This window comes from Lampris incognitus, chromosome 4 (genome assembly GCF_029633865.1).
Source record: "Lampris incognitus isolate fLamInc1 chromosome 4, fLamInc1.hap2, whole genome shotgun sequence".
In the NCBI taxonomy this organism is placed as follows: domain Eukaryota; kingdom Metazoa; phylum Chordata; class Actinopteri; order Lampriformes; family Lampridae; genus Lampris; species Lampris incognitus.
This window is the reverse complement of record NC_079214.1, coordinates 34,502,958-34,575,046: the sequence shown is the minus strand read 5'-3', so window position 1 is coordinate 34,575,046 and position 72,089 is coordinate 34,502,958. Positions and strand designations below refer to the sequence as shown.

General features: G+C 43.8%; 2 protein-coding genes across 2 annotated transcripts; both read left to right on the top strand.

Moving 5' to 3' along the window:
* Positions 1-2,280: 2,280 nt before the first annotated feature.
* Positions 2,281-5,972, top strand: LOC130111109 (gonadotropin-releasing hormone II receptor-like). Its single transcript, XM_056278155.1, has 3 exons — positions 2,281-2,826; positions 4,026-4,230; positions 4,874-5,972. Exons 1-3 carry the CDS (start codon positions 2,281-2,283, stop codon positions 5,257-5,259), a joined length of 1,137 nt encoding a protein of 378 aa, XP_056134130.1. The 3' UTR covers positions 5,260-5,972.
* A 48,535-nt stretch (positions 5,973-54,507) lies between these two features.
* LOC130111710 (uncharacterized) lies at positions 54,508-69,328 on the top strand. Its single transcript, XM_056278978.1, has 13 exons — positions 54,508-54,780; positions 55,382-55,584; positions 55,809-55,946; positions 61,691-61,829; positions 63,210-64,101; positions 64,607-64,748; positions 64,893-65,036; positions 65,737-65,795; positions 66,293-66,483; positions 66,664-67,064; positions 67,416-67,515; positions 68,423-68,612; positions 68,759-69,328. The coding sequence occupies exons 1-13, from the start codon at positions 54,655-54,657 to the stop codon at positions 68,893-68,895; spliced, it is 2,862 nt and encodes a 953-aa protein (XP_056134953.1). The 5' UTR covers positions 54,508-54,654; the 3' UTR covers positions 68,896-69,328.
* Positions 69,329-72,089: the final 2,761 nt, after the last annotated feature.

Below are 72,089 nucleotides of genomic sequence, written 5' to 3'. Positions count from 1 at the left end.
TCTATTAGCATACGCTTCTTTACTTCAACAACCCACGTCACACTCCTCCTCTCTTACAGTCACGTACATCCTATCTTGTCATCTAGCTCCCCCTACTGTCCTCCAACTGCACCAACTCAAGACATCACACTTGGTCATGTCATTCACATGTCCAGCCAACGGTAAGGCAGTTGCAACGTGGAGTCTACCCTAAACCACCATCAACTCAGATGGCTTGGGCATGTCATTCGCATGCCCAGCCAACGACTCCGACGTAAAGTCGTTTACGGCTAACTACACCTTGGTCAACGCACTGCTGGTGGGCAGAAGAAGCGGTTCAAAGACCAAATGAAGTCCACACTGAAAAGATGCCAGATCAACCCCTTTTCTTTGGAGGAACTTGCCTCCTGCCGCACTATCTGGCGCTCTCAGGTCTCACATGAAGTGAAGTATGTGGGAAACCAGCGCACACAACAACGTCCGTGTAGCAAAGCTTGCGAAGAGGCATGCTGGCAAAGCACCCCTCCCCCCGCACTACTTTTACATGCCCAGTCTGCAACCGCAACTGTGCATCCAGGATCGGACTATTCAGCCACCTAAGGACTCACAAATAGGAGAAGATTGTCACCATCGGATACGATGGACAACCAGCAAGCAAGTAAGATATTCAGACAGACAGACAAATAGATACTCAGGTAGGCAGACAGTCAGACAGACAGACAGATATTAAGCTATTCAGACAGACAGTCAGACAGATATTTAGACAGACAGACAGACAGGCAGATATTCAGACAGACAGACAGCGCGCGCCGTTGACTGATGAGAGGACGCAGAAAGTTAGCTCAGTCGGACAGAGTCAACAGACAGACAAGACATTTAGACAGTCACACACTCAGACAGACAGACTTTCAGACAGTCACACAGACATTCAGGCAGACACAGACAGACAGGCAGACATCCAGAAAGTCAGCCAGTCAGTCAGTCAGATATTAAGATATTCGGATGGACGGACAGCCAGGCAGATATTAGACAGACAGTCAGACAGACAGACATTAAGATATTCAGACGGACAAACAGGCAGATATTTAGACAGACAGACAGACACAGTCAGACAGACAGACATTATATTCAGACAGACAGTCAGGCAGACAGTCAGACAGATATTTAGACAGTCAGACAGAAAGGCAGCTAGACGGACATTCACACAGACAGGCAGACATTCAGACAGACAGACAGCGCGCGCCGTTGACTGTGATGAGAGGACGCAGAAAGTTATCCAGTGATATCAATCACGCACAGCACGTTTATACAGGACGGCTCTCCTTCATCCAGCGGACTAATACTCATTTCACTTACTCGATATGGAGAAGAAAGTCACCCGGCTCTACAACACAATGGATATAGATGTAAGTTCGCTTTAAAAGGTGGATGTATTGTTTACTTTTCTCTATGGGAAAACACATGTACGTGTCCACACGCATGCACACTGCTAAAGCGGGGCTTTACCTTGCAAAGAATGTTTGTCAACGTCAATCTTTTCGTTGAAAATGTATTGTCTGCGATCCCGTCAAGTTCCTATCAACATAATACGACGACTGACTGATTGATTTTGACAGCGGCTTGCGGAAGTAGACCAATTCATTGCGCCTCACTTTGTCGAGAATGACGTTACGCTCGTGGAATCCGTCCGCATAAACATCCTCTGTCATGTTTCCCAAGGTGTGACTCCGGTGTGTCTAAATGGACAGAAGCGCAAATACAAAAGAACTATGTTGAAACCACGTCGTCATATTTTCACGTTGTTGTGTCATTTCAATTATTCCTTAGGCTGTTTCATTTAATGGGTAGGATACACTTTTTGTGTGAGATTGCAAAACTGTGAATCCGATTAAACACATCTACTTTTACTGTAATACCAGGCAAAATGTCGGACCACATTGTCTGATATTGGCTCTTCACGGGAAAAAGAAGGAAATTATACATAACCAATTACAGCGTGTTTCGCCGTCAAACTAAGTGAATGAGTCAGTCTTACCAGGGCGTAAATAAATTGATTGGCTAAGAGCTGTTGTAGTTTTGCGAATATATAGACTTATTTGCAGAGACTATTTTCTCATTTCATCTTGTCCCTGTCATGCCTGCTTCCTCTTTTTCACATCTGTTTGCCTTGTGAATCTTTGCACCAACCACTTTCATAGATGCTCGTTCATATTTGCTGTTTTTGTTGTGTTTTTTTTTTTGCCCATGGCACCAGGAGCCTTGGGGAGAGCAAAGCACAACCTCTTGTGTGAAGGTTTGAAAATGAACACTACCCGTTGCGAGACCACAGTCAGCATGTACCACCAAAAATCAGAACAAACTCTCAACAGCAGCTGTGGTTGGCTGGCTCTTCTTTGTAACTTGACCTCAGCAGACAGCACGCTGGAGCTACCAACGTTCTCCATGGCGGCAAAAGTCAGAGTGATCATTACATTCATACTATGTGTCATATCTACTGTCTGCAATCTGGCTGTGCTGTGGGCGGCCAATGATCACAAGCGCAAGTCTCACGTCAGGGTACTGATCATCAACCTGACTGCAGCTGATCTCCTGGTCACCTTCATAGTGATGCCCATGGATGCTGTGTGGAACATCACGGTTCAGTGGCTGGCTGGAGACTTGGCTTGTCGGCTCCTCATGTTCCTTAAACTGCAAGCAATGTACTCATGCGCCTTTGTCACTGTTGTCATTAGTTTGGACCGGCAATCAGCCATCCTCAACCCTCTGGCGATCAGTGAGGCCAGGAGGAGGAACGGGATCATGCTGCTGGTAGCATGGAGCATGAGCGCTCTGCTCTCAGTCCCTCAGGTAAGACCAGGATAATGCTATTGTGAGTTGATGACCGTGGCTCCTTTGATTTAATCAGATGTAGAGATTGATAGGTTTTAGCCACCCTCTCATTGAGAAGGATTCTGAAAAGTGGACACCAAATCAGAGATTTGGAGACTAATTCAAGTGGTCTATGGAGTTGAGACACGACACAGCTGAAGAACAATGTGAAGAACAATGGCATTAGTGGTGAATGGTTGATTTAGTTGTGTCAAGAAAGCCAAATCATAAAACGAGTTTCATAACACAGGCACAGTGCTCAGAGCATGCATGTGTCGAGTGTTGTCGTGAAACCATTTTGAATTGCAAGATTTCTTACTTTGTTGCTGCCACCATTGAGATTTAAAATGTTTCTGCAATGGGTCTCAACAATGTATCTCCCTTGGACCAGGCTCCAAAGCTGTAAATGAACTGTTCACTCTTTGGATAGACTCACCTCTTAGATATCCCTGTCAATAAGAGGGAGACCCAACCCTTAAGACTACTAGGGTTAAAGGGGAGGTGATGAAACAGTCTTTCATTGGTTTTGAGGCTTTTTCTAGTAACTGATTTGATTGTTGCCTTTACTGTATGGCACACACAGGCCTGCAGAGATGGGGCTGTATCCGGTAACAGATAGCTAAATTTGCATACATTACCTCTTTGCTCCACGTTGTATTTTTACAGGGGTATTATGTTGTATAAAAGCTATGCATGTTATGGAAAATATACGGCTGGTTCTATAAGCATGCGCATTCATTGTTATTGCTGGGCCAAGGTGAAATGGCACCCCTAATTCTGGCAGTTTTAGCACCACCCCTTTAGGATGTTTAATTTTGTGTTTTATCACTTTTGATTTTTGTAAGACTTATCTGTTTCTACTCACCTTTCTGCTACTGCAACAATTCATTTTCCCCACTGTGCAAAGTGCACCTAATTTGAACAAATCTTATCAAATCATTTCCCCTGTAAGCTTCACACTGAATGGGAGCCCTGACCCTTGAAATATTAGTGACATACTCAACTCATTGAGCTACACAGCACCATAGTATAACCACTGAGTTTTAGTATGCGATCCATCCTCCGTTCAGCCTCTGCCGACCAGATAAGGCCAAAAAGAAATGTGATGATACTTCTGCTTACCCGCATGTGAGAAAGGTGGAAAGGGCATCCTCATGTCTCTCCCTTTCATCCCTCAGATGTTCATTTTCCACAATGTAACTATCAGCTATCCGGAAAAATTCACTCAGTGCACCACAAGGGGAAGTTTCATCACTCGCTGGCAGGAGACCGCCTACAACATGTTCACATTTTCCTGCCTCTTCCTACTGCCTCTGGTCATGATGATCACCTGCTACACCAGAATCTTCATCCACATCTCTAAGCGAATGACAAAGCACAGCTGTAAGTTCACAACTGAAACTCGAGTCTTTCAGGTTATTTTAGCCATTTTATTTTCAACTTGGTGTGACAACAGGTGAAATAAATTGTGTTTCTCACGAGCACACGGTGTAAGATTTAACATCTAGTGGACAAAACAGTAGTCTTTCATATCACAAGCACAAGTAGTAATACGGTTGTATTGCTATAGTGCATAGGACATTACAGAACAGAGCATAAAGAGAACAGTGTGGAAAACATTACAGACAACACAAACAATTAAAAGGCAAGAACGGTGCAGTCCAACTATTCACAAGCTGATTAGAAATGGGACATGTTTTGATTGAGAATGGCTTGAGGCCACATGCTAATTTTATCGTTGCTGACCACAGCAGAATCATTTATTTAGAAACAATTTCTTTTTCATTTGACAGAAGAAGAAAAAAAAACATTAGGGTACTGGCATGTAAAACACCCAACTAGATGGAATCAGCACACATTTCGATAACAGTACTTTTTATGAATACAATGATTTGACTATTGTACTGATTGTAAATTAATTAAATGTTCACAAAATCCAGAAGCAGAAGATTACCAAGCAATTATATAAATTAATGCGGTTTAAACTCCTGTTGTGCACTGATAACAGACTGTCTGTTTCCTCTAGTGTCCTCCAGTGAAGTACATTTACGATGCTCAAAGGACAACATCCCCAAAGCACGCATGAGAACTCTGAAAATGAGCATCGTCATCGTGATCTGCTTCATAATCTGCTGGACCCCATACTACCTGTTGGGCCTGTGGTACTGGTTCTTCCCAGACCACCTGGAAGGGAAAGTCTCCCACTCCTTGACCCACATCCTGTTCATCTTTGCGCTTCTCAACACCTGCCTGGATCCCATTATCTATGGCCTGTTCACCATCCGCTTTCATAAGGGGCTGAAGAGACACTGCCACAGAGGCACGGTGACATCTCAACTGGGGAGTAACTTGATGATAATGAAACGTTTTAAATATTCTGCTGAAAGACAAGTAGCTGCCGTCGGTGTGTAGAGACCGGGGCCTCGTTTCCCAATAACGATAGCTTTTCCGAAGTAAAGAGCGTTTCTTGAAGTGTCAATTGAAGGCTTGTTCTTTACACGAGAGCATTTCTCAAAGTAGCACATGGAGCGACAGCGTGCAGTCATTATTTACGTGCATGAGACCCATAAGTGGTTTGTCTGCATGGCAATGAGTCGCTGAACATTTCTTTTGAAAATAGTTTTCCCCCTCTCCCTGTCCCTTCTCCAGTAGCTCACCATTTCAGTTGCATCAGTTACCAAAGTCAGCAATTTTGGTTTTTGTCTCTATTATTATTATTACTATTACTATTATGGTGATGATGACGATGATGATGATGATGATGTCATAATTCCGTTTTACCCTCTTCTATGGCACACCACTTCATTCCATCGAAAACCTGTTTTATAAATAATGGAACATATAAAATATATAAATGTAAATAATAATACAAATTTAATACCATAGCCTAACAAACCTTAAAAATCACAAGTTGGGCGTCCGGGTGGCGTGGCGGTCCATTCCGTTGCCTGCCAACACGGTAACCTCCGGTCCGAATCCCCGTATTACCTCCAGCTTGGTCGGGCGTCCCTACAGACACAATTGGCCGTGACTGCGGGTGGGAAGCCGAATGTGGGTATGTATCTTGGTCGCTGCACTATAGCACCTCCTCTGGTTGGTCGGGGCGCCTGTTTGAGGGGGGAGAGGGAATCGGGGAGAATAGCGTGATCCTTCCACGCGCTATGTCCCCCTGGCGAAGCTCCTCAGCTGTCAGGTGAAAAGAAGCGGCTGGCGACTCCACATGTATCGAAGGAGGCATGTGGTAGTCTGCAGCCGTCCCCGGATCGGCAGATGGGGTGGAGCAGCGTCCGGGACGGCTCAGAAGAGTGGGGTAATTGGCCGGATACAATTGGGGAGAAAGGGGGAACTAAGACATGAGCTCCCCTGAAACCATGATTTGTGAAATTGGGGGGGGGGGGTGTCCTCTAAATATGCTATGCTTTTCTATTTTTCTGAGTCTTCGTCATCATGGATCATGCGTGAAATTAGGCTATTATTGATGAATAATTCATACATCAGGAACACATTCATTTTTAATATAGACACCGGCATGCATGCAATTCTTGCCGTCACCATCGAAGCGTGGCGGCGCAACCAGAAAAAAGCAAACTTTCTGAAAAAGAAAAAAAACCTCTCTTAGTCCCACTCAGTCTGCGCGCCGAATCGTCGTTATTCGTTTCTGTTTTGCAGTGAGCCTACATATAGCTACGTCGAAAGGAAAACACGGGAGCTTAGTCGCAAATTTTGGATTTACAAAAAAAATCTAAGCCAATCGAAGAGCAACCAGAGCAAGAGGCGTCTTCTACAACCGACGCTGACGCTACACTTGCTGGGATTGCTGTCAGCACAAACGCGCCAACGCCCGGTGTGACAACCTAGGACAAGCCGACAGAAGTAGCTGGAGATGGGCGGTAACAGCTCGAAAAAGGAAGATGATGAAGTTCTAACCCCACTTCCCCTTCTCTCCCGCCTAACTGGACCAGCCAGCAGTGGAGGACATGGAAGAATAGTAACACATGGCTCTTCGTTGGGATGCACAGAGACGCAAAAACCCTTCTGCTTTCTGAAAAGGTAACTGGCACTTATTGGAAGAATGGATAAATGGGGATGTAAGCAGCCATGCACAGAACCAATTGCGCAACAACAAAAATTTAAAACAAAATCTACAAACATCGTGATAGCATAGCACACAAAAGGGCCGTTGGAGTCGCAGCAAACAAGCAAAAGCAGATTCTGCCAAGCAAGGTATTCGAGATCCATTCCAAGTGAATGGAAGAAACGGCAACTTCATTCAGATCCGCCTATATGGTGGCCAAGGAAAGGCTGGCTTATAAAAAGCTCCCTTCTTCGATGAAGCTTCAGGAGCTCAATGGCGCAAAAGTAGGCACTGTACACAAGTCAGATCACTCATGTGCTGAAATTGTAGGCCATGTTGCACAGCAAATGCGGAAGAAGTTTGTTTCAAATGTTAAAGAGATCAATTCAAAAATTAGCATCACCATTGATGAAAACACAGTACACGGACGTGCTTATCTCATTATATGCGTGAGATGTGGTGTAAGAGGGAAAAGAGATGCGGACAATGTATTTTTAGACATTGCAGACTGACACGGGGCACAGATGCAGAATCAATTTACAACAGCCTTGAGACAGCTTTCCCCACAAGGGATTAGATGAGTTTTGGGGGAAACGCCTCATCAGCGCCGCCACAGATGCTGATGTTCAGTTCTCACTGGCAAAACCACTGAAGTGACTGCAAGGCTTAAATGCGATTTCCCAAATATTCAGTACATACATTGCCTGGCCCACCGCCTTGAACTGACAGTCCTTGACTCTCTGAAAGAGGTTGCTGGATGTAACCACTTCGAGTTTTTTTATCTCCAAGCTTTATTGTCTATCACCAGTCCGCAAAGAATGCGAGATTGCTCGAGGAAGCAGCTGCAGATCTAAATATGAAAATTTTGAGACTTAGACAGATATTCAACATCAGGTGGGGGATGAGTAGTTTTAATACTGTAAAAGCAGTCTGGAATAACTACCCTGTTTTAGTGCGCCACTTCAAAACAGCAAGCAAGGACGCATCTCGTAGTGACACCAAGAGGAAGAAATTCCAGAGGCTATACAAACACCTCACAAATTCTGGGTTTTTACTGGATCTGGCTTGCATGAAAGACATACTCCATGAGCTGCAGGGCCTCTCACCGAAACTTCAGCAAAGAGAGATGTCTCTAGTGGATGTCAGTCGCCACATTCAGCAGACTATTGATATACTGACAGCCATGAAAGCGAGTGGATGTAAATCCACACTGAAGGCCAAACAGCACATGTCCCTGGGCCTGTTTAAAGATGTTGAACTCCTTGAGGGCAGGGGCAAGATTAACCGGAGTCAGTTTTATCAATCTGTGATTGACAGTCTCACAAAACGAATGCCAGAATCTGACTTTGTCCAGATCCTGAAACCTCTGGATAAGCACTTTTGACCACAGGACCACAATGCATTGATCCTGTATGGAGGAAACGAGGTACGGGCACTTGCTAAACCCTTGGCAAACCAGCCAGAGAGGCAGTTTAGGAGTTCCGTGATTGGAAGTTATAAAATAAAGCACCAGGCAAAACACTAAAAGAGCTTTGTACAGCAAGCAGAACATACCCTCCCACCTCATCTGAGTGTGAGAGGGGGGTTTCTGCAGTTAATAATACTGACAGCAAGACCCACAATAGGTTGTGTGAAAACAGCTTCTCATTGCTCCTTTTTGGGTATCTTAATGGACCCCTTTCGGAGAGATTCGACCCAACGCCCTTTATCACGTCTTAGATTAAATCAGGTCATCGCCAGTCCACATCATGAGCCTGTGGACAAACAGTAAAGGCAGCTGATCCCAGGCCTCTGTGGTCACTTCTGTTTTAAGGTAAGGGTTATTCCCAATTAACTGTGTTATTCACTGTTTGCACTGTATTGTATGTGATGGGCGTTGATTAGGACTGGATCCCTTGTAGGCAGCCTGGCCTATTTCCGTTGGTATTTACAATGCTCATGCAAGTGTGTGTTGTTATAGGCTGGTTTGCTGATACGTGACCCTTGCATTTGATGTCTTAATTGTACCAAGATAGTTGTGCTCATCTGTATGTGATGGGTAACTTTAACTGTTGTTGATGAGGACTCCATCCCTGGAAGGCAGACTGGCATGCTCTGTTTTTGATTTAATGCTCATACATGCGTGGGTTTATAGGCTGTTTATTTGACCTATCTGTGATAGGTGTCTATGACACGAGAAACTATGCAGAGTATACTGTGCCCTGCTTTAGTTGGCCATATTGTAGCATACTGTGATGTTTGGTTTTGATACCTGTGTGTAGGTTTGATGTGGTCATTAACTGATTATGGTGGATTACGTTGCTGTTGTTGAATTCATGGTTCACCTTATCCAGATGATATGGAACTACAAGACAGTAAAGCCAGGCCACATTACATGAGTCAAAATGAATTTATTTTGAGTGTTTTCAATGAACAGATTGCTCATAGATTGCTTTGTTAAGGCTGTTGTTTACATTTTTTTATGTGTCTAACAGGGCACATTCCTAACAAGATGACGCCTCCATTGCAACATACAATGCGGGTGATGTACCTTCACATTCCCTATATACCAAATGTGCTGACATAAAGCAAGTAGGCCTACATGCTTGCAGCTATAAATGTTTCTTTGCAACAAGAGTCGCAGTCAGCCCTTTCTTTGAGGCATGCGCAAGCACCCCCGGTAAAAGAGTGAGCTCCCCCGAAAGCCATGGTATAGTTCACACACTGGCTGCAATGAGTGTTTTGTGTGACATTTTTTCCTGCTTAAGATGCACTTGTATGAATGATCATTTGCTACAATCTTTTCCAAGTGTCATAATATGCTTAGAGAGAAGCACCTCACAAAGTAAAGAGGCATTGTAAGATGGATGTGATGGCTGTCTCAGCCTTAAGATTTCCTTTTAGGAAATGAGGCCCCAGGACTCTTAAATAGTCTAAAACTGGCAGAACCAAAGTCCACAAAGGGCAGCTATCTGACAGTTTGAAGCAATGTAGGAAAGTAGGTTAAGCAGTCCAGCATTAAACTGTGATGAACAGACAGCCAAGCAGAGATACACAAGAGACCTGAGCTTAGTTATGGAGCGGCACTATCCCTTTGTTTTTTGTGTAGGGTCCTCAGTATACTGAGTTAGACGTTTTTGTTTCAGCACCCTGCATGCATGAATTTGGATGGACCATTGGGTGAACACTTAAAATAGCAATTGCCTGCAGTGAGTAACTCCCTTGTAAAAGCGTAAAAGCTAATGTGTTTGTGTCTGGGCAATGGGGTTGTTGTGTCAGGTTGTGCTGGAGAGAAGCATGAGTGTGTGTTTGTGTGTGTGTGTGTGCGTGTGTGTGTGGTGGGGGGGGGGTTAAGCGTTAGACTCCATCTATATAACAACTAAACATACTCAAATACATTTGAAAATGAATACTTTGACTTTTGTCAGCATGTTTGTGTGTGTTTAGTCCCTTGCTTTTATTGTAAATTAAGCATACTGAGGGGCTACTAAAGCTGTCTGCAGTGTCTAGTGTCGTAGAAACTGCAGAGTGGAGACTAGTTTTTCGGGGTAGTTAAACAGAGAGGCTTCTGGACACTACATATGATGAGGGGTGGATGTTATTTTGCGTGTAACATGCTAACTGAAGATTCACATGGTATAGTGCTGCCCAGCCTCTATGTACTTATTCAAATGTGCCATGGCCTGTTGGGAAACCTCAAGGTTGCGTGAAGGGTAATATAATAAAACGGGTAATGACCCTGGTGTGGACAGAAAAAAAGCAGGAGAAGGAATGTCCTTCTGTTTAACCAACTTCAATGTCATACCTGAATCTCTGACACACACATACTCACACACCAATGACTGAACTCACCATGGCCTCTTTTTGTCAATCATATTTGTTGAACTTTCTTGAGGTGTTGCGGGCTTAACATCCACAAATACACCGATCAGCCAAAAAAATTAAAATCACCTGCCTAATATTGTGTAGGTCCCCTCATGCATCCAAAACAGCTCTGACTCATTGAGGCATGGACTCCACAAGACATCTGATGGTGTCCTCTGGTATCTGCCAGCAGATCCTTTAAGTCCTGTAATTTGTGAGGTGGGGCATCCATGGATCAGATTTGTTTTTCCAGCACATCCTACAGACGATGGATTGGATTGAGATCTGGGGAATTTAGAGGCCAAGGCAACACTTTGAACTCTTTGTCATGTTCCTCAAACCATTTCTGAACAATGTCTGCAGTGTCCCAGGGTGCATTATCCTGCTGCAAGAGGCCACTGCCATCAGGGAATACCATTGCCATGAAGGGATGTACCTGGTCTGCAACAATGTTTAGGTAGGTGGAACATGTCAGAGTACACAGTAAAAAACTGAGTTTTAATTTAACTCTGAGAGTGTACAAATGGATCCTTTCGAGTCCATTTGTACACTCTCAGAGTTAAATTAACACGCAGGAAGTTAAATTAACACTCAGGATTTTACTGTGTAACATCCACATGAATGTTGGGTATTCATGTGGATATACATCTAATTCTGTATGGACAATACAGTGTCCCTTTAGATCTCTAAATCCCACTTTTTACTGTATGCTTGCTGAACCATTTCTTTTGCAACTTCCCATGGCTACTACTTTATATGGTACCAACGTAGGTAGATGTGGGAAAAACAGATGAAAGGGAACTTCTAATGCTATTAAATATTAAATAAAGTATCTTTGATTCTGATTACTCCTTACACTGCTAATGTAGGATAAATAAAAGATAAATACTTGAAGGGGGACTTGGACAAGGGCAACAAATGTACAAATATAACCATATACAGTGCTAATGTAGGACAAATGAGAAGGACTAAATCCATGAATGGGAGTTTATAAAATGGCTATTGTATATTACACTCTTACTTAACTGTGGTTTTTAGTGATGCAGATTATCCCATTCACCTGGATTTGTTGATGCGTTTAGATGTTGTAGCTATATTTGTTAATCCTGCAACAAGCCTAGAACCAGCACCTGTTCCGGCGCTGCTCGGCAGACAGAGGGCCCAATAGGGACACTGTTGTTACCTCCTGTTCCTTTTGAGGCTTTGAACCAGGGCTTGAAGTGATGTGATGACATTGCCTCTTTCTCTGTTGTTTATGTACTATTTTTAAGTGGTCTTTGTACAGTGGCACTACATAGCGCTCTCATGGGGCCCTTTTGACAGGCATCATGATAGTCATGCTCAATTGCATGCATCATGGTTGGGGACCCGGCGGCATATTTATAACCTTCCAAATAAACCACATCTAATCATGTCATCAGTGAAGCAATTACAGACATTTGTATTTTTAGATCCAAAGCACCTTGGGAACCTTGCTTCTAACTTGCTCACACTCACCCACAAACTGACATTTAGTCTTACATTTAATACTATCATCTGTATAGAGTCAGTGGGGGTTGTGACCCCCTCCAAAAATGTATGAGTGAGTGCATCTGAAATTGTATTATGGTGTAAGACATTAAAAATGTAGCTTTTTTTCCTTCTTTAAATCAACATTATAATCCTTGGTTAGAAATTTGGCAAAATATATCTTTCATCATCCCCCTCACTATACTCTCTTAGCCTCTCCCTCATGCTCTATCACTTGGTATTGTCTATGCTGTTTCATCCGTGGATTTCACAGAAACACCATCAACAGAGATGCAAATAAGATCAACTTTAACATGTTCAAACAAATCAGGCTTTTGGTAAATTTTTTGAGGGTTTCTGATGGGTCAGCATGCTTCTCTGGGTTGTTGGTTGGCTAAAAACATGATTAAGACAAGGTAACATCAGCTCTGTGAACTGGTACAAAAGCATTTATTTTACAATGTCAATGTTAAGCATTCAGTCAGTACTTTATACAGATAAGATGTAATGTTAACTACTCTGTTGAAAATATGCAGTCCATACTACATTTACTTGAGATTACAAATTTAAGACGATAATCCTTTATTATTCTGTTCACAACCAAGTCGCACAACAGTTGTACTTTGCATCTATGACATTGAGTCCTTGTTTTCAGGATTTGATGCTTTTATGTTGTTTCATTTATTTGGTTGTTTACTCCAGTTAGCAAGTTGTAAAATGGATCGTAAAATGCTAGCTTTGGGAAATGAGGTAAGTAGGGAAGCTGGTAGCATTGCTTGTAGCTTGGCCCTACTATTAACTGTATGGCTTGTTTGACTCTGTTACAATGGTGGAATGGCTTAAGTCAGCAGGTCAATGGTGGCTTTCTTTTGAGTCAATGTGCATTCTTTATTGGGATCACGTAAATATTTACAAAGATGGAAACAGGATAATCACTAAAGTGGCCTCAGAGTTGTCCTATCATGTCAGAATTGGTCGTAATAATATGATAACCGTGATTATAATATTTTGATTAGGGATGCACGATGATATCGGTATGACATCAGTATCAGCCGATAAAAACTGAAGAAGTTAATTATCGGCATCGGAAAATGACGTTATTTATGCACACGTGAAGACGCTAAATCAGAATCAGAATCATGGTTATTGACCATGTAGGTGGAATTTGACTCCGGTTTCGTGGCTCTCTCAGTGTACTTAACATAGAAAAACAACACATCAGCACAACAATCTTCAGCTATACACACAAGGATTGACTTATACAGGTGAAATAAGAGGTGATAAAGTGAAATGGTGCAGAGAAGATATCAGAGATGCTAAAATAGAGTTTTGTGTAATGGATATGGAGATGTGTTTTGATCACTCTGGGCTTCCGTATTTTTCCTGTGGGGGAAGGGGAGCGTGTTGCTCGCAGCTGTTCATTACAGGAGGGTTTCCATGCAATGTCATCACAGAGATGCGTGCGCAACTAGGGGGCAGAAAGCAGCTACAGTGCAGAGATTTTAACCAAGATAGAGCTCAGATACAGCAGAGATGACTCGCGGTTGTTGTGCAATAAACTGCACAAACCGCCAAAAGGATGGGTGGGAAATGTTGAACATTTTCATTGTTGAACCGCTTTGGTAGCTCTCAAAAGATTATGCATCTCATAATCTTTTGAGAGCTACCAAAGCAGTTTTGCCCCGTGGCTGTGCACGCACCCAGTACTGTTTGTAAACAGGAAACCCGACTATACTTTGGACTGGAAGCCAGCAACATCATGTCTGCCTCACTTCCTTTCATCTCCTCTTACAGGTAAAAATAACGGTTGTACGTGGCTGATCTAAGAGGTTTGGCTAGCTCATGCAAATTTGAGGCGTTAAAAGATGAAATGATCAGAGACCACCTCATATCGCACATGAACTGTGACAAGATTAGGGAAAGACTGTTGCAAGAAAACGCTGACCTGACACTGGCAGCAGCTCTACAAACTAGTGGTTCAGGTTGAATCGGCTTTGGAATGCACTGCTAGTTTGTCTGCCTCTTCCAACTCGCCAGCACAGGAAACAGGCGTGCACAGTTCACAGACGCAACCCCTCAGCGTGAGTGCAGAGTCTGCAGACAGCAGCAGGGAGAGGGTACTACTAGCCTCTCAGTCACGTGACCGCCTGCACAAGACATGTAGGAATTGTGACTCTTCTACACACAACTCCAGAGCTCAGACCTGCCTTGCCCATGGTAAAACATGCTCCAACTGGGGAAAACTGAATCATGTCCACAAAATCTGTAGGTCTGCCCTGGCTAAAGCCTCCCAGCCATCTACCACCATCATCCACAATGTCAGCTCAGGACGAGTGCCATTTAAAACATGAACACTGATGGTTGGTGATGTCACCCTGCCCCTCCTCCTGGACACTGGAGTCACAGTGTCCCTTCTGAACCTGGCCACTTGCAGTTCTTCTCCCACGAGCCACTGGGGCCACCCACCACCACCCTGCATGGTTATGCTAACTCTGAGATTGACATCGTGGGCTCCCTCCAGCTGCTGGTGAGATATGGAGAGAAGACACTGCCAGTCTTCAGGTTCAATATTACACGCCACGGGACCAACATCCTAGGCCTCGACCTATTCAACGGCCTCAGTTTCGCCCTGTTAGACACCACTGGCTCAGAGATTCACACCGTGGCCATCCCATGGCAGCAACAGTGGCCCGTGCTGTTCAGTGGTGTGGGCTGCCTGGAGCTCTTCACTCACCAGCCCCTGTTAGACCCGAAAGTGACACCTGTCATCCAGCCTCTCCACCGCTCTCCCCTGGCTCTCCGCGACGACATCTCTGCTGAGCTACAGAGCATGCTGGACGGCGACATCATTGAGCAGGTGAACGCATCGTTCTGGATCTCCAACGTGGTGGTGGCGAAGAAGAAGACTGGGGGTCTGTGACTCTGCGTGGACTTGAGAGCTCTCAGCCCCACGGAACAGAGTTACTTGGTGGGAGAGCAGGGGGCCCTAGCTTGCCTCTGGGCATGTGAGCACTGGCACATGTATCTCTACGGATGCTTATTCATGCTGAGGATGGACCACCAGGCCCTCACCACCCTGCTGGCCACATCTTGCACCGGCCACAAGCCACTCTGTCTCCACCGTTGGGCCGACCGCCTGCAACAGTACACCTTCCGCCCGCAGTTCACAACAAGCCGGGACAACATGGTGGCTGACCTGCTATCATGCTTGATCCTCAGCCCCATCTCTGGGCCCCGAATGGGACCAGGCCGAGCATGACCTCGTCCAGCTCCTCCACACACCCCTTCAGGAGATGGTGTCCCTGCAGGAGCTCCAAGATGTCTCAGCTGACGACCCCACCCTCTCTACACTCTTGACCTACATCAGGCAGGGCTGGCCGGCGAGGGTACCAGACGAGCTGCTCCCCTACTTCAGGGTCAAGGACGAGTTGTCGTGTTGGAATGACACCTGCATCGCTCTGCACTGTGGTCCCAGGTGCCCTTCAAGCGCGTATCCTTGCTATGGCACATGAGGGCCACTTGGGCATAGTCAGGCTCAAACAGCGATGTTGTGTGGTGGCCAGGCATCGACAGGGAAATCGAGACCCTGGTCAAGGACTGCACTGCCTGTCTCCTCAGTGGTAAGACCAGGGCCCCAGCCCCACCCCCACCCATGCAGCCATTGGACCGGCCGTCCCAACCCTGGGAACACCTGCAACTTGACATCTGCGGTGAGCTGCATGGGGTACCGCATCACCAGCGCTTCCTCATCGTGGTCTATGACCTCCACTCTAAGTGGCCTGAGGTGACACCCGTGGGCTCAGTCACAGCCAAGGCATTGATTGATATTCTTGACGCCCTGTTCGCACGTTAGGGCCTGCCCAAGAGGATCACGAACGACAATGGCCCCCAAATGGTCTCCCACGAGCTGTCCTCCTATCTGGCAGGGAAGGGGATCCGCCACATCTGCACAGCCTTTTAAAACCCTGCTGCAAACGGGGGTGTTGAACAGCTGAATCAATCACTAAAAAATGGAATAAGGGCCCACCTAGCACAAGGGTGCATGCTCACCAACAGCCTCCTCCAGGTGCTGCTGCATTACCGGGCCACCTGACATGCCACCACAGGAATCTCCTCAGCTTCCTTCATGCTGGGGCGGGAGCTGCAGCTACCTCTGGACAGGCTCCGCCCTACACCGGCTCAGGCCCCAGTCTACCTAGTTCAAGCCACAGTTGCCACACGCTAACGCCTGATGAAGAATCGCTTCGACAGAGCCCGAGATGCCAGACCATCTGCCATCGCCATTTCAGTCCGGCGACCCCACCATGACAACAAGCTACAGTCGTTCTGGTCGGATCCTGCTCAGGTCGGCACTCGCTGGCATGCTAGCCGCCTGCGTAAGGTGCAGGTCCCCCCTGGCCCAAGACTGAGTGTGCCGGCCGCACGGTTCGATGCCATAGCAACTCCAGCCCAGCCTGCCGCAGTGGGGCCACTGCCAGTAGTTGCTGTACCCGGTCAGGGCACGCCTCAGGCTCGGGCACCTGCGTGACTTTGAGACTGAGTACCACTCCTAGGTTATGGGAAGGGGGGGGGGAATGTTACATCTGGCACTGTTACGACAGTGCATCATTTTACGTTAATTTCAGTGTTGTGTTTACGCCATCTGTTTGCTTGATGGTCGGTTCCGTATGTTGATTAAATGGAGTAGGTTCAGCTCCAAAGACAGCTCCGGTTTTGTCTGTTATTTCAACATAACAGCGGACTCTTTTTTTTTTCCCTTTTATGTCACAGACTCGCTGAGGTGAAGTTTTGCGCAATGACCAAATCAGCAGTAGAGTAGTATGAACATTTAAAAGAAGCGGCTGGTGACTCCACATGTATCACAGGAGGCATGTGGTAGTGTGCAGCCCTCCCCGGATCGGCAGAGGGGGTGGGACGTGGGACCGGGATGGTCGGGAGAAAAAAGGGGGTGGGGGGGAATACAAATTACACATAGCATACATTATTCAAACTGAGCGCAGGTGCCATAATATGGAGGAAGCCTAACAAATATGTGATGCAGTGACAATACATGGATGGGAAAAGAGGATGAGATGAATGAAGGATGAGATCTATTTGGATCATCTGCGCCTTTGTTAGGTTTGTTAGGTCTTAATAACTGTAGAGTTTACCGGTATCATAGATATTCCAGGTCTTCAGGTTTATCTGCAAAAGACAAGATAAGGGATAAGGATAAGGGAATTAACCCTGAATTTTGATTCTGCTAACCTCATTACCACTTTCCTGTTGCACCAAACAATATCAGAGGATTACATTTGACCTCGCTACTGAAAGTGTGGTACCAGCTGATCAGTGCTGACTAGCTGAAGTTGGGTGATGGGCTCCGGTCCAAACAGGCTGTGACCTTCCCACATCCACATCCAGGCCCATTTCCATGTTAATCCACAACCACTGTATTGAGGCTAAGTATGGCTATCATTCCCATGCTTGATTGTTGCTTTGTCTAAATCAATAGATGAGAACGTTTCAGGATCAACAAGCTCTATGACCTCAACTCAGAGCTGGAAAACAGTTGAACTCAGATTTTTTATTTTATTATATTATTTTTTTAGAAATAAACCAAAAAAATTACTGCTGGGATGGGCTCCAGCATCCCCGTGACCCTGGGAGCAGGATAAGTGGTTTGGATAATGGATGAATGGATAAAAAAATGCTCGTGTTTTTGTCACGACCCATGTCTTTTTTTCCCCTAAATATACAACAGGGATTTAGCATGTTTCACCCAAAATTCCCAAGACTGAATTTTTCACAAAACACGCTCAACAACATTTCAACTCGAGCAATAGATGCAAAACCACGTTTGGAGTAAAAAAAATTTTTCACTGAGAATTTCGACCTCTAATCTCAGATTCAGATAGGATAAATTTGATCCTGATATGATGAATACGCAGGTCAGCACCTCAGCATTTCCTTATCAGTGGGAAGACATTTCCTGAATTGAAGGTCCCCTCAATCAGTGCCATACCTAGACTCCTGTAGAAAGCATTGCCGTGTCCTGCAAGACGTAGCTGATGAAGATGGACCTGAAAAATAGCAGCCCTTGAATGTAAAGACAACAGTCCATTCAGGAATCTGTCTTTTCTGTTATGGACCTTTATTGTACAAGTTTGAATGAAATATACAATAACATCTTATTTTATGGACGCTTTTATGCAAAAGGCTTGGCAGTTCAATGCACACATTCATGTTTAGAATGGATTGCACCAGTGGCAGTAGAGCAAACAAATATGAGAGACAATTAAAGATATGGGGCGTGGATTGTGTGTGTGTGTGTGTGTGTGTGTGTGTGTGTGTGTGTGTGTGTGTGTGCGTGCGTGCGTGCGCATGCATCACAAACAATTGCAGAGCCTCACGGTTCCAGCTTGTGTGCTGCATGTTTCTGTAAACACTACAGACACACTGAGATTTGCAGGTGCTGTGAACTTATTAGCAGACAGATGGGTAGTAAATGGCAACGTGTGGCAACATATCCATGAATGGCCGTGGCTCTCTCGCGTTGAATGATTAATTTACTTGTTAGATGAATGACAGATTGAGTCTGTATCTAGACCCAATGGTGGGTATTGATATGCTTTCTTTTTTTCTTTTCTTTTTTTGGGGACTTTTTTCCCCTCTTTACTTTCTAATTGTACTTGGCCAATTACCCCACTCTTCCAAGCCGTCCCAGTCGCTGCTCCATCCCCTCTGCTGATCCGGGGAGGGCTGCAGACCACCACATGTGTCCTCCAATACATGTGGAGTCGCCAGCTGCTTCTTTTCACCTGACGGTGAGGAGTTTTGCCAGGGGGATGTAGTGCATGTGAGGATCACGCTATTCCCCCCCAGTTCCCCCTCCCCCCCTGAATTGGTGCCCTGACTGACCAGAGGAGGCGCTAGTGCAGTGACCAGGACTCATACCCACATCTGGCTTCCCACCCGCAGACACGGCCAATTGTGTCTGTAGAGACGCCCGACCAAGCCGGAGGGAACATGGGGATTCGAACCAGTGATCCCTGTGTTGGTAGGTAACTTAATAGACTGCTACGCTACCTGGATGCCTTTTGATATTCTTTTTTAACTTGACAGTGACCCAATTGTCAAATTTACATACAAGAAAAATTCTAGGTTTTCTCTTCGTTTTTCTTTTGTTCTGAGACACCCCATTTATCAGGATTAAATTTACATCGGCGTCTGCGTGTGATTCAGAGAAACTCCCGGCTTTAATGCAACGTGTATAACAGAGTGCAGTGTTCCAGCACGTAAAGAGGATCCCATGGCCCTGTCAGGAAGCAGGTTTGGCAGAGGGAGGCTTTCTCATTTCCTTTGAGGATCTACTCAGCCGAGCACAACCAGCACAGGAAAGCTTGGGGTGTAAAATGCTGCTGACATTTTGCAATGATACACTATTATTTTCAACATTATTATTTTGGGGCGGCATGGCTCTGGAGGTACAACGGGTCGTCTTAGTGATCGGAAGGTGTCTGTTGCGATCCCCGGCTCCTCCAGAAAGTGAGTCAAAGTGTCCTTGAGCAAGACACTGAACCCCTTACTGCTCCTGATGAGCAGTTTGGCATCTTGCATGGCAGCCTCCACCATCAGTGTATGAATGTGTGTGTGAATGGGTGAATGTGAGGCATACATACACTGTAAAGCGCTTTGAGTTGTTAGTAGACTAGAAAAGCTCTAAATACATGCATTCCATTTAGCATTTATCAGCAGACAACTTCACTTCTGAAAGACGTAAAAAAAAATCAATCAAATAATGACGTATAAGAGGATTTTCAAGTTGACTTCTTCTTGCTATCACTGCATTGCATGAACAGGAAATTTGGTTGTGACAGAGAAACTTAAATGTGCGCATGGAGTCAGTCTATAATATGAACCCTGATGCTTCCAAACTTAACCTGGGCTGAATGCGGATACTTCAGTTCCGCATTCTGAATACGTGACACCATTACTTGTATTCTGCTGCAGGAAAGCAGAACAGACAGCACAAGGTAACCAAACACCTTCATGGACAGATACTACAACATCAGCAGCTAAATCTCAACCATGTCTTTAAATTGTTGTTTAGTTCGGCGGTGGGGAAGGTACAGATGCAACAGCACTGTGGACTGATTCATGAATCCAAAATGTATTAATTTAAATGGATCATGTAACTTTAACACAGGCCCCACTGGGAAATCATGAGACAAAAATGACTGCATGAAGCATATGCGATTTAATAGTTACTGTTAAAAAGATGGAGTAATTCTATTTTACATTTTATGTTATAACTTTGAAAAAGAGATTTCAGTGATGATTTATATGTGGATTAAATTTCATGTCCCTTGACCTCTTAAACCATTTTAGACCTATTTGTAGAATTAAAAAAAAAATACATGGGTGTCAGTTAGAAAACAACCATTCTTGTCTTTGTTTGTATCCGGTAATAACATTTCTTGCAGGGAATGTTATTTTGTCATTATATCTTATTTGAAATTTATTAAACGCTGCTTAGGCAGGCATGTAGTGTGGGTGGGTGGGTGGGGGTGGGCAGAGATGGAGAGGCGAAGACAGATGGAGAGGTGATTTAAGAAACACAAACAGGTTACAGAGGAACATCTAAATCTAGAGAATCCTTATGTTTGGCTCGATACCTCCTGTAACACCTGAAAGAAACTTCTGTTGAGAGAAAAAGGGCAGTCAGGCAATAAAGCCTTACCAAGCCGCCACGGGTGGGAACTCCAGCTCCTTATTTAGACTCGTTTTGTTGTTGTTGTTTGTTTTGTTGTGGCTAGGGAGCACCTGATAAAATAATCCCCAGCTAAATTACACGCAGCCTGTCCCTCTCAGCCTTGGCAGTTTTGCACAGCAAGCACTGAAGATTATAGCTGCTATTATTTCATATTAAGAAAATTTCCTCATGCAGAGGAGGATACGTACAATCCCACTGAGGACAGCGGCTAAAGAGACGAAAGCAGACAGCAGCAAACAAACAAATCAATACTGATACTGAAAGGTCTTAATGAAGAAAATGTGAGTGGGATTAATCCAACCAGAGAATTTTTGGGTACACACTGACATTTGACTGACATTTGGCTATCACTCAAGGAGAACAATGCTGCCATTGAAGAAGAACGAAACTCATACCTACTTTCTTGCAGTTTATTCTTTCCCTTTCTTTCTAGACTGCAGTTTGCATGGTGATGTACAGCCCTAATTGACTCATTGGTGTGTTGGGAGCCTACAATGATTTTTATTTTCTCTTTATCCAAAAGCAGTGGTACCAATGGTTCACATTTCTGTCTCAAGTGAATATGCTTAATTTTTGTGACATTCAGGACATTTCCCACTAATTTAGCACTTTGGTTGAGCTTTCTTATCCTGATCGTGAAAATTTGTATAAAAAGAAATAGAAAAATAGCTCGATGAAACAAACATTGGAGAGGGATGAGGACAAACTGCTCCCATTTCAGCCAGGTTCGGAACAGGTTTACATTGGAAAGCTTTCGGCACTTTCCTGACAGTCTTATCTGGAGTGACCTCCAAACACTGAGCAGGAAGGGATTCACGGCCTTGCGTGAAGGCATTGTGACAAAGAGACATATGACTTCCTCTCTTGATGACAAGGTGGTCTCTCTTTCTTTCTCTCTCTCTCTCTCTCTCTCTCTCTCTAATAGGTAGGACGGATCACAGCAAGGGGGGTTTTGTTTGTTTTTTCTTTAAAGATTTTTTTTGGGCATTTTTCTGCCTTATTTGACAGCAATACTTGAGAGAGAAAGACATGAAAGGCAGGGGAGAGAGAGGGGATGACATGTAGAAAAGGGCCGGGCCAGATTCGAACGCAGGCCGCTGTGGTAAGGACGCAGCCTTATGCAGTACGCGCTCTACCAGGTGAGCCACCTGGGCGCCCCCTGCAAGGAGGGTTTTTAACAACCGGGCCCCGATTATCCCTCCCTTGCCCCAGCATTGGACTGTATTGTTTAACACATATAGCTACAGATGGACTTGGCCCCGTACTCTAAACCAGCCAACCGCCCTCTACACATACTATAAACTAGAAGGCAAAAAAAACCAAAAACGCTAAACTTGAATATCCTGATACTATCTTTCACAATATTGTCGCGATGTTCAAAACACTGCATCGATTCTTAGTGGCAGCAGCACCACTTCATTGTGTTGTTTATTTATCTGACCACTAGATGGCTTTGTCTGCTGTATTGTACCACACTAGCTCTGGCTCTAATCACTCTGATGTTATGCATATTGATGTTTTCTTCGTGACGTTTCTCCAAAATTTTGATGAAATGTTGCTTCGTATCGCTACATTTGTAATACTATAATTGATTACAATGTATTGAATCGTGACACTTGCATCATGATACAAATCGTACCGCCAAATTCTTGCCAAAACACAGCCCTAATGTGCACGCATTCACACGCGTGCTTTCTTACCCTGTGGTCGGTAAAAACTTGTTTTATTATTATTATTATTTTAGTTTGTTCACATTTAAATTGCATTGCATTCGGTCTGGTTTGTGAAATTTGCGATATGAACAAAGTTTTGATTGGTTAATTTGTAGCTACACTGAAAGTAAACTTATTTACATTGAAAAAAAAACCCAAAACAATGCAATATGTACATTTGGGGTCGGGCTCATTTTTCTGAACTTGATATCTGGCAAATCCAAACTTTTTGTCATTTTGTCAAGCGAGGACTGCTCTCCTGAAACAGCAACATAGCCATGAAATGTTGGAAATTTTTTGCGGTACATAATGCCGTATATCTGTGTGTGGATGTCATTTGAGTTATGTGGTGCGGATTAGAACCAAACTCAGACGCACTCGAAAATGGAGGCAGGCTGTGATCAACCTCAGGGCTCAGCAGTTACCAGACAGGTTGCACAAGTCTACCAGCGGGCTTATCTGGGGAACCGAAGCCTCTGAGCTTTGTGTTGTGTCTTGTAGATGAAAGTAGGCTCGCCTTCAAACATGTTGGCAAGATGCAGCGCCCCCTGCTTGGAAGGAAGTGTTTAAACCAAAATCAGAGTGTCCGGTGGGGGTGTATGCTAGCATCACTATCAAGGCTTGCCAGAGAGATAACAATCTTTATGTTTGTCAAGAAAAGGAAGCACTGTCATGTGGAACAAAAGATTAGTTTGCTATATTATATCTATGTATATGTATTATACGGCTTTAATAATCCTAAATTGATTGTTTTTTTTAAAGTCATATCTCAGCTCTCTGCACCCATAATATGCCTCCTGCTTCAATACATACTATGAATAATACAATAATGTTAGCCCACTTGGGCTGGTAGTTGACACTGGCAGCAGAACCATTATCAGACATAATAGGGCCTATAACATGGATTCATATATAGAAACTGTAGCATGGCTGACTGCCCAGCACTGTTGCCTCAAAGTGAGAAGTTTGGATTCAAAACCAGCCCTTATGTGAGGAGTTTGCATTTTCTCCCAGTGTTTACATGAAGAACTATCCAAAGACACGTGATTGTGTACATTGTCCTGTAATGAAGTGACATTCTTTCCAGGAGTGTGATTCTTCTGCTCACTTCGATAGATAGATAGATAGATACATAGATACATAGATAGATGCTTAAAGCTCATGAATAGCAGAACAAAGGTAATGTTATAAAGTGTCTTCTCCATATGTACTAATAAAGGCCTATTGTTAACTGTTAGCTGAGAGCAGAGGAATGTATGGGAAGCTCATTTGAGTGTAACAAGGTCTGAAGGAACAGCCCTGGAGAATTACAACTTGGATGATACAGACGAGAGGAGACCTGGCCTATGAACTCTTTGAGCAAGTTCTGTTATCCATTAGGATGACAGTCCAGCAATACATATGAGCTACTTCCTCCAAATAGGATTAGGGAGAAACTCTGGGTACATACCATTGTGACCGGTACAATAAGCAGGTTTGGGCTGCAAGTAATAAAGGAGTGGCCTCTGAGATCAGGGCACACACTTAAGTATGAACATATTACTTATCTTCTTGCTCAGTTGTGCAACGCGGCGTCCCACTTCTTTTTCTACTCTGGTTAGAGCCTGTTTGTGCTGTCCTCTGAAGGGAGTAGTACACACCGGTGTAGGAAATCTTCAATTTCTTAGCAATTTCTCGCATGGAATAGCCTTCATTTCTAAGAACAAGAATAGACTGTCGAGTTTCAGATGAAAGTTCTCTTTTTCTGGCCATTTTGAGCGTTTAATTGACCCCACAAATGTGATGCTCCAGAAACTCAATCTGCTCAAAGGAAGGTCAGTTTTGTAGCTTCTGTAACGAGCTAAACTGTTTTCAGATGTGTGAACATGATTGCACAAGGGTTTTCTAATCATCAATTAGCCTTCTGAGCCAATGAGCAAACACATTGTACCATTAGAACACTGGAGTGATAGTTGCTTGAAATGGGCCTCTATACACCTATGTAGATATTGCACCAAAAACCAGACATTTGCAGCTAGAATAGTCATTTACCACATTAGCAATGTATAGAGTGTATTTCTTTAAAGTTAAGACTAGTTTAAAGTTATCTTCATTGAAAAGTACAGTGCTTTTCCTTCAAAAATATGGACATTTCAATGTGACCCCAAACTTTTGAACGGAAGTGTATAATTAATACATAATTTGGGTTTTGACCAGATACTTGACTAAGAATTAAGATATGGGTTAGCTCTAAATGTCTGATAAACTTTCCTTCAAATCTAGTGTAAGTGCATCATGGGTGGGATTTCAAATCAGCTGATAGTTTACTTGGTAAGCAAGCTCGGGGGAATGGGAGAGAGCAGGCGGAGTACAGTACACTCTCAGACAAAGGAGAATAAAAGATGGATAGAATTTAACAGTTGAGATCAAACTTTTTGGAGGATAGCTTTTGCAACCACAGGGATCTTTATCCTTTTTAAGGATAAAAGCAATACAAGCTTGATTTGGTGAAGTCGGGAGATTACCTTGTCAAAAGCTTCACTGAACATTTACAGCATGAGCGGTGTAAATTCAGCTCAGTTACACTTGAAGGTTCTGCTGTAAATCCATCCTGGAATGGGACCTTACCTGCTGGCTCTGACACTATAGCATCACTTATCTCCTTCTCTGTAACAGGGCTGTCAATGTATTCATATTATTCCTCCTTGATCTTTTTTTTACAAAGATTAGATTTATAGATTTATAGATTTACATAATCCACAAATGAGATTACCTCCATGCTGGTTGCAATGCACTTTGGGGGATAAGTGTTAACATCACACTTAAAATACATTATTGATATCCTTGGGTTTGCTGAGAAGCATTCCCCGTTGCTATCATTTTATTCCAATGTATAGTTTATATTATTTTGGTTTAAAGACAATGTGAAAGGAAAATGTATTCTTTTTTCATTTCCTCAGTCATACAAAGCACCTGTTCAGGAATGTATGCCCAAAAAATGTACAATAAATTCTGTTTTTTTTTTACACCAAAATCTAATCACCCTAACTTCCATTAAAACATTTACAATTGCGTAACCCAGTCTGAGTGGCCAGGCAAGCAACTTTCCAACAATTTATGTCATAAAATGTTTTTTGCACAATTCAATCAAATCCTGAAGGATGAAATCACATCCCTCCCTACATTTTGTCTGGCTAATATCCTACTTGAAAATTATCACATTACTAACATGACATAGTTTTTGTTGAAGATGTGTTTTTTTTTCCTTTTTAGTTTCAGGAGTGACGACGGAGGACAGGATTAGGAACGAGTATATTAGAGGGACAGCTCAGGCTGGACAGTTAGGAGACAAAGTAAGAGAGCCAAGATGGAGATTGCTTGGACATATGTGGAGGAGAGATGCTGAGTACACTGGGGGAAGCATGCTGAATATGGAGCTGCCAGAGAAGAGGAAAAGAGGAAGGCCAAAGAGGAGGTTTATGGATGTGGTGAGAGAGGACATGCAGGTGGCTGGTGTGACAGAGGAAGATGCAGACAGGAAGAAATGGAAACATATGATCCGCTGTGGCAACCCTTAACAGGAGCAGCCGAAAGTAGTAATAGTAGACTAACATCACATCATTAAATTTGCTGATGACACAGTAGTGGTGGGCCTGATCTCCAGTAATGATGAGACGGCCTACCTGGAAGAGGTGAAGGATCTGTCCCAGTGGTGCCAGACCAACAGCCTCTCCTTGAATGCCAGTAAAACCGAGGCACTTGTTGTGGACTTTAGAAAGACACAGCCAATGACCTACACCTCTATCAATGGGATCCTGTAGAGAAGGTGAGCAGCTTCGGGTACCCCAGAGTTCACATCACTGAGGTACCTGAAGGACACTTTGGTGAAAAAAAGGCAAAGCAGCATCTTTATTACCTCAAGCAACTGAAGAAATTCAGTGTCTCCCCAGAGATCCGGAAAACCTTTTATTCTGGTACCATTGAAATTATCCAGGCAGGGTGCCTCACCATCTGGTATGGGAACTGTACCTCTCAAGACCAAAAAGCCCTGCAGAGAGTCTTACGGTCGGCTGAGCATACCACCAGGTCCACACTCACCCTCTTACAGGACTTATACATCAGGCAGTGCAGGACCAGGGTTAAAAGGATTACTATGGCTCCACATCACCCCAATGATCACATGTTTCAGCCTCCACAACCACAAGGCCAACAGAGAGAGACCCAGAAGACACAGTGCTTGTGGCAAGCTTTTCAAGTAATAACTGACAACAAGCCCCCACCCCTGCAGGCATGTCATAAAGATCCCTCCCTACCAGACAAACTAAATGACTTTTTTGCACATTTTGAGGTAACCAACAACAGGCAGACACAGAAACTTCCACCATCACCAAGCGACCAGGTACTCCAGCTGTCTACAGCCGGGGTAAAGAAGGCCTTTGCCAGCGTCAACTCATGCAAAGCTGCGGGGCCGGACAACATACCTGGGCATGTTATTAAGGACTGCACAGAACAGCTGAAATATATTTTTGCAGACATCTTCAACAGCTCGCTCAGTCAAACAGTAGTGCTTAACTGCCTCAAAAGTGCCACTATCATTCCCCTGCCCAAAAAGTCAAACCCAGCCAGTATGAATGACTTCCACCCTGTAGCCCTCACTCCCATAGTTATGAAGTGCTTTGAGCGGCTTATCATGCAGCACATCAAGGCCTGCCTCACTGCAAACCTAGATCCCCTACAGTTTGCATATAGAGCCAACCAATCCACGGAAAACGCAATCTCTACCACACTCCACCTCACTTTGTCACACCTGGAAGGGAAGAACACCTATGCCAAGATCCTCTTCATCAATTTCAGCTCAGCATTTTAACACCATCGTACCACAACAACTGGTGGATAAACTGAGGTTGCCGGATGTGGACACTGGTACCTGTAACTGGGTCCTGGGCTGTCTGCTGCCTACACGGAGGCAGCAGACAGTCAGGGTGGGCAGCCACATATCAAATTCCATCTTAGTGAGCACAGGTTCACCCCAGGGCGATGTCCTGAGCCCCCTCTTGTTCACTCTGCTAATCCATGGTTGTACTGCCAAATTTGACAACAACCACATCATCAAGTTTGCAGATGATACACCAGTAGTGGGTCTTGTCAGCAATAATGATGAATCTACATACAGGATGGAGGTGGAGCAGCTAACAGCGTGGTGTAAATCCCACAACCTCTCCCTAAATATAAGCAAAACAAAAGAGATGATTACTGACTTCAGGAGGGCCAGCAGGCACCATCACATGCTGTTGAACATTGATGGCACCACTGTGGAGAGGGCCAGTAACATCAAGTTCCTGGGAGTGCACCTGGTGGACAACCTGACCTCAACCATTAACATCTTGGCCATCGTTAAAAAGGCCCATAACCAGCTCCATCCCCTCTGTAGACTTAAAAGGGCAAGCCTCCCCATTCCAGCCCTCACCACCTTCTATAGGGGCACCATTGAAAGCATTCTAACCTATGGTCTCACTTCCTGGTTCGGTAACTGCAAAGCGACCGAACAACACCAGCTGAACAGGATCGTGACAACAGCTAGCAAGATAATTTGTGCCCCTCTCCCCTTCCTGTTTGAGATTTACCATCAACGCTGTGTTCACAGAGCCTCCAGCATCTTGAAGGATCCCCACCACCCTTCTCACAACCTTTTTTCCCTCCTGCCATCTGTGAAGAGGTACAGGAGCATCTGTACTAAATCCAGCAGAATGTTAAATAGCTTCTACCTACAAGCAGTCAGGATTATTAACAAACTGTCCCCCCCCCCATACACGGTCATGCCCATCCACCTACCCTCTAACCCCCCTGCATCAGTGCTGGTCACTTGTTGACAGACACCGGCTGTCAACATTTAAACTGAAATGGCTCTTTAATGGACTGTGATGTTAATTGTTTGTGCTTTTTTGTTTTTTTCTCTCTGTTTTTATGTTTTTTAGTGGTATTGTTTTTAGGGAATTTTTGGATGTGTATTTTTATCTTTTCTGCTGCACTGCAGTAGGCTGGGAGAAACTGCATTTAATGTTCATTTATGTGCACAGGTACGTAATGAAAATGACAATAAACTAAATCTTGAATCTTGAATTCTTTATATATTTTATAATTCTGTAACCCACATGATTACATGTACCCTGTGATGTATGTAAGTTCCACTAGTAGCCTCTAAGAGGCACACGAGCTACAGAGTTTAAACCAGAAAAACAACCGTCAACAATAGAGAAGAGAGAATGAATCTGACAAGAGAAAGACTGGAAGAGAAGAGAAATACGGATATTTTGAAATCCGGACAACTTTGACTATGGATACTTGAGTTATTGATATTTGAACTACGGATATTTGAACTACAGGACATTTGAACTACGACATAAAGATCCCTCCCACGAAGCTTCCTTGACAGATGATCTCCTGTTGAAGGAAGAAGGAAGACTCTTGTCTCTTGTACGCTGCTGGAATCCTGACTGGTTTTTTTTAGTACCCCGAACAACCCCCCCCTTGCTACACCTTTTGGAACCCTTGGATACCCCCTTTGGATTGCCCCCATCATCGCCCTGGATTTGGATTCATCATCATCGCCCTCTACATTAACTTGCCCCTGTGATTGTGGTAGGATCTGGACATTGCACCTTGCACAGATTGGAGGACTGAATCATTCCCCCTTTTCTTTTCTTTATTATTTTCTTTGAGTGCACTCATACTTTATTTTGGATTATTTTGTTTAATTTGTTAGTGTAGAATATGGCTGCATAAGTAATATATTAGAAGGGTATAAAATAGAATATAGATAGATATAGACAATAAATAGAATATTAGGAAGAACTTTTAAAAAGTATAATAGAGTAAAATATAGTATATATATATATATATATATATATATATATATAATATAACACATCTCATTTAGTATTGATATTGATATTGAAATAACTTGACTTTGAACTGTTGAAATAAATTGTTTTTTTATTGTAAACTATACCCACGAGTGTGTGTGTTGTCTTTGGGGCGAGTACTAGAATCTGGTCTAGAAAAAAACCTACACCAAACTCCACTGAACTTAGACATTAGACTGTAAACTGTCCCTGCACAAGCATAGGCCCATTCCCCTGTTGTGCAGGTTACAATTCCATTATAATTCTGTTATCCTCTTTCCATGTTGTGTTCTGTAAATTGTGTAAACACAACATCCATTGCATGTTGTCCATGTTGGGAGAGAGATCCCTCCTCTGTTGCGCTCCCTGAGGTTTCTTCCAATTTTTCCTCCCTGTTAAAGGGTTTTTAGGGAGTTGTTCCTTATCCAATGCGAGGGTCTAAGGACAGGATTTTGTATTGCTGTAAAGCCAAATGAGGCAAATGTTTAATTTCTGATATTAGGCAATACAAATGAAATTTACCATTATTAGCTAAATCTGGCTAAAAAGTATTGATTCTGGTGGGGTAAATATTGTTGTTCTCTTCCTCTTCTTCTTTCATCTTCTTCTATGGGTTTTGTGTGTGTGTGTGTGTGTGTGTGTGTGTATACACAAATAAAATGTATTATCATTAGCTAAATCTGGCTTAAAAGTATTGATTCTGGTGGCGTAAATATTGTTTTTCTCTTTCTCTCTTCTACATTGGGTATGTGTGTGTCTTTGTGTGTAGCTATTATTGACTAAATCTGGCTACAAAGTATTGATTCTGGTAGGATAAATATTGTTGTTTATGAGACATTAAGTCTTTCATCTTATTAAAAATGTTCTTCATTAGAAATATGTGTTGCATCAGTCAGATATATCGAATTCATTTGATTGGTGAAGGGAGAAATATTTCATCACCTTTAAATTTGAAGCTGTAACAGAACAAAAGTGAAAAAGGTGAAAGGGTTGAACATGTTTTGCTGGCACTGTATGACTCGGCAAATAAAGTAAACTTGATTAAGTTGAATAAAAGTCCTTTGTTTAACAGTTATATGATATTCTTGCACCTCTACTTTTCATTTCCTGCATTATCATTTTCTTACAGTGGTGTTTTCAGGATTTTCACAAAGACAGAACTTTTGAAATACAAGTACAGCCCTGATAAATAGGGTTGCATTGCCCACCATCAAAGCCCATACGCTTAAGACGAAGCAAACTTCAACATTACTGTCGTTTCCAATGAAGCCATCCAGCAACACACACGTTCCTTGCTAATGATTTTACTGCCTCCAAACTAGTGCCCATGATGCCATTGTCCTCCTCAAAAGTGATATCATATGGCTACTACACCACATCATTCACAACACAACAAACACATTTGAACATGACTGTGAATGCCTTCAGTACCTTTGCTGTATTGGTGAGTCTTGCAGTAATATATATTTATAATGTTTATTAGTATACACGTTTTTTTTTTGTTTTTTTTTTAGAAAATTGATGCATCTCCTGTCAATAAATTTGTGGCCTACTTCCTCGGGTCAATCAATCAATCAAGTTGCATTTTTTTATAGCACTTTTCTAGCTGCAACAGCCACTCAAAGCACATATTTTGAGCAAACAGGAAGTATTGAACCAATAATGAAATACAGTAGGTTATGTTTTTTAATAAGTTCATTGCTGTACCTCTATTTTTTATTTGATAAAGTTGCAAGAATTTACTGTAAGCTTTTTTTTTTATGTCATCCTCTGATCCAGCTTAAATATTTTTAGGCTCTAATACCATCAACTAGTATTATACTCTGTTCTTACCATGTGAGCATGCAGGTATGTCAGGGATAATACTGATCCAGTATAGAGAAGACTAGACGGCATAGATATGGTCAGGGTTTTTTTGTTTTGTTTTTTGTTTTGGTTTTTGTTTTGTTTTTTGTGAACTCCTGTAGCAAATTAAATCGAGCAAACTCTTGGGACAAAACTGACTCTCAGGAATCTCGAGAATGAAGGCAACCAGAGCTCATATATGGTGGCCTGGATTGGATAATGAAATAGAATATAAAGTGCAAGCCTGAACCACATGTCAACAGGTACGCAACACCCCTCCCCAAGTGTCAGTCTCACCTTGGGAATGGCCTGGCAAACCATGGACACGCATTCACATAGACTATGCAGGTCCATTTCTGGTCCAAATGAACGACAATGCCGATTGGAGTGAGGGATAAATACACACAGTTATTAGGGCCACATTTCTCTCCCCATTTCCTGTCTGCCTCCACTATCGCTATCTAATAAAAGGTATAAAAAAACCGAAAAATAATTAAAAACTGTTTTCAGACAATTCATTTTTAGAGTACAGTTGCTGAAATATATTTAAGATCGCATATACAAGTATTTTATTTTTGCAGCTCAACCTTTTGCAATTCTGTTGTGTCTTCATTATACAGAGGGCATATATACATTACTATATATGTAAAAAAATGATATAGATGAAGATGTATCATGAAGAATTATCCACAGTATCTAGTTATAGTTTTATACCCTTTTTTTTTATTCTTGAGAACTTAAATCACATCATAACATTCCTCGAACCAGGAAAAGAAACCAAAGAAAGAGAGATGTCTAAACCAACCCGGGTGGAATTTGAGTTTTGCATTGTTAACTCATTTTATAAGAAATGCATTCAGCAGAAACATCCGTGTCTAACCCATCCCTTTATTGGAAATGCTTCCTGGTTCAGAGATGGTTTCAGCTTGAGAACAATGCACGAAAGATATGACACAATGGGAACTGCCCAGATAGTGAATAGAATGGAATTGGATAGTAATGTCTAAAAGGTATGGTGATAGGTGCAGGTGTTTGTGATCATCTACTACTCAAAAACAGCTGAACTGCACTGTATGTTTCATCAGCAACAGGTGCTTTCAGTATATACGATTAGAACAGATGACAGATTAAAACCATATCTGGCATTCATCTAATTAGCTATAATTTAAGGGTCTACTTTGTGCAAGCTCTTAAGGATGAACAAAATACTATGAAAATAAAATAATTTATTTTGTTGGTAGCCAGTACAGCAATCTTAGTGCGAATGTAATATGTTCATATCTCCATGTTCTGGTCAGGCTTAGGCTGTTTTGAAGTGTGCCTTGCCATCAATATCTGCTTATTCCAATTCAGGGTAGCAGAGTGTCAGGCACTGGGCAGAGGACAGGGAAACACTCAAGACAGGTTGCCTGTCCATTGCACAACAGGCAACCTGTCCACACACAGTCACCATTCACACCTATGGATAATTTAGTCATCAGTTGACCTAACATGCATGTCTTGGGTGGGGGGGGGGGTCCCATGAGAACAAGTAAATCCCACCCAGATGGACTTGGATTTAACCCAGGAACTTTTTATTTTTTATTTTTTTTGAGAGAATAGTGAGCTGCCATGCTGCTGTTGCTGGATAATAATAATAATAATCATTACATTTATATAGCGCTTTTCTAGACACCCAAAGTGCTTCACGGTGAAGGGGGTAACTCACTTCAACCACCACCAATGTGTAGCACCCACCTGGATGATGCACGGCGAGAACGGGGCCGTGCCTATAGTCCCCGGGTCCTATATTCCCCGGGTCCTATGTTCCCCGATCGGGGAACATAGGACCCTTTCGAAAAAAAAGGGTCCCATATTCCCCGTTTTCCCCTAAAAAGGTCCTATAATCCCAGTTGCAATAGACACCGGGGAACATAGGACCCTCTTTTGGAAAAAGGGTCCTATATTCCCCGCTGTTTCCAGGGGAACATAGGACCTTTTTCCAAATAAAGGGTCCTATATTCCCCGCTATTGCCAATCGAGGAACAAACCGGGGAACTTAGAACCCTTTTTGCAAATTATTTCCTTAACGGGTCCAAAATAATAAAAACTGGGGTCAAGGCTGAGATGTAGGCTACGATAATCTATTCCTCCGCTGATTAAATTAGGCCGTATTACCATTGTTGGCTGTTGTATATCGCAGGCCACCTTGAGTGTGTATCCAAATTCGGCCTATAGAGGAGGCTGTAATTTGCTTTATTGTTATTTCTTACCAATATTTACTGCAGTAGGCCTAGTTAGTTGGCTCTCCGGCTCAGCATGGACAGTCGGCAACCAACGCAAGTTTGTCTTGCAGTAGGCCCGCCTACCAGTATAACCTAGCCATTTCCACCTTCGCTCAAAGTTCAATTTGCACAGCACTGGACACTTCAGCCACTTTCTTGTTACTTTGCAGTTCGTTTTCCATATTAAATCACTTGGCAGACTTTCTTTCAAAAAGACTTTAATGATGAACTTTTTAGGCAGAGAACTTAGACCAGGACTTGAAATTTAGGACCAGCACAAAGTATCCATCAACGGGGGCCGCCTACCTTACACAATAGGCTAATTGCCCAATAATAATAATATGTGCTTCTCAAAAAACTAAAGGCTTGTGGAGGTGCTAAACCAAAAACAAGAATCAAAGACGAACATCAAAGGATGTAAGGTAACACTCACCAAATGGTAAGAAAATAACAGAGGCAGTCCTCTATTTCACCATTTTATTGTCTGGCATCAGTCATTAAGGTTTCTGAAGAAGACCACCCGGCCAAGTTAATGACTGATGCCAAACAATGAAATGGTAAAATAGAGAATTGTGTCTTTTTTTTTCATTTGATGAGTGCTACCTTACATCCTTTGATGTTCTTCTTTAATAATAATAATAATAATAATAATAGTAATGGTAATAGTAATAATACCAATAATAATAATAAGAAATAATACATAATAATAATAATAATAATAACAGCCTAATAATGATAATAATAATAATAGCCTAATTATAAAAGAGGCCTAATAACAAATAACAATTACAGGCACAATACTATCAATAGTAATGCTGATAATAGGCTATTAATAACAAAATGCTTCTAGTAAAAGCTTGGCTGAAAAAGGGTTGGTCTATGGCAGAAGCCCCCCAGAAAAGGCATGGTCTAAAACAAAAATCTCCAAGGCCTAACTAGCCTAACGTTAAGGCTTTTTTCTTCTTCAAAAAATCAAAATGAGTAGTCCTAGTCCATCAGGCTACTCAACAAAGAGGGGCTAAAACCCTGGATTTGACATTGCCGACGCTGCAGGACCCTTTGCGCATTATAGATCCTTCTGATTGGGACTGTTGGCTCCCTCGCAACTTCTGCAATCACCCCCTGTCGGAATTCTGCACGGTGCACCATTTCTCCGTCAGGGGGATGCACGTGTTCCCCAACATCGTGCACAATAATGTTAGCATCCACGTCCTCCACTTCAAATCTATTTGTGATCAGTGGCACTCTACAGTTCCACCTCCAGCACCTCCATCTAATGGTGTCTTGATTGGTGCGGTGCTTCTGATATCTGAAGTTCTCATGTACCAACACTTTGCCCCCTCGATCACCATCCATAACTATCGCCATTGTTTGTCTTCTTGTAGGCTAATAAGCACATGACAGTGAGTCCACGAGTTATCGCCGATAACAACCGATTGTTGCAAATTGTTGCAAGTTGGCGGGCGGTTTAGACATTGGTGAATTTTGATCATGTGGTTTAGAACGCCAGGAAACTTGCGTGCAGATGACCACACATCCACGACAAGTCTTAAATATTTCCAAACTCGAAATCATGTGTGCATTTGGCTATTTATAAATTATTTTTCGAGCAATATGTGTTTTGTGATTCAGCTTTAGCGTTGTTGATTAGCCTTTCATTCATATTTTGTCAAAAAGGCGTATTCATTAGCCTAGGCCCATGTCCCGTTATTTCTGTAGCATACAGCATCTTAGAATCTTAAGAGACCAGGCAGATATTGTTATTATTTTATTGTTATTACCATGCTATATTAGCCTACTTTATAATTATAAATATTTCAATTATCCAATTTTTAGCATTTCTAATATAAGGCTATATTGTTATTATTATTATTATTATTATCATCATCATCATCATCATTATTATTACGCTATTATTATTATCATTATTATTGTTCTGATCCGTTATTCCCACCTATATGCTTATTTAGGTGTCATTGATTATAAATGATCAGGCACACCGTTATTACACAATGCCTAACGTGGCTTGCTTTATTCCACCGTATTGCAAGACTGCCCGAACAATATTCCTCGCGCTTCTCCCCACGTCAACAGGTGACGTCACATACATACGGGTGCCCTTACATGCAGAACCGGTACATGACAATTATTGTCATTATTATTATGTTATTATTATTATCATTACAATTATGATGCTTAAAGGGCCTTACTGAGCAGATGGTTTCTATCTAATATCTGTCAGATGCTTTTCCCAATAAGCTGGTGTGGTTATAATGGGAACGACGGCTTTCAAGGGAACATAGAAGAAGTGGGTCGGAATTGGCCTCTTGTCGGTATCAGCCAGCTTTTGCAGGAGTCTATCCCTGGTACAATGCGCTAGACCTCTGGGAGATGGACTGCTGAGGACGGAACACAACACCTATCCTCAGCTCCCAGCACTTCTCGCACAATGTGCTACTCATACGCTGAGTTGGCGGCACCCGGGATCGAACTCACGACCTTGCGATCCATAGGCGAGAGCTCTACCGACTGAGCTATGCCCGGGTACAGTTGCTCAAGGAACATAGGCTTACTATATTACATTCAGACACAGACGAGCCAGCTCACCTACTCGGCGAGGCGCATTTTCCTCGGTAAGTGACACATTTCGCGCATAAATATCAGAGAACTACCGCGGTGGGTTATGCGCCCAAATGTAAGCTATAGCCTAATAAATTGAAATTGGTGTAGTGTCGAAAGTTTCCACATACTTTAGCCAACCTGGACTTTGTGAATTCGTTTTTGTGATATAAAAATAGAAATCATATGATTCATTGTCTTCTTAATAATCTGCCCTAAATAATGCATTATTGAAAATGCACTTTTTGCGCCAAACAGCGTCAAACCTGCTGACCGGGGAACATAGGACCTTTCTTTATAAAAAGGGTCCTATGTTCCCCTAGGGCACCCGGGGAACATAGGACCCTTTTTATAAAGAAAGGTCCTATGTTCCCCTGCACATACAAAACGGGGAACATAGGACCCTTTTGGGGAAAAGTGGGGAATATAGGGCCCTCTGTATACAAAAAGGTCCGATATTCCCCGGTCTCATACAAAGCGGGGAACATAGGACCCGGGGACTATAGGACCCGGGGACTATAGGGGGGACCCCGCGAGAACGCTCACCACACATCAGCTTGAGGTGGAGAGGGAGGAATTATTGAGCTAATTACATGGGTAAATGATTAGGTGGCCAGTTGGGGACAGCCAGGTTGGGAGTTTTGCCAGGACACCAGGGAACCCCCTACTCTTTGCAATAAGTGCTATGGTATCTTTAATGACCACAGTGAGTCAGGACCTCGGTTCAACGTCTCATCTGAAGGATGGCATGTCTACAACAGTGTCCCCATCACTGCACTGAATTTTTATTTTTATTTTTTTTTTAGGACCAGAGGGAAGACTGTCCCCTACTGGCCCACCAACACCACTTCTGGCACAAACTCATTTTCCCAGGAGGTCTCTCATCCAAGTACTAGCCAAAACCATACCTGCTTAGGTTCCATCATTTGGCAGAGCTAGGGTATGTGCTGGTATGGCTGCCGGCATACCGGTTAAGGTCCAGTTACCACCCAATAAGTAAAACTGCCAGTTTCATGTCCACCAGGATGCCATATTTAATCAGTGGCCACTGCGTTACAGAGACAAATTCTGCTTTGAGACAGTTTTAGACTTTGACTTGGGATCCTTAAAACACTGAGTATTATGTAAGGCAGAAGCTAGGTTGGGAGAATTGAATACGAGTGATTATTTATCAGCTGTTATACACTCACTGGCCACTTTATTAGGTACACCTTGCTAGTACCGGGTTGGACCCCCTTTTGCCTTCAGAACTGCCTTAATCCTTCGTGGCATAGATTCAACAAGGTACTGGAAACATTCCTCAGAGAGTTTGGTCCATATTGACACGACAGCATCACGCAGTTGCTGCAGATTTGTCGGCTGCACATCCATGATGCGAATCTCCTGGTCCACCACATCCCAAAGGTGCTCTATTGGATTGAGATCTGGTGACTGTGGAGGCCAGTTGAGTACAGTGAACTCATTGTCATGTTCAAGAAACCAGTCTGAGATGATTCGAGCTTTATGACATGGTGCGTTATCCTGCTGGAAGTAGCCATCAGAAGATGGGAACACTGTGGTCATAAAGGGATGGACATGGTCAGCAACAATACTCAGGTAGGCTGTGGCATTGACACGATGCTCAATTGGTACTAAGGGGCCCAAAGTGTGCCAAGAAAATATCCCCCACACCATTACACCACCACCACCAGCCTGAACCGTTGATACAAGGCAGGATGGATCCATGCTTTCATGTTGTTGATGCCAAATTCTGACCCTACCATCCGAATGTCGCAGCAGAAATCGAGACTCATCAGACCAGGCAACGTTTTTCCAATCTTCTATTGTCCAATTTTGGTGAGCCTGTGCGAATTGTAGCCTCAGTTTCCTGTTCTTAGCTGACAGGAGTGGCACCCGGTGTGGTCTTCTGCTGCTGTAGCCCATCTGCCTCAAGGTTCGACGTGTTGTGCGTTCAGAGATGCTCTTCTGCATACCTCAGTTGTAATGAGTGGTTATTTGAGTTACTGTTGCCTTTCTGTCAGCTCGAACCAGTCTGGCCATTCTCCTCTGACCTCTGGCATCAACAAGGCATTTTCGCCCACAGAACTGTCGCTCACTGGATATTTCTCTTTTTCGGACCATTCTCTGTAAACCCTAGAGATGGTTGTGCGTGAAAATCCCAGTAGATCAGCAGTTTCTGAAATACTCAGACCAGCCCGTCTGGCACCAACAACCATGCCACGTTCAAAGTCACTTAAATCACCTTTCTTCCCCATTCTGATGCTCGGTTTGAACTGCAGCAGATCGTCTTGACCATATCTACATGCCTAAATGCATTGAGTTGCTGCCATGTGATTGGCTGATTAGAAATTTGCGTTAACGAGCAGTTGGACAGGTGTGCCTAATAAAGTGGCCGGTGAGTGTATATTAGAAAGGAAACCTTTCAATAATGCCTGACAAAAACTAAGCCAATCAACCCAATGTTGACACTGCTTTCTTGACAATGATGCAAGAAAGTGTAAAAAAACTTGTCCTGGGTACGAAGTTAAACTGCAACGGCCGGGTCGTCGGCGACTAAACCGGAACTCCCACTTCAACCCTTGGGTTGTTGTGAGGAGGATGTGGACACCCAGTAGGACTAAAAACAAAAGTTCCTCTGTGAACCAACGACCCTCCATACCTGGAGATAGGAGATAGGGACCACCAGGTACTCCCCCTCCTGAAACACAATGATGACTCAACCTGTTGAGGCATCAGCTGTGCTCCTATAACCTCCATAGGTTACGGAACTGATGATGATGATGATGATGATGATGATTAATACTTAAGATCAAACCCTTATCTTCACATATATACAAAATAAGCTATCTTTGGCACTGAAGATAAAAACTTTATGGTTTTGGCTGAGGAATAAAATGGCTAACAGTGGGTGTCCGGGTGGCGTGGCGGTCTATTCTGTTGCCTACCAACACGGGGATCGCCGGATCGAGTCCCCATGTTACCTCCGGCTTGGTCGGGCATCCCTACAGACATAATTGGCCGTGTCTGCGGGTGGGAAGCCGGATATGGGTATGTGTCCTGATTGCTGCACTAGCATCTCCTCTGGTCAGTCGGGGTGCCTGTTTGGAGGGGAGGGGGAACTGGGGGGAATGGCGTGATCCTCCCATGTGCTACGTTGCCCTGGTGAAACCCCTCACTGTCAGGTGAAAAGAAGCAGCTGGCGACTCCACATGTATCGGAGGAGGCATGTGGTAGTCTGCAGCCCTCCCCGGATCGGCAGAGGGGCTGGGGCAGTGACTGGGATACACACACACACACACACACACACACACACACACACACACACACACACACACACACACACACACACACACATATATATGTACTACCTTCGAAAAAATGTCATTAATTTACATGGAATTTCAATTTACAGTTTTAAGCCCTCTCTGGATGACAACTGAGTTCCCAGGGTGAGGTCAATGAATTTCATTTTGCGAATTAACATTGGCCATTTCCGGTAGCCTTGTGGCTGCACATGCACATGTAGCTTCATAGAAATCATGCCACAGTATGGCATGGATTATTGAGCATTGGATTATTGAGCATGCACAAAGACATATACCATATTTGTAATAAAAGTGCTGTACAAATATAGTTGCCCCCTTCCTGATTTCTTACATTTTAGTCTTTCATAATCATTTCAAACCCTTAGACAGGTGGTTCTTTTAGACAAAGACTACCCTAACGCAACATAAGTCTTTTGAATTATTATTTTATCTATGTCATGAAAAAGTGAAGACACACTCATATCACCCACGTGAAAAAGTATGTGGTTATGGTTATGCTTGTTGCTGATAAAAGTGGTGCATCAAGCTACTTTGTTCAGGGGGCAAATACTTATTCATGTGGGTCATATGAATGTATGATCGTTGTTTTCATTAGTTACATACAATTCTCATTTAAAACGTGTACTCTTTTGCCTCGGGAATGTCTTTTTCCAATATTACTTCTTATCTACACGTTTGTAATGATTCAATGAGATAACTATGCAATAACAGAGGAAACCAGCAAGGAGGAAATACATTTTGACAGCACTATAGTTCCAGTTGCTAGGTAGTGATGTGAACTATTATGCTAGTTATGCATTTTAAATATACTCGTTTAAAGGCATAATCATTTTACTAGCTTGCACTACTGCCCACTGGTATTCCACATGTACAATTCTACCGCACTGGCTGCACCTGATTACTTACCTGGTTACTTATTGTTTACAACATGCTCACATCACAGTATTTATGACACGATCACTGGCCAGAGGATCAGCAGCCAACAGGTGACATTTCCCTTTCGGCCTGCAATCAGCCTGTATGAGTGGCACCTGCGTACTGGTTGGCCTGTGATTAAGGGCACCTGTCATGGTCTGTGATCTGGGCTCTCCATCTCCTGATTGGTGCTGCGCCCAGTCTCCTTGATTGGCCTGTGATTAGGTGCCCCTGTGCTGGGGACTATTTGACTGGGTGCTTTGCAGCCATACGTCGTCGAGTCTTGGAGAGGCTTCGCGTTGGTTTGCGGAAGCCCGTGTCTCCTGAACCCTCTTCTGTGTGAGGGAGTGTTTCTTTTGTTTAGTATTGTTGAGTCTTACCTTAGTATTTTGTGTTTATTCTGGTTCGCATTTCTGCCTAACCTCTTTGGCAGTGGTTTTTTTGGTTAGTGTGTTTGCGGAAGTCCAGTAAAGCGACTTAGTACTTACCATCTGCCTCTTCTCTGCAATTGGGTCCAAACGCCCAAAGGATGCGGTGACACGAAAGTGTCACCGCATCTGGAAGTTGTAAAGTCAGAAATTGACACCTGGCGGGATAAATGGACAGATGCAATTTATGTTCCACAAAATGCCATTGAGGCATTAAATGCCTGTAACAGTGAGTTGTTTCCAAGCATCTTCAAGCTTCCCCGCGTTTTGACCACGCTTCCTGTCACCAGTGCCCATGTCGAGAGAAGTTTTTCCCGTCTGGGAAGGATCAAGGACAAAATGCGCAGTACAATGACGGAAAGACGGCTTAATGGACTGACATTGCTCTCGGAGCACAGAGACATTGTGGTGACGCCGGAAGAGGTACTGGACATCTTTTGCAGACAAAAAAGACGATTGGACCTGCTTTTATAAGGTAAGACCCACTTTTATTTATTAATGCATTGATGATTATCTATGGGCCATTAATACGTTGACATTTACCGTACGGTTGGGTATTAGGCTATAGTATACAGTGTGGGAATTTTATTTACCGGTAGCTTTCGGCAGTGTTGCCCGACCCCCCCCCCCCCAAAAATGTGTTTCTGGCTACGGGCCTGGGAGGGAGCCTGAGACTTGCCAAAAACTGCGCGCTGTAATTGATGTGAATATGACAAAGAATTCATAAACTTGTAAACCTCGTATGTCAACAAAAAATGTCTAGTCTATTCTGAGCTATGACATTATCATTAATGTCATGCAACTTGTGTAAGGATGCTAGACAACGTGTTACAATTGCATAATGATTTAAAATGTATGGATTTATGTATGGATCAAGATTTTGCGATTTCTTTTCAAGGTGGAGAATCGTTATACATGGAGGAATCGATGGATTCAGTTGAATGGTCCTGCTCCTCCAAGCTTCAGAAAACAACAGAAGTAGCACTGTGATGGAGCAGCTCGTTCATGCGGTTGATCGATTTGGTGCGTCCTCTACAGTAAGATATGACCATGGTGGAGAGAACAATGACGTTTACCTCTTCATGGTAGTCTTTGGAGGGCCAGCCCGGGGAATTGCATTTAGAGGGACGAGTACTAACAACCAAAGGATTGAAAGACTGGAGACGTTTGGAATGGGCTCTCTAATTTAGTCCTTCTTCACACTGCTGGAATATTGGACTGCAACAATCAAATGCACCTTAAGGCTCTACACTACGTGTACTTGCTGAGAATCAACCAAGGTCTGTGTCTCTTTATCAACCAGTGGAAACGCCATGGGCTCAGGATTGCACGGTACATGTCCCCGTTTCAGATGTTTGTGCGGGGATGTCTTCAACTACAGTCACGAAATCTCAAGGGTGTTTGAGGGGTTCTCGGTGCAGATAAGCAGTAACCCACTGATAAGGTTTTTCCTGTGGCGTTTTTCTTCATAAGGTTTAGGGTCCAAGGCGCAGTGTGTCATATACTGCAGATGGAGCCCTGCTGGTTATTCCCAGGTCTTGGTTTGTCACAAAGGGGGATCGGGCTTTTACTGTTAGAGCCCCTAAACTATGGACCTCTCCTCCTGTCGAACTAAGACAAAACAAGTCTCTAGCTTCTTTTAAATGTCTTAAAACTTTTCTTTTTATGAAAGCTTTTACAAATGTCATTTGGTTTTACATATTCATACTGTTTTTATTTTACTCTTATTTGGTCTTGCTCTTATTTTTGCCTTGCCTGGTTTTATTTCTTTATAAAGCACTTTGTAACATCGTTTTAGAAAAGTGCTTTAAAAATAAAAGTTATTATATTGTACTAATTGCAAAGCCCTTTGGGACTATCTTGTGAATTTGGGCTATACAAATGAACTTGACTTGAGAATCCAAATCACCTTTCTTCGCTAAGATACATTACATGCACTAGGAATTTTACTTGTTCTTCATGCAGCTCAGCACCAGACAATACAAGTCGTGCAACACCCTTAATATTGTAGCGAATCGGGGGGGGGGGGGGCAACTACCGCGGCCGGAACGCGAACCCGTATCGCCCGCACCGCGGGAGACATCACCGACCGCTCGACTTAGCCAACGTGTCTACTTATCCATGCACGGTACATTACCCCCCTCCTTCGGGAAAGCGCGTCCGCGCGTATCCCATTTCCGACACCAATGTAGCGAATTCGGGGGGCAGCCCGGGAACCGCCACAGCCGGGACGCGAACCCGTATCTCCTGCACCGAAAGCGACAACGTTAACCAGTCGACTAAAGGGTCCGACCCGTTAGCCAAGGACCGACGTGTCTACTTATCCATTCCCGTTACACTACCCCCTCCTTCGGGAGCATATCAGCTCCCTCACGCCTCTGGGCGCACGCGCTTCCAATGACCTCACGGTCTCACCACCCCACTTCTAACACGAAATGTAGCGAATTCGGGGGGGGGGGCAACCACAGGAACTACCGCGGCCGGGACGCGAACCCGTATAGTACGCACCGCGGGAGACATCGCTAACCACTCGACTAAAGGGTCAGACCTGTTAGTCAAAGACCAACGTGTCTACTTATCCAAAGAAATTGAATCAAGTGCAACTGGACTGGGTATATATCCATGAAGACGTTTCGCCTCTCATCCAAGAGGCTTCATCAGTTCGTGCCTTTCTGACTAGACCAAGCTAGTCTGACTGGCTGGTGATGAAACTCAGATATTTATCCTCTTTGGAGTCGTTATCAGAGCTATTGATGTGCATGGCTCTTTGTGATCTGATGTTAAGCAGCGACGGTCGTTGGGGGTGTTAGTTTCGACTTCGTTAGTGCTCCATTCAGTGGTCATGAGTCGTTGGAGCCGTTAGTGACCGACTGTTGTTCTTGGAGGCTAGGCTTCTTGAGTCTCCTGGGTAGAGATGAAAGGACGGCATTGTAAGTGGGAGATAGGTGGTGTCACAGACCTCCTCCTCTGTTGAGGGATGGTTTTTCCAGTTTCGCATAGATGGCTTCCTTCACCCCTCTTTCAAACCATCTATCTTCCCTGTCCAAAATGTGTACGTTGCTGTCCTCGAAAGAGTGTGTCTTCTCCTTTAGGTGTAGATAAACTACTGAGTCTTGTCCTGAGGAGTTTGGCCTTCTGTGTTGGGCCATCCGTTTGTGTAGTGGTTGTTTGGTTTCTCCTATGTATAGGTCAGTGCAATCCTCATTGCATTGTACAGCATACACCAGATTGCTTTTTTGGGTGTGTGGTACACGGTCTTTGGGATGAACCAGTCTTTGTCGGAGTGTGTTGCTGGGTTTGAAGTATACCGGGATGCGGTGTTTGTTGAAAATTCTCCTGAGTATCTCGGAGACCCCAGAAACATACGGGATGACTGTGCTGTTCCTTCTGTTCCTTTTCTCCTCGTCGCTCACCTGGTTGGTCTTTTTGGAACATGTTGCAGTTTTCACAAAGGTCCAACTGGGGTAGCCACAGGTTTTTAAAGCTCCCCTCAGGTGTTTGTATTCTTCCCATTGGGCCTGAGAGCTGCTGGGCACATTGTCAGCTCTGTGTTGCAGAGTTCTGATGACACCCAGTTTGTGTTCCAGAGGGTGGTGTGAGTCGAAAAGTAGATATTGGTCTGTGTGTGTAGGTTTCCTGTAAACCCCAATATGGAGGCTCCTGTCTTCCCCAATGTGGACGTCACAGTCCAAGAAGGGCAAACTGTTGTTCTTTACATCTTCCCTTGTGAACTTAATGTTCTTGTCCACTGAGTTGATGTGTTTGGTAAACGCTTGCACCTCTTGTGTTTGGATTTTGACCCATGTGTTGTCAACATATCTGAACCAGTGGCTCAGAGGTGTTCCTCTGAAGGATTTCAGGACCCTGTGTTCTACCTCTTCCATATATAAGTTGGCCACAATGGGAGATACTGGTGAGCCCATTGCACAGCCATGTTTCTGTCTGTAAAACTGGCCCCTGAATTGGAAATATGTAGTGTTTAGGCAAAGGTCCAGTAGTTGGCAAATCTGGTCTGGGCTGAGGTTGGTCCTATCGTGGAGGGTGTCGTCCCATAGCAAACGTTGCCTCACAGTTTCCAAAGCCTCCATGGTTGGGATGCAGGTGAATAACGAGGTCACGTTGTAGGATACCATGGTTTCATTCGGTTCCAGTTTTACGCCTTGGACCTTGTTCACAAAGTCAATGGAGTTTTAGATATGGTGAGGTGTTTCGCCCACTAAAGGGGTCAAGATGTTGGCTATATGTTTGGCAATGTTGTACGTGACCGAGTTTATGCTGCTGACGATTGGCATGAGGGGGGTTCCAGCTTTATGGATCTTAGGGAGTCCATATATGCATGGAATGTTATCTCGTGGGTAGAGACGGTGGTATTGTATCCGATCAATGGTTCCTCCTTTCTGTAGTTTCTGTAGGTATTCTATTATTCTCCTCTTGTAACCACTAGTTGGATCGCATCTCAGAGGTTCATAGGTGTCGGTGTCACTGAGTAATGACGTGATCTTGGCGCGGTAGTCTGTTGTGTTGAGGATAACCGTGCATCTCCCCTTATCTGCTGGAAGGATAGTGATGTTTTCATCCATGCTCAGGGCTGTCACGGCTTTCCTTTCCTCCATGGTTAGGTTGGAAGGAGGGAGTTTTGCATTGGACAGAGCTGCTGATACATCGAAGGGTTTACAGTGATACTCAAAGTGTGGTCCGCGGGAGGATTGCAAAAAATCGTGTTTCTCAAATCACCTTCATCTGCGTTCCAATGCAAAGTTACGAGTACAGCTGTTTTCTAAATGTTTTCTAAATTAAAAGTGAATCAAAATGTAGCCTAAATAAGCCTAAGAATTTTGTTCAATTTGTCTAATGCAAACCTGCGTTTTGAGTCATGTCTCTTCAGTTAGCCTGTGTTACCTAGGTTACCTAGTTAGCTTCCATTTCAATAACAGGATTTTCATATCAAAGACCTCCTGACTATTGTGAAAATTAAGTAGACTCTAACAAAGAGTGAAGTGAACCGTTCAAAATACAAACATCATGGATCGGTGGCTGAAGAGAAAATCCGGAGAAACGACGAACAATGTAAGCAACAAGGTGCAAAGACTTCCTTCTCACATTGAGCGCGTCAGTGTTAGCATGGAGTCCCATAGTGCTAACAGTTTGCAGCAGGAGCTAGCTAGCACAACACTCTGAAAAAGCCACTGCAAAAGTGAAACGTAAATACAGTAGCGGTTACATTCAATTTGGATTTTTCTGGACTGGAGATGCTGAGGATCCAAAACCTCATTGTGTTGTGTGCTATGACATATTAGCTAATGAAGCAATGAAACCTGCCAAACTCAAGCGTCACTTCGAGTCAAAACGCAAGGAATACACCTCGAAACCTGTGCAATTTTTTGAGAGAAAACGTGAAGAGCTTGAGCGACACACGAGAAAGGAAGCCACACAGTTTTTTATGCCAGGGGAAAACGCGAAAGCTACCGAAGCCTCATACAAGGTCTCCCTACTCATTGCGAAAGCTGGCAAACCTCACTCAATCGGCGAGACCTTGGTTAAGCCAGCTGCAAAGGTTATGGCCAACATAATGCTAGGGGAGAAAGCGAGTGAGGAACTTTACAAAGTACCTCTGTCCAATGATACAGTCAAGCGGCGAATAACATCCATGGCTGCAAATGTCCAAGATCAGCTGGTGACACGTCTGCGTCAGTCTTTTTTTCTCTCTCCAACTGGACGAGTCCACGGACATCGGTAACGAGGCTATTCTCCTCTGCTTTGTGCGGTACATACATGCGGGTGCTGTTCACGATGATTTTCTTTTCTGTCAATCCCTACCGACCAACACCACAGGAGAGGCGATATTTGAGTCCCTTAATAACTTCACTGTGCAGAATAACATTGATTGGAAGAGGTGTGCTGGCGTGTGCACTGGCGGTGCCACGGCGATGACAGCCAAACACAAGGGCCTGGTTACGCGTGTACGCGCTGTCGCTCCCTCTGCCGCATCGACGCACTGCTGTATCCACAGAGAGCAATTGGCAGTAAAAAAAAATGCCACCCTGTCTTAAACAGGTTTTGGACGAGGCCGTAAAAATTGTCAGCTTAATTAAAAGCAAGGCACTGAACTCACGTCTTTTTAAAGTTCTGTGTGAAGAAATGGGGAGTGAGCACAAAAGACTTCTTTTCCACACAGAAGTTCGCTGGCTATCGCGTGGTAACGTTCTCACCCGCCTCTTTGAACTGCGCGATGAAGTCAAGCTGTTTTTGCATCAAACTGATGAACTTTATGGCAGAATGCATGACTTTCAATGGCTCGCAAAACTAGCCTTTCTTGCTGATGTGTTCAGCATGCTTAATAACCTGAACTTAGCACTGCAAGGAAAAGCGGTCACGGTTTTTACAGTGCAGGACAAAGTTAAAGCCACTCGCATCAAAATGGATCTGATCGCCAGGAGTTTGACTGTTTCCCAACTCTAGCCGATTTTGTCCTCGAAGCTGAAGAGGTTCTGGATAGCAACACACTTGCAGCCTTCAATGAACATTTGCAAGGCATTCACACGCAATTGGGAAGATACTTTCCAGAATTGGATGTGGAGCTTGAATGGATCAGAAATCCATTTGGAGACCAACCTCACATTGAACGCGTCAGTTCCAAACTATCAGCACGGAAGGTGGATAGTCTTGTGGACATTGCATCAGATGGAACACTGAGAATGGCGTTCAGAGAAAAATGCTTGACAGACTTCTGGGTTCTTGTCCAACCTGAACATCCTGAGCTGGCTGAGTCTGCTTTGCAAGTGTTAATGCCGTTTTCAACCACCTACAACTGTGAAGTTGGGTTCTCCACACTGGTTGGTTTGAAAACCAAGCAGAGGAACAAGATCGATGTAGCCCCCTGTATGAGACTGAAACTCTCTAGCCAGACATTGAGTCAGTGATGCAACAGCAAAAGCAACAGCATTCCTCCCATTAGTTGTTGACTGCTGCTACCTGTAAAGCTGTTATGCTTATTTGAAATGTGTAATTTCATAGATTCATAAGAGCCAGTTCAAAGATTTGATTCCTATTAAAACGAATTTTTGCTAAATTAACATTAATCGTTCACTCTTTTAACGATGAATTCACATTGAGTTCACCCTGACAGTGGTATTTCAAATAAATTCCCATGTTTTATTCATCACATCACAACCAAAGGCAATAGCTCTGAACAAAATTAATATGAAACAGTAATTACACATACATCTCACAAAAATCAAGGTCAAGGTATATGGTAGAAGCCTAGCCTAATTTTGCTAGTAGCCTATTTATTACATATTTTGTATTGTAATATTCTGCAGACATAATTTGTAATATAAAACAGAATATGCTATTGTAAACCTAATATACACTCACCGGCCACTTTATTAGGCACACCTGTCCAACTGCTCGTTAACGCAAATTTCTAATCAGCCAATCACATGGCAGCAACTCAATGCATTTAGGCATGTAGACATGGTCAAGACGATCTGCTGTAGTTCAAACCGAGCATCAGAATGGGGAAGAAAGGTGATTTAAGTGACTTTGAACGTGGCATGGTTGTTGGTGCCAGACGGGCTGGTCTGAGTATTTCAGAAACTGCTGATCTACTGGGATTTTCACGCACAACCATCTCTAGGGTTTACAGAGAATGGTCCGAAAAAGAGAAAATATCCAGTGAGCGGCAGTTCTGTGGGCGAAAATGCCTTGTTGATGCCAGAGGTCAGAGGAGAATGGCCAGACTGGTTCGAGCTGATAGAAAGGCAACAGTAACTCAAATAACCACTCATTACAACCGAGGTATGCAGAAGAGCGTCTCTGAACGCACAACACGTCGAACCTTGAGGCAGATGGACTACAGCAGCAGAAGACCACACCGGGTGCCACTCCTGTCAGATAAGAACAGGAAACTGAGGCTACAATTCGCACAGGCTCACCAAAATTGGACAATAGAAGATTGGAAAAACGTTACCTGGTCTGATGAGTCTCGATCAGACATTCGGATGGAAGGGTCAGAATTTTGCGTCCACAACATGAAAGCATGGATCCATCCTGCCTTGTGTCAACGGTTCAGGCTGGTGGTGGTGGTGTAGTGGTGTGGGGGATATTTTCTTGGCACACTTTGGGCCCCTTAGTACCAATTGAGCATCGTGTCAACGCCACAGCCTACCTGAGTATTGTTGCTGACCATGTCCATCCCTTTATGACCACAGTGTTCCCATCTTCTGATGGCTACTTCCAGCAGGATAACGCGCCATGTCATAAAGCTCGAATCATCTCAGACTGGTTTCTTGAACATGACAATGAGTTCACTGTACTCAAATGGCCTCCACAGTCACCAGATCTCAATCCAATAGAGCACCTTTGGGATGTGGTGGACCGGGAGATTTGCATCATGGATGTGCAGCCGACAAATCTGCAGCAACTGCGTGATGCTATCATGTCAATATGGACCAAACTCTCTGAGGAATGTTTCCAGTACTTTGTTGAATCTATGCCACGAAGGATTAAGGCAGTTCTGAAGGCAAAAGGGGGTCCAACCCGGTACTAGCAAGGTGTACCTAATAAAGTGGCCAGTGAGTGTAGACCGTTTTAAAAGGTTTTTTTTTTGGGGCGGGGGAGGGGGGGTGTTGGCCGGCTGGTTAGGTGGTCCACGGAAATTTTTTTTATGATCAAGTGGTCCTTGGTGTGAAAAAGTTTGAGAACCCCTGGTTTAACAGGATACCTAAGCAAGGGCATACTTATTGTTCTTCCCTGGCATTGTGCCCTAGGGTGTCAATTCACCACAAGCCAATGCATTGCAAAGTCAGATGACGTCACATCTGAGATCACGTGACATCAAGTAATAATGATAATAAACTTTATTTGTATAGCACCTTTCATACATAAAATGCAGCTCAAACTGCTTTACATTAAAAACAAGGGAAACAATAAAACTCAACAACAATACAAAGTAATAAAACACAGACCTAGGCAAAAAACATAAAACAAGGCAAGAAATAAAACCACTGTGGTGACCCACATCTATATAACGGGAGACATTCACCTAAGAGGACGGTGTACCTTTAAGGGAAGAGGCGAGGGGTCAGATAATGCACTTCCGCTTCCGGTTCAGAGTTCAGTATCGTTGTCTAAATGTATGACATGCTAAGTTGGAGCTAGTAAACTACCTCGACTACGTCTACTCTCACATCTCCTGTCTCGTTGTTTTCTAACTCCACACCACAGTACAAGATAAAAAAAATAAGAGTAAAAGAAATAAAATTGAATTAATTAAAAGCAAGAGCATAAAAACGGGTCTTGAGCTGATTCTTAAAACTATCTATTGATGTTGCTTCTCTTATTTTTTGGGGGGCGGGAGTCTATTCCAAGCCATCGGTGCATAAAAACAAAATGCTGCTTCGCCATACTTTTTGCAGTTCATTCTAGGGACATTGAGCAGGCCAGCACCAGAGGATCTAAAAGAGTGCCTCGGAACATAATCAGATAAGCAGTCAAACGGGTATGAGGGTGCTAAACCATGTAGAGCTTTAAACACAAGTAAAAGAATTTTAAAATCAACCCTCAATGCTACAGGAAGCCGGTGTAAAGATGCTAAAACGGGTAATGTGATCCCTCATCCTGGTTTTTGTTACGACCCTTGCTGCCGCGTTCTGTACTAGTTGCAACCTATCGATACTTTTTTGGGGGGTAAACCAGTAAGAAATGCATTGCAATAGTATAGACACGAAGAGATAAAACCATGCATCACCTTTTTGGCGTCTTCCAGGGAGATTCTAGCAATATTTTTAGGTGAAAAAGGGCACCCATTGTAACATTCTTGATATGTGATTTAAAATCCAACTCGGAGTCAATAATGACACCCAGGAACCTAATTAATGTAGGTTGATAAGTAAAACGTAGCCTATTATCGACTCCTGTATTTTCACAATGTGTCTGTGTGGGAGTCTATAAACGGCCAAACTAAAGCACCTGTGGCCTTGATTCTTTTTGGAGGTTATTGGGGATGATCAGGGGCACCTATAAAAAATAACAGAACAGTAAAAATATGCATAATATGCGGAATATGCATAAAATATGTGGAATCCCTTCAGAATCCTGAGCAGTTCAACAAGATGGCAGGCTCTGGCTACGTCATGCCTCGGCTCTTTCCGCCGTTCGCACAAACCTCGCGTTCTTAACGGGTTGCTAGATGGCGGTCGGAGACAGCGAGCAGCGTTGGAAATAGAAAGCGTCCGTGAAGTAAGTCACAACGTCAGTAGTATTTGCATGGGTCGAGCACGGGCATATATGGTGGCTGTCACGTGAAGTGAACTCAATAAAGTTTTCTGTTTTTGAATGGAAATCAGCGCGTGCGGGCGGTTCGGGTTTTGCCGGGTCTGACGAACAATAAAGTTGGCCGCTGTTGCGCGCGTGCAGGTGTCCGAGTGTCTTATCTGATGAATCAGATTTAAAGGCCCAAACATACTCGGGCAGAACGTACGCGGAGCGGACTCCACGAGGAATGTCCGCAGTCATTTGGGCTTCCATAGTCGAGCGCACTTCCGCGTTGTAGTTTCCTGTAAAACTGTCCGTGAAACACTACATTACCCACAATGCTTGCGTGTTGTTTACACTCTTCTGTCATGGCGTCCGACACTGACGACGAGGAAGAGATGCTCTTGCCTGCTGGCTCTACAAGAAAATAAACTGAAGAGACGGTGGTGTGTATCCTCTCTGTGACGTGTCGTACAGGTGTGGGTACTTTCGCACCTTCTACTCATATATTTTCGGAATGTGTGTGTGTGTGTGTGGTGTTAGTGTGTGTGTGTGTTAGTGTAGATAGCGGGACCGAAAACTAAAGCATTTATGATCCTAATTTATTTTGGAGGTGGTAGGTATTGTTCCAGAGAGGACCAGAAAAATAGCAGGACATTAAAATATAATTATAATAATTATGCATAATTATGCAAAATATGCATTTTCTAAAAATGGCTAAAAACCACTTTTCTCGGCATTTCAAGTGATTCTGAGCATTTGGGGGGAGGGAGTTGGAGTGGGGGGGGGGTTTAGGGGCAGGGGGAAGGCGGTTAGCTGGCAGGATGAAGAGGAGGGAGATTTAGACGGATGGATAGCTGATAAACGTCATGATCACCGCAACTTGGTTGCGGGTCACTTACTAGTTCTATAAAATGTTACAAGAGAGTGTTCAAGAGGATGCAATCAACTAACATTACACTGTTCTTTCTTTATTTAATGCAAACAATAACACTGTAGCATATCAGGATTTGGTAACCTAGCAACAACTGGAGGTGGGCTTTTTGGGGGTGGTCTTTGAGCGGGGGTCGAGAGGAAGTTGGCGTCTTCATGTTTTGGTCTGCGCAGCTAGTGCGAGTCGTGGGTGTAATAAAAAAGGGCAATAAAACTCACCGATTGACCTGACATCGTGTCTTCTTCTATTGTAGCCTAATTGGGGGTGCAACCGCAAAAGGAAAATACTTCCATAATAATTGCAATTAGCATGCCTAATGTAAACAAAGTGTAGTTAAAATGTTAAAACATAATCTGCGCGCGTTATTGCACATTTTAATTGTAACATAATTGGCAGAGGAGCCCAATAGAATGTTCATGCAGGCCACGTATTTTTGCTCATTATACCATCTATTTTTGGCAACTGTCCCCCCCCCCCCCCCGATCAGAAAGTTAAACTATGTGGTTGGAATTCCCAGTGACATAGATTTATAACCACAGGCCTTATTCCAAAGCAATTTTGAAACATTGATAATCTTGGAAAAATAAACTGTTGACTGTGTGGTTTTCCCCACTGGGGTTTTGTCCATTTACCGGTGACCATTTTTTATTTTTAGTTGCCATCTTTAATTTTGTGGAAAAAAGTTTCACTTTGAAAACATGAGAAACAATAATACATACTTGCCATATCATAATCTGTAGCAGGGCCAAGGTGTTACACCTGTGGCGGGGGATACAAATTCTGTTGCGGGTGATGAGGAATGTCTAGGTGAATCAGTCAAGGCTCTGACTGTATTAGGGTGATGCGATTGTATAAATGAAATAAATGGTTGTAACTAACTACTGGCACAGAGCCACATGGTTGAGGTGGAATGAAAATTTGAGGGACTTGATTTGATGTCACGTGATGTCAGATGTGACGTTATCTGACTTTGCCATACCTTGGCTTCTGGTGAATTGACGCCCTGTCCAGAAGAGAGCCCAGCTTCTTCAGCCTTCAGCAACCCCCACAGATGTCCACTGTGACTCCAGCCCAGCTGGGCTGGTTTTGTTTTCTCCAAAACCAGCCCTGCAGGTACTCCAGAATATACTCAGGCCCTGGAGCAGGACGTCTCTGAGCTTAAGGCTCAGTGCAAGCACCTGAACGAGCAGCCAGAAGGAGCAAGATCCCTCAACACAGCTGCTCTAAAGAAGCAGGAGGTGAAAGTTGCACACCTCGAGTCTGCTGGCGCTGACCTCACACAGCAGTGCCATGCAAAGCAGGCTGAGGCAGAGTAGCTACGTTTGGAGCTGGCGAATTTGAAGAGGGTTACCCTCTTGAATACAAACCTAGGGTTTGTATTTATGGGAGGGGTGTTACGGCCCCAGTGCTGTGTGTTATGTATATGTGCAATTACCCTCTTATATACAAACTTGGTGTTTATTTTTATGGGAGGGGGTGTTACAGCCCTAGTGCTGTGTGTTGGGTGTCTGTGTAATTTTCCCTCTCCAGATCATTTTCCCTCTCCGCCTCCTGTGGAGCTGCTGGTTGAGACCAGGTGATATCAATTCTTCATCAGCTGGGTATATAGCCTTGGAGAGAGACGCCGAACAGTGCCAGTGGGCCAGCATTGTTGGCAACCAGTGAGAGAGAGACGGCCCGTGGGCCAGTGTTGGTAGCCAGAGAGAGACAGCCCGTGGACCAGTGTTGGTAGCCAGAGAGAGATGGCCAGTGGGCCATTGTTGTCAACCAGAGAGCGAGCTCTTGTGTCAGTACTCTATACTCCTTGAGAAGGAGGGTGAGACCTGTGTTAGTGTTCTTGTTTCTTTCTTTTTGGTCTGATCTGGGGTTTTTTTGTTATCCAAGCCTGGTTAGTTAAGAGCCAGCTTCTTTAGTTGCCCTTTTTATTATATATATTGATTTAGGGTTAATTTTTGACAATAAATCTGTTTGTTTTTACACCTGGTTCCGACTCCCACCTTTCTTATTCCCCCGGGACACTTTTGTTTTCTTTGTTACTTCCCCCTCATCCCCTGGACCTTTAACGGGGAACGTAACAGTGTGTTTTCTGTTCTATTTATTGTTTTAGATTTGTCTGACTTCATTTTACACTGGCCAATCATTCACTTTAAGGACATTAAATATTTGTTACATTGATGACATTTGTGTGTGTGTGTGCGGGCATGTGATACTTACTCTCTCCTTCTTTTTCATGAAGTTGTGAGTTTTGTGTTCTCACTAAATGAAACTAGTTTTGAAACTTGTTAAACACATTCTTTGTTAAGCATTCAAACAGCCAACCAATCTTGGCCAAGCATTCAACGACACAAAAGAGTGCAGGTGTTTTGTGTCAGAGGTATATATACAGGTGCTTCAGGTGGATGAGAGAGACGGGTGACTCCGACGGGAACTGAGTTGTATCGGCCACCATGGCTTCCTCATCAGTGGTCCCAATACAGCTGCTCCTCCTGGTCTCCCTGACCGCTGCATCCCACTTCTATGGGGGCAGCATGACTTTTACTGCCAAAGGAAGAAACCCGGATGGAACATATTCAGTGAGGGATTTAAATTAACTAGACCCTAATTATGTCTCTTATGATGGCAGTGACTACACTTAAAAACTTGCTTTTATAGATTGACTGCTTTGGAAATTTTATCTGTAATTTTTTCTCTTTTTTTCTTTTCTTTTTTATTCCTTGTCCTCTAATTGTTATTCCTTTGGGTTATTCCTATTCTCATTTTACCATTACTCTTCGGTTGTTTATACATGTATTTTTGTGTTTCATAAACCATTTTGCGATAGTCATTTTAAAAGTGCTAAATAAGTTTTCATAATCAACTGTGTTATTATTATTATTATTATTATTATTACAGCCTATAAGTTATGCATGGTTAAATTTGGGCTGACTGTGTAATCTGGCAAAAAATACAGTCAGATATGAAGATAGGAAGGTAAAAGAAAAAGATGCAGACGTACGATGCGTCACCTGTTTCAAGGTCAAGAGTTTTATAAGGAACTTCTCCAAGTTCATTTGTCTATAAGTAGCAATAACACGTTAACAAGGACAAAACCTATAAACAATATGAAAATATATATTAACAGCAGTAGTACTTGTGTTGCATGTCTCAGAATGGTGTTATGTTGTTGTACCACAGGTGACTCTTCGCTCTAGGGCAACCTATAGTGGGTGTTTGTACCCCTCCTGGAGTTGTTACAGAGGTAACTGTGGGTACTCAGTCAGTTCTCAGAGAGGGAGACTTGACAGTAGCCCCAACGCACCAGGCTATAACAAACGATGGTGTGAAACCGAAATAGTCATGACAAGAAAGGTCCCGAATGACAAACCCTTTCAAATGAGGTGGGTTTCTTTATTCAAATAATGTAATGCTTTTTATATTTATTAACCTCTGTTTGACTGACAAAAAAAAAGAAATTTTGAGCAGTATGCTGTAGTTCTGATTCACATTCATTCAGTTTCACATGATCTTATATCTGTTAAAAGTAGCTAGAGCAGTTGGTCAAAGTACAGTAAGTCGTGATGTTTTGATGCAGTATTTTAAGGCTATTGTATTCATAACCCAGGAAAGCAGGATGTTGTTGGGTCTCAACAAGAAATAATGTTGGCTCTTGGAGACTTCTGACTCAAGTGGATTTGGGAACAAGATCTGATACTGGGAAACCAAACAGATCTCCAGATGTGACCATTCTGCCTTTGCTGCGGTAAGTCTCCAACTACAGCTTTTCTCAGGGCCGGTCTTCGATGACCATACCCACCGTGAGCTGTCCTTAAATTATCCTTAACTATACAGGCTCCCATACCCTGTATGACTGTGGCTGTCATTTATGTTTATTGTATGACACATCATTGTTCAACAGAAAAAAGTAAAATCTTGATATAATCCCCTTGTCACACTGTGTGAGTTGAAGCGAGACTAGTGTTACATTGTGTGAATCGAGAGGCTAAAATCTAAGTCAACAACATACTATTGTGGAAGAATACAAAGTTACTTTACGAATTCATTTAGCAATGTGTTTGTGTTGGAAAAAAAAAGATTACAAAAATCAAGCTAATATCGTGAATATATTATGATGTTGGGTAGGACGGAATGTACACTCAGAAAAAAATACTTATACAAATACAAAAATGCAAAAAATCTTTGATGACAGCTGTTGTGATTTCTCCGTCTGCCATCTGTGGCTGGGTGGTAATTCATTTGTGTAAAAACATTCCACAGCGTATAAAGGCTGTTATGATTGTAACTGCTTGCTTCCTGCAGTTCTTGATTTACCTGCCAGTTCACTCAGATATTTTTAATTACAGACATTGCTCGTTCTATTTTTTACATTTTATTTTCATTTTGGAAAAGCATTCATTTTACATCAACATCACTGTGAGGAGATTCAGATGGTGTCATGTATATTCAAAACAAAACGTTTTTTGCAGTATGTTTGATAATCATTTCACTGCCTGGCTCTTCCACAGGTTTTATTTTATAACATTAAGTTTAATTATCTACATTTGAACATGTAAAGCTTTCACCTTAGATATAACAAGGGGTTGAAGGGGAAAAGAAAGAATAAAGAACAAGCTGTTAGATGTAATAAAATAATAAAAGTTATATTACATTAACTCATTTATTCTAGCAAATCAACTAAAATCTGACCTTATAGGTTTAATGTATTCAGTCCACTTGTTTCAGACCCGATTATAATTTTTCTTTTTGAACTTTGAGGGAAAATTACAACCTTTCCATAATGTTTATTTCATATTGTGGAGTTAGAAAACAACGAGACAGGAGACGTGAGAGTAGACGTAGTCGAGGTAGTTTACTAGCTCCAACTTTGCATGTCATACGTTCGACAACGACACTCTACTGTGTACCGGAAGCGGAAGTGCCTTATCTGACCCCTCGCCTCTTCCCTTAAAGGTACACTGTCCTCTTAGGTGAATGTCTCTAGTTATATAGATGTGGGTCACCACACAGGCCCTCCCAGAATTCACCTACACAAAACAATGCAAAACAGCAAAAGCGCAAGTCATGAACATAAAAATAGACTCTACAACAGAACAGTCAATGACATAGTGCAAAGTCACGGGGAAAACAACTGACGAGTCGGGGGGCGGACCCTGCGGCCATAACGGCTGCGCTTCACAGGAGGGGAAACAGATGGGGCCGAAACCCGGGCCATAGGCGGGGCCGAAGCAGGAACAGAGGCAGGTGCCGGGGCGGACCTAGGAGGGCGTCCCCGCCGCGGGGGTAGGGCCAATTGCATTGGCTCCCCAATGTCCAAGTGAGCGGGCTTGAGACGGTCTATAGCGACCCGCTCCGGCCTGCCCCCCATGTCCACCACAAAGTTCTTATCCCCCGCCTCCAGGACGCGGAAGGGCCCGTCGTATGGGGGCTGCAGCGGGGACCGATGGCTGTCGTGCCTAATGAAGACGTACCTCGCCGATGGCAGATCCTTGGGGACGTAGGACCGGGGGAGGCAGTGTTGAGACATCGGAACGGGAGCGAAGGCACCGGCAGCGCTCCGGGACGCACTGAGGTGAGAGGCGTGGGGAGCCGTAGCATCCGGAAGAAACTCCCCCGGAACTCGCAGGGGCTGGCCATACACCAGCTCAGCGGACGAGGTCTGGAGGTCTTCCTTCGGGGCCGAACGCAGGCCGAGCATGACCCATGGGAGCCGATCCATCCAGTCGCAGCCAGTGAGGCTTGCCCGCAGAGCGGCTTTCATGTCCCGATGGAACCGCTCACAAAGTCCGTTGCTCTGCGGGTTGTACGCCGTAGTGCAGTGGATCTTCATCCCCAGGTGCTCAGCGACCGCCGTCCAGAGCTCCGAGGTAAACTGGGAGCCCCGGTCCTTCGTGATGTCACCCGGCGTGCCGAAACGGGCCACCCAGCAGCCGATGAACGCCCGTGCTACCTCTGCTGCCGTCGTGGAGGACAAGGGAATAGCCTCTGGCCACCTGGTGGCCCTGTCCACAATAGTGAGGAGGAACGTATAACCACGGGAGGGGGGCAGGGGACCCACCAGGTCAACATTGACGTGGTCAAACCGCCTCTCTGGAACCACGAACGGCGCCAAAGGGGCCTTGGTATGGCGGTGCACCTTGGCGCGTTGGCACGCCACACACGAGCCGGCCCAGGCTCTAACATCCTTACGGAGCCCAGGCCAAACGAACTTGATGCTCACCAGCTTGGTCGAGGCCTTCACTCCCGGTTGGGAAAGGCCGTGGACGGTGTCGAAAACTCGGCACCGCCAGGAAGTAGGCACCAGGGGGCGCGGTTGATCGGTGGAGATGTCACAGAGGAGGGTGGTGTTGGCCGCGTCGAATGTCACGTCCTCCAGCCGTAGCGTCGTAGGGGTCGACCGGTGGTCTTGAACGGTCGCGTCCTTGGCTTGGTCCGCTGCCATAGCGGCGATGTCGAGTCCCAAGTGAACGGCGTTAACAACCGCCCGTGAAAGGCAGTCGGCGACGAAGTTATCCTTGCCCGACACGTGTTGTATGTCCGTGGTAAACTCGGAAACCGCCGCGAGATGGCGCTGCTGACGCCCAGACCACGGTTCTGAGGTTTTGGCCATACAGAACGTCAGCGGTTTGTGGTCCACGAAAGCGGTGAACTGTCGGCCCTCCAATAGGAACCTAAAGTGTCTGGTTGCGAGGAAGACACCCAGTAGTTCCCTATCAAAGGTGCTGTATTTGCGCTCGCTCTCACGGAGTTGTTTACTGAAGAACGCCAACGGCTGCCAGCCCCCCCACCCACCCACTGCTCACACACGGCCCCCACGGCGTAGTCGGAGGCATCCGTTGTAAGGGCTATGGGGGCGGCAGGCGACGGGTGAGCTAGCAGCGCAGTGTTAGCCAGCGCGGTCTTGGCGGCCACAAAAGCCTCGTCCATCCCCGAAGACCAGTCCAGCTCGTCCTTAGACTTCTTACCCCGCAGGGCCTCATACAGGGGACGCATGATGTGGGCGGCAAGGGGCAGGAAACGGTTATAAAAGTTCACCATGCCCAGGAATTCCTGCAGCGACTGTACAGTGCGGGGGCGGGGGAACATGGTGACAGCCTCAACCCTGGCAGGGAGGGGAACGGCCCCCTGTGGAGTGATGTGGTGCCCGAGGAAGGTGATGGACGACTCCCCGAACTGACACTTAGCTGGGTTGATGATGAGGCCGTGTTCGCTGAGCCTGTCAAACAGCTGTCTGAGGTGCGTCATGTGTTCCTCCGCCGACGCGCTGGCCACGAGGATGTCGTCTAAGTACACAAACAAAAATGGCATGTCGCGGAGCACAGAATCCATAAGGCGCTGAAACGTCTGCGCCGCCCCTTTAAGGCCGAAAGGCATACGTAAAAACTCAAAGAGCCCAAAGGGTGTGATGACAGCCGTTTTTGGGACATCCAGTGGGTGGACCGGCACTTGGTGATACCCCCGCACTAAGTCGATTTTGGAATAGATGGCAGCGCCCGCCAGGTGGGTAGAGAAATCTTGTATGTGCGGTATGGGGTACCGGTCGGGGGTCGTGGCATTGTTTAGGCGACGGTAGTCCCCGCACGGGCGCCAACCCCCGTCGGCCTTAGTAACCATGTGAAGAGGGGAAGCCCACGGGCTGTCAGAACGGCGGACAATGCCGAGGCGCTCCATAGTCGAAAACTCCTCCCTGGCTATTGCGAGCTTAGCCGAGTCGAGGCGTCGGGCCCGGGCGTAAACTGGGGGGCCCACTGTGGTGATATGATGTTCCAAACCGTGCTTGGCCACCGCCGAGGAGAAGGTGGGTGTGGTGAGCTCGGGGAAATTGGCGAGCAGGCGTTGGTATGGATCCCCGGTGGAGAGTGTGTTAGCGAGGCACAGCGCTCCAGCGCCCCCAAGCGTGCAGGGGTATGACGCAAAAGAGACGGCATCAATCACGCGACAGTTTTTAACATCCACCAGCAGGTTGAAAGCACAGAGGAAATCCGCACCTAGGAGCGGGGTGGATACAGCAGCCATCACAAAGTCCCAGCCGAAACGTCGGCTGCCAAAACACACGTCCACATGTCTGATACCGTACGTCCGAATGGACGTGCCGTTGGCGGCGTCCATCTGGGGGCCGTGACTGTCGGTCATCGTGTCCACAGCTTGTGCTGGTAGTATGCTGCGTTGAGCGCCAGAGTCAACCAGCAGCCGACGGCCCGACAAGGAGTCTCTGATGAACAACAGCTTGCAGTCACGGCCGGCGCCCATAGCCGTTAACGAGCGCCGGCCTTGGCATTTCCCTGAACCCTGTAACTGCAGGGTTTGCGACACCGTTTTGCTTTTGCCCCAAACCTGGCATGGTAATAACAGAGCCCGTCGTCAGGTTGGCGGCGGGCTGTCACCGCAGCCGCGGTGTCCATATAGTCGTACACAGGTGGTGGTGGGGCGGTCTGGTGGGGTAGCAGGGCATGCACAAACTGTTGCCGGTTGGCCAGGAAAACCCTGTCTGCTTCAGCAGCCAGAGAACGGTAGTCCTTGGAGGCGGCGAGAGGAGAACTGGCCAGTGCTGTGCGTACAGGTGCGGGGAGCTGCCTCAGAAAAATGTGTGTGAAAAGAAAGGCCGGATCAGCCGATCCCAGCACAGACAGCATTTTTTCCATTAACTCAGACGGTTTGCCGTCGCCGAGGCCATTCGGGGACAGTAAACGGTCTGCCTTCTCCAGCTCCGACAGTTCAAATAGTTTCAGGAGGAATGTCTTTATAGTATCGTACTTGCCAGCAGCTGGCGGAGCTTCCAACAGTGTCATTGCTCGCGCCGTTGTCGATGCGTCTAACGCCGCCACTACGTGGAAGTACTGCGTTGCATCCTGCGTTATCCCTCTCAGCTGGAACTGGGCTTCCACATGTTGAAACCACGGCCGTGGATTATGCTGCCAAAAGTCGGGTAGCTTCACAGTAGCGGTGTAAATGCTAGCGTTAGCAAAAGCCATGTTGTTAGCACCGGCTTCTTCGTTGTCAGACATACTCGTATTAGTAGTTCGATCACGTCGGGGTCACCAATGTGGAGTTAGAAAACAACGAGACAGGAGACGTGAGAGTAGACGTAGTCGAGGTAGTTTACTAGCTCCACCTTTGCGTGTCATACGTTCGACAACGACACTCTACTGTGTACCGGAAGCGGAAGTGCCTTATCTGACCCCTCGCCTCTTCCCTTAAAGGTACACTGTCCTCTTAGGTGAATGTCTCTAGTTATATAGATGTGGGTCACCACAATATATTATTTCTAACCATTCGTCAATGGTGGGTAGCTCTGGTCTTAGCCACTTCCTCATGACAGTCTTGTTGCTTGCTGCCAGAAGTATTGGCAACAGTTCCTTATCGTTGGTATTCCACCCATCAAATGAGATGTCACCCATGTATGCAGTATCACATCTAAAAGGAATTTTGACTCCAAATACATTAACATGTTTATGGATTTTTATGGCTCATTTTAATGTCTGTGTTCAGAGTTCCACAGAACTGCCCAAGATCATACAACCTGATGACCTCTGACCCTGATGGGGACCAAGTCCGGTGCAGATATGGAACTGCCCAAGCGACAGAGTGCAACAGGTGCAGCCAACCAAATGGTTTTCAGTTGGATCAGGTTGGTTGAAATAACATCTTTTTTTTAAACTGTTATCCAGCAGCAACTAAACTTCAGTGGCAATAACAAAATACATCAGCAACCAATTTAAAGGTGCTATATGCAATATTTTGGCTTGACTGGATAATATGACTCATGAACATCAGACGGGTGATACTGATTGAAACAAAACAAACAACCCGTAGACACACACACACACACACACACACACACACACACACACACACACACACGGAGCGCCGGGTTTCACTCACCACCAAGGTTTTATTAACACAAACTGATGTTTGTGTTAATGATGCCACTGTTAAGTGTCCAAAAGGTTGTTTAGTTCCAGCCACATTGCAATAGATAGAAATAGTTGTCAGATACACTTCTAACAAAAAAATTAGAGAAATGAGCCAATTCAATGTTTTTGAGGGAGGAAAATGAGCACACAAAAAAATCAGCTGTTTTTTCTGGATTATAAACATTCCACACAAAATTAACTTTACATACCAAGAGAGATGTGGGAACCTCAGAAATAGGTACTGGAGCAAATTAAGCAATGGTGATAATATTACAATAGCACGTTTTCTTAACAGTTATGTTGAGAATTAAGCAGTACTTGATTTCAATACTTACAAAAGCACTTATTTTAAGCAAAATCCTTCCGTTTCTAACAAGAGCCAGAAAAACCACCTCAGCTCCCTTTCACTTTAACAGTTTGAAATTAAATGAAGTATCGTTGCCTCCAGTTTGAGGCAGCTTGCACTCTGATCAGCAGAGCGGTGGATAATTTTTGGCCTAACAATACTTTTTCACAATTCTTCACCAAGTTCAATGAATAATCAAATACAATTCATTTAAAATTCTTGGTCATTCATTATGTCCTTAAATTTCAGAAAAGGCCAAGCACCCTGTTTCAAATATTTTACATTGTTTACAGATCTGGAGTATACTGCAGTGTTGCATAAAACAGACAAGATAATCTTTCTAATTCACATTCAGGATAACAAGATATTGATTGTTGCTGCTATGACCCTAGGACTCCTGGGCCCTTAATGCAAAGCAAATAAGCATTTGTTGTTCAAACATTTACATTCATGGCCATTTCTTTCTCTGCAATAAATGTTCTTGTGCAATAAAATTTCTGACAGTAAAGTTTTTGGTTATTTTTTTCTGAAGTAGGCTTAGTTTCAATGCAGTTAGCTACTTTTTTGAAGTAGCTTTAGTTTAGTTACCTACTTTTCTCTTAATGACATCTTTGCTGTAGCTTAACTAGTTCCAGGGGAGAGTGATTTGTAACTTAGTTAACTACATTTTGGGAGTAGCTTCCCCAACACTATTAACAACAAATTTAAGTAATTTCCTCAACTATCTACTAAATCTTCACATTCTTAGGGATCTTGTACTTTGCGCTATGGCAACAACTCACGCACTGGCACCTATGGATTAGAGTTGGTGGTGGAGGATTTCCCTGAAAGCCCCATCACCCTGGTCTACATGGATGGATCTAAATCCACAAGATTTCCACTGACTGCAAGAAGGGGCAAGCGTTCCCTATATGGCACAACGATAGCCTACCCGTGGTGGTGGTACAGTCCTACCACCATGCCACCAGCAGCAACTGCAAACCCATATCACACCACTCCACAACCAACTCCAGTCAGATCTTGGTGGTGGTGGCATACTTTAACAGCTACTCCACCCTCAACTATGACAACCACACCTCTACCAACTACAACCAGAACCCCGTACTGGTGGTGGTGGCATACTACAACAACAACAACTACTCCCCCCTCAACAACAACAACCACAACTCCACCAACTACAATCCCATATTGGTGGTGGCATACTACAACAACAACTACTCCACCCTCAACAACTACAACCACACCTCGACCAACTACAATCCCATATTGGTGGTGGCATACTACAACAACAACTACTCCACCCTCAACAACAACAACCACAACTCGACCAACTACAACCCCATATTGGTGGTGGTGGTTGCATACTACAACAACAACAACAACTACTCCACCCACAACAACAACAACCACATCTCTACCAACTACAACCACAACCCCGTGGTGGTATACTACAACAACCACTCCACCCCCAACAACTACAACCACAGCTACAACCACTATATCAACTCCCTGGTGGTGGCAGCAGCATAGCACAACTACCCACAGGCTCACTACAACCACCAGAGGCACCCGTAGCACCACAGGACACCCTCATGCTGCCACACCTCTCAGTAAACTTCCATTGCATTTCTCTTTTTCTGGTAAGTCAGCCAATGTATTCCTGTTCTTTTGTGCTTGTGTGTGTGTATCTATCTATCTTTCTACCTATCTTTCTACCTATCTATCTATCTATCTATCTATCTATCTATCTATCTATCTATCTATCTATCTATCTATCTATCTATCTATCTATCTATCTATCTATCTATCTATCTATCTATCTATCTATCTATCTATCTATCTATCTATCTATCTATCTATCTAGTATATATATATATTTGTGTATGTGTGTGTGTGTGTGCGCACGCGCAACTAATGATGGAGAAAAATAGATGGATAGTAAATCAGAAACCATAGATCAGATAACACTGTATATGGATTTTTTTTATTTTTTTGTATACTGGCAATCCTGTAGATGCTATATTTTGTATGAATTTCGTGCTCCTTTTCCATTGCCAATGTATCTTTTATGCTTTGTCACATTAGCTGCACGGCTGTGGAGGGTTTGCACTTAGCCATTAAAACCAATCTTTATTTAAACTGCAGTGGATCCACCTGCTCCATCTTGCCATGAAGGAGAGTTCCTGCCTCGATTTTTGCCCCCAACACCCAGACATGGAGAACAGCTCCATGCTGAAGTCAACAAAGAGATGCAAATCAGAATCAAAGCACAGGCTACACGAGCAACGTAAGGGAAAATGAAAATGAAATAGTGTATTGGTGAAATAGTATTGGAAAAAAATATGCCAGTCATTTAAACAAGCAACATTAAACATCGGTAAGTAAAATGAGATTGCTGGGAATGGGGTGTGTATGGTTTATTTTTACACAGGCTAGATAATGTCATCATGAGTGGACCCTTGAACATCAGCAAGCAAAAGACCACACGGGATGAGTTTATCATCAAATGGACCCCTGTCCCAGATGACCTGGGGGAGCGTTTCCCCATTTGCTTTGCTGTTGAATCATTAGTTAGGTGAGATTTCTAATAAATTACATTATGAGACCTGTTAATGAAGCCACTAAATGGATTTTATTAGAGGTACATTCAACTTTATTATGCTTTATTTTGCGGGAACAGTATGCCCAGTCCATCTCCGATCTATCACCACCCCAACCATTTACAGCATCTCATGCAGAGCAAGTTTTTTTCCTTTCTCGATTGTGTCTCGCAAGATACTTTTCTTAGTACCAACAATTACTTATCTGAGTTAATTACTTATCTGAAGTGCTAAACTAACCCTCATAATATAGAAATCTGCTTATTACCACTATATCAATATGCGGAATCATCTCAAACAGGAGCTATCCCAGGGCAAGAGATAAATCATTAAATGTGGTGACTGGATACTGTTCCCCAGTTTATTCAATATTTATTGAAATGTAAATCAAGCAGGAATAGAATATGCCTATAAAATGATTTATTACAGAGTTATAATTCAAAGGCTGACTTCTTTACCAGCAGCATCAGAAAAATTAAAAGCCCAAATGCATATTTTTTTTAAATATCAGTGAATTATATCAAATCTTTAAACTGTTTGTTGCAGTTGTAACTATCCTTTGTTGTTGTATTTAGCACTGACAAACAATTGCACTGTCACAATGTGTGACAGTGAATTCCTTGGTAAAAAAGTTAGACATTGAAGACATAGATAATCTTTGCGTATGATTTTCAGGACTCGTGTCTATCAGTCTGAGATGCGATGTGTGGTGGTGAGCGTTGGGCGGGGGCAGGGTGAGTCTTGCGGTTATTATAATATCTTTGGTTTGCAAATACATTATACACTGAACAAGCTATTACCCTACTAAATTTTGAATTTTCAATGTATAAACAAATAAGCAGAAGGATCGCTGTGTGAGGGTTGCCGCAGGACCAAAAAGACTCTGAACCAACACAGTGAAATACTAAATTTCCATTAGATATTTGATTCATACTGATTGGAAAACATCCACCTAACACACACTATAGGAAAGAGTCTTCAGTATAGATCCAGTTAGTGACTAACAACCTTTGGTCGATTAGCATTTCACGAGTTAACAGTCACTGAGGAACCAAATCAAAAGATAACAGCTATTATAGAACCAAGAAGAACAAGCAATTGACTTTTTAGTAGGGAATTGTTGTGGTAGCTAAAATGGCCGTAATGTGGAACCAAATACTGTCAAAATGGTCTTCCAAAATAGAGACCCTATGCTTCGATAAGACTGACAATCTCAAATCTCCTATTCCAGTTAAAGCTAATGTGATCTGCTATGAGACTTCAATGAGAGTAGAGGTGGCAAAGTCCTCACTGGAGGGTCTTAGTGCAGATCACCTACGACTCAGTGATCCCAGCAACACAGCCTGCAGCTTCCGGAGTCACTCCAACACAACTCACGTGGTTGCCGTCATCCCTCTCAATGCTTGCGGTACTCAGATTGAGGTAAAGGACTTTAAACTGGATCGAGCGTGGTGCTGTTTGATTACCACCTGTACACATTTTGACAATCATCAGGTTTTTTAAAATAATGCTGCACCAATCAACATTTCCTCAGTTGTTTAAGTCATTTATTTGATCTGATTTTAAGCAACAGTGCCGCTGACTAGACTTCATATTCCACAGGAAGATAACGAAAACCTCATCTTCAAGAATGAGATCACCACTTTCGACAACCCCAATGACATTATCACGAGGAAACACCTATTGGAGGTGGAATTCTACTGCCAGTACCCTAAGCGGGGTAATGTGAGCATGGGTTTCACTGCACACAGGAACAATGTCACAGTCAAGGAGAGGGGCTTTGGTACTTTCACTTACCAGTTTGAATTCTACCACAGCAACCGCTTCAGAACAGTGATTGATCCCAACTCATACCCACTCGAGTTTGACATAGGGGATGAGATTTACATGGAGATCGAGGCCACCTCTTCAGTCAACAACACTGAGCTGTTTGTGGAGTCCTGCAGAGCTGCACCTTATGATAATCCAAACTACCGGCCAACCTATTCCATCATTGAAAATGGGTAAGTGCGCTTCCTAGAGGCAACAGAGGAAAGGACAAGACTAGAAAGCCATAGTTCATACTCTTTTCCCTAGTATGTATGAACATATGTGTATACATATGTGGCTTGTTTGTTTACACATTCACTATCATTTGTTCTTAAAATTTTGACTGTTTTGGGTGTTTAAAAATCAATTTCTCTATTCCAACCAGTGTAATCAATAAGCACAATAATTTTTTTTCATCTGTTTGTTGTGATAGAGGAAAATCCCAGCCCAATTCCCTATAGTTTTATCTCATGCAATGCATGGAGTTACTGTACAATTGTTGATGTTTTTACTGTTTCTTTCGGTTGTATTTTTTCTCTAATCAGGTGTGCAGTGGACAAGACTGTGGAAATCTATTCACCAAGACACAATAACCATTTCATGTTTGGAATGGAGGCCTTCAAATTCATTGGGCTGCATGACCAAGTAAAAAGGGAACAAATAATCTAGAGTAGCACTTATTGCTTTATAAGATGTAAAATACTATGTAGGTCTTGTGACATTCTACATATTTGAATGGCAAACCACATCACAGATTTTCAGAAAACAAAATCAGAAATCAAGTTGTTTTATTGCCATGTGCATGACATACACTAGGACTTTAGCTCAGCATTGTTGGTACAGAGAATAAGATAAAATAAAACTAAGGTAAAATAAGCATGTGAAAAAATATATGTACAAAAGCATATATATATTTAAATAAATAAACAAATATACATACATACATACATACACACCCACACACACACACACACACACACACACACACACACACACACACACACACACACACACACACACACACACACATATATATATATATATATAAAACAGATCTAGAAAAAATAAAAAAGGAAAAGAATAAGTCTTGTCAGTGGGGTCTGTTGATTAGTCCAACTGCAACAGGGAAGAAACTGTTCTTATGGCATGAGGTTTTGGTCCTAATGGACCTTAGCCTCCTGCCAGAGGGCAGAGTCTCAAAAGGGTGGTGGTGTCCATGGTGGGAGGAGTCTGCAACGATCTTCCCTGCCCGCCTTAATGTCCTGGAGAGATGGGAGGCAGCAGCCAATCAACTTCTCCACCGAGTGAAGGATGCACTGTTTCATATCTAATCTTCATAATGTATCTTATTTTCTGTAAGGTTTAATATCTTGTATGTATTTTTTGGTACTGATATCAGGTTTGGTTTGGATGGATTGTGTGGTCAAAGAGTACAGACTTGCATGGAGAAGCAAGTGGACCAGAGGGTGACTTCTGCATGGAGTATGATTACATTTCTGCTCCTCACCAGCTGAAAGTGTCTATTAATGACAGCTTATCCTATTGTCTTCAGGTGTACATTAGCTGTGCAATCATCCTATGTGAAGCTGGGAACCCCAACACCAGATGTTCCCGGGGATGCATCAACTCCACTTCACCTCTCAGTCACAGGCATATTTCGAAAAGAGAAGCTGTCATCCAAACCTCATCGCACTTTATTTCCCAGGGTCCTCTGCGCTTGAGAAGAGCGTCTGAGAGCACAGGTAATGCTGAACCACTTCTTACATTGATGATTAATTAAACAACAATAACTGTGTTGTATACAGGCTCTTGCAAGTTATTTGGGAGGTCTCTGAAACCTCTATGACAAAGCCATTGTTGGTTCAAACTGTGTTTTTCTTTCTTCCAGTAACCAGCATCAACCTTAACCTGGTGTTCATTGTGGGATGTCTTCTAGCAGCTGTTGCCATGGTCTGTGGGGTGGTCATCAGCAAAGGAAAAATGTCCAGAGTCAGTTATCAACGTTTGCCAAATTTTGAAACTTAAACAGCAATGTGTAGCTGTATCTAAAGTTTGTTGTGCGTTAGCTTTGAAAATCATGCACAGTATTGATTATTTTCTATGTGGCAGGGGCTCTGGTGTCTAAAGCAAGGCTTTTAAAATGCTTATCAAATCATAGGTGCTTTTGAAATATGATATTGGCTAAGAAGATAAACAATTATTTTCACATTTTTGGCAAGAGAGTTTTTTATTTAGTGATGGTCCGTACAGCTGGCCCTCTCATAAACCTGAAGGATTATCAATCAAAATGGGATAAAAACAGCTAAAAGTAAATGGTGTATTTGCTACTGGAAGGAAAGAGGTTGCTCAAAACAGCATGACTGCTGGATGCTGTTTTGCTACAGTCATTGAATACATCATAGTGGAGTCTTCGGTAAAGTTCAAAACTGCCTTTTAACAATAAAGTTATTCACTGCAAGAGTTGTTTTATTCTTACATTCAAAATCCTCAATGTGGTTCTCTCTCTGGCAGCATGGTGGCCCAGTGGTTAGCACTGTTGCCTCACAGCCAGAAGGACCTGGGTTCAAACCCCAGGCTGTCCTAGGTCCTTTCTGTGTGGCATTTGCATGTTCTCCCCGTGTCTGCGTGGTTTTCCTCTGGGTGCTCCGGCTTCCGCCCACTATCAAAAAGACATGCATGTTAGGGTTAATACTCCTGTCTGTGTACCTGACCTAGGCAATGGAAAGAAGAACTGGAGTTGGTCCCCGGGCACTTCAGCTGCCCACTGCTCCTACACAATAGCATGGGTTAAATTTCAGAGAACAAATTCATTGTAAGAACACAATTCGTTGTAAGAATACAATGACAAAATAAAGTGGCTTTCCTTCTTTTTTTCACTTGGTTTTCAACAATTTACTATATGCTTTTATGTTACTACTGCAATTTTTCAGTATGGAGGAATTTAATTATTTCAGATGATGAGTGGTGGTTCTGGAGGGGAAGAAAGGAGGACTAAAAACTAAAAGTATGACATAATTGTTTTGTTTTGTAAGGTGCGTGTGTAGCAGATTTGGAATGGCAAATGACCAATGACAGGCAACTTTTTCAGGAATCTGCCCATTTAATTTTGATCTACAGAGACAACAAAATGGGCAGAAACAGTTGGCTGGATATTTGACTATCTTTTAACACATAGAACCAATAAGCAACATTAACAACCACGGCACAACAACAGCAAACTCACATCATTCTGTTATTACAATTGATTTAGGCTACACTAGCAACCAAAACTACCTGCATGGCGGCAGCGCTACTACTAAAAAATATTAAAGAGGCCATATCATGCTTTTTGAGTTTTCCCCCTTCCTTTAGTGTATTATACAGCTGGGAGATGCATGTAAAATCTCTGCAGTTACAAGGCCCAAAGTCCATGCCAAAAGGAGTTATTCTCTCTGAGAGAAAACACTGCCTGAAACAACTCATTTGGAGTCCAGTGTATTCTTCCGTTACTTACTTACGTCACAGTGTAACACATTTTCATAATGCCTGTCTAGCGGCTAGTTTGGCCCGCCCTCAAACAAAGTTAGGTTGAGCAGAGGCCAGGAAGAGTTTCGTTAGTCTGCATCGCAATGTCTAGAAGATACTGTTTCTTTCGGTGCAAAGGCATATTCCCTTTGTACGGACTTCCAAAGGAAGATGGAATGAATAATAATAATAAACGACTAGACTAGCTTGGCCTAGCTTGGACTAGCTTGGTCTAGTCAGAAAGGCATGAACTGATGAAGCCTCTTGGATGAGAGGTGAAACATCTTCACAGATATATACCAAGTCCAGTTGCACTCGATTCAATTCTTTTGGATAAACATCACCTCCTCATCACCTCTGTTCCCTTCACTAACATGCCCATTGAAGTCCACTCCAATGACCACTCTCTCCTCCTTGGCTACACTCTCCACCACTTCATCCAGCTCACTCCAGAATTCTTCTTTCTTTTCCATCTCACACCCAACTTGCGGGGCATATGTGCTGATAACATTCATCAACACACCTTCGATTTCCAGCTTCATACTCATCACTCTGTCTGACACTCTCTTCACCTCCAGCGCACTCTTGACATACTTTTTCTTCAGCATTACTCCTACCCCATTTTTCCTCCCATTCACACCATGGTAGAAGAGCTGGAACCCATTTATTTTAGGTTTTGTTATTTTGTTATTTTTGATTTTGATATACTATATTAATCCCTGTGGGGAAATTCCTTTCTGCATTTAATCCATCCTAGATGTGTAGTTAGGAGCAGTGGGCAGCCACTGTGCAGCCCCCGGGGACCAACTCCAGTTCGTCTTGCCATGCCTTGGTCAGGGGCACAGACAGGAGTATTAACCCGAACATCCATGTCTTTTTGATGGTGGGGGAAACCGGAGAACCCAGAGGAAACCCACCACAGACACGGGAAGAACATGGAAACTCCACACAGAGGATAACCTGGGATGACCCCCAAGGTTCGACAACACTGGGGTTCGAACCTAGGACCTTCTTGCTGTGAGGTGGCAGTGCTAACCACTGGGCCACTGTGCCACCAATATTCTGTATTTTCTTGAAGAAATAAAGTAATGCTGAGAATTTGCTGTAATTATAATACAACCCTAATTAAACATTTCAAGTTGTATAAAATAATGCATGTACCCAGAGGCGATACTACCATATATGCAGGTAATGCAGCTGCATTGGGGCCCACAAGAGTTTAGGGCCCGTACGCACAGACCCCTCTTTATCTCGCTACTATCATATCAAAGCTCCTCAGAACCGAGTCTATAGTCAGTATGCAGTATGTTCAAAACTGTTCAAAGTGTGCCCATGCGCAATTATGGACATGAGTACTACTACATAGCAAAATCTACACAGTAGAGTTTGCTAGCTGGCGAAGTGTCAAGACGTCACACAGTGAAAAGCACGGCGAGTGTAACTATGATGTAAGTAGGAATTATTTATTAATTATCTGACTAATAATCAACCTACACACTTGCGTTGCCTGTGCGCAGAAATGAATAATATTGCCAATGTCACCAATAATGTTTTCATCTATGTCAAGTGCACTGTCACCGATCTGTTATGGTGCTTCCACACCAGATTTTGTTAATTAGGCTAGTCTATCACTATCTTGGCCTTGCTATTAAGACTCCTCTATAGCACGGAGGTCTCTTAGTAATCATTTCTTTTAGGCATCAACTGTGCAGTGC

Coding starts and splice junctions, on each gene's coding strand:
- LOC130111109 (XM_056278155.1), top strand. CDS start 2,281: ATGAACACTACCCGTTGCGAGACCACAGTCAGCATGTACCACCAAAAA. Junction 2,827..4,025: donor CTCTGCTCTCAGTCCCTCAG/GTAAGACCAGGA, acceptor TTCATCCCTCAG/ATGTTCATTTTCCACAATGT. Junction 4,231..4,873: donor GCGAATGACAAAGCACAGCT/GTAAGTTCACAA, acceptor TGTTTCCTCTAG/TGTCCTCCAGTGAAGTACAT.
- LOC130111710 (XM_056278978.1), top strand. CDS start 54,655: ATGGCTTCCTCATCAGTGGTCCCAATACAGCTGCTCCTCCTGGTCTCC. Junction 64,749..64,892: donor GCACAGGCTACACGAGCAAC/GTAAGGGAAAAT, acceptor ATTTTTACACAG/GCTAGATAATGTCATCATGA. Junction 65,037..65,736: donor GCTGTTGAATCATTAGTTAG/GTGAGATTTCTA, acceptor TATGATTTTCAG/GACTCGTGTCTATCAGTCTG.